This window comes from Diadema setosum, chromosome 14, assembly GCF_964275005.1.
Source record: "Diadema setosum chromosome 14, eeDiaSeto1, whole genome shotgun sequence".
Classification (NCBI taxonomy): domain Eukaryota; kingdom Metazoa; phylum Echinodermata; class Echinoidea; order Diadematoida; family Diadematidae; genus Diadema; species Diadema setosum.
This window is the reverse complement of record NC_092698.1, coordinates 26077338-26138285: the sequence shown is the minus strand read 5'-3', so window position 1 is coordinate 26138285 and position 60948 is coordinate 26077338. Positions and strand designations below refer to the sequence as shown.

The 60948-nt window shown below is 38.6% G+C and overlaps 2 protein-coding genes across 2 annotated transcripts in view; both read left to right on the top strand.

Annotated features, from left to right (window-relative positions):
* Positions 1–10463: 10463 nt before the first annotated feature.
* Positions 10464–32055, top strand: LOC140238251 (methionine aminopeptidase 1D, mitochondrial-like). Its single transcript, XM_072318186.1, has 7 exons — positions 10464–10631; positions 11439–11618; positions 14931–15122; positions 17707–17870; positions 18339–18436; positions 19536–19662; positions 31875–32055. Exons 1-7 carry the CDS (start codon positions 10464–10466, stop codon positions 32053–32055), a joined length of 1110 nt encoding a protein of 369 aa, XP_072174287.1.
* A 27666-nt stretch (positions 32056–59721) lies between these two features.
* Positions 59722–60948, top strand: part of LOC140238249 (G-protein coupled receptor moody-like) — a 1419-nt gene continuing 192 nt past the window's right edge. The window contains exon 1 of the mRNA XM_072318185.1: positions 59722–60948. This exon is cut by the window's right edge and continues 192 nt beyond it. Within this exon, the coding sequence (XP_072174286.1) occupies positions 59722–60948 (1227 nt within the window).

The window sequence follows — 60948 nt, the reverse complement described above, 5'->3', positions numbered from 1 at the left end:
GGAAATGCTGTCACCACAGTAAAGTCACTCTTCGAAAGGTTCGTTATATTATGTATACATATATCAATTAACTTATCGGTCATCTTCCTATGATAGTTTCCCAAGCTATCATAATGGCCAGAACTTCACTTCTCTTGAAGCATTCGACATAAGGGGTTTACAACTTCTTCTTCTCCTTTTCACGTGAAAAGAAAATTATTCATTGAAGAATTGAGGAAAAAACGGGGACAGGAGACTTTCAAATTTATAACATCTCTTCATCTAGTTTTCCTACGTAGCTATGATTAACATCACATTTTTGGAAAAGCATGTTAAAAAGCAGAATTACCATAATATCCTGTGTTTACTTGATCCTAATAAAGCAATCCCTGTTGTGTCTGTTTATTGATTTAGAATTTTCTGTCTCTCTTTAAATTGACTTGAGCAGGGAGTTTTCCCTTTAAAGCAAGAGGGGACTACACAGGGATGGGAAAAACACCAATCTTTCTCGGTCCAATTATCACATGCCTTCCCCACCCTATTCATTCTTTCGGGTTTTGTTTTCGAATAAGGCGTGATCAGCCAGAGACAACAGATGGTCTGCCACACAACATCGTCTGGCGTGACACGGCTTACTGAATCGGTTTGCATTCCTCATCACGTTAAAGGGGTGATACAGTTTTGGTTGAGACCTAATTTCAGGTTCCTAACTTTTTTTTTTTTTTTGGGGGGGGGAGATAATGAGAAACCGCTTATAAAATATGAAAGAGCATGTAATTCTACGAGGAATTCAATGTTTATTTGATGAAAATTCGTTTCGAAATGGCTGAAATATCAAAAAAGAGCGATTCTAATAAAGTGTGGGACCCACACTTTAGTATTACGATCGCTTTGTTTTACTTTGTTTTTGGATGTTTCAGTCATTCCAAACCCGATTTTCATCAAATAAACTTTGAATTCCTCTTAAAATCGTATGCTCTGTACTATATCATAAGTGTTTTCTTAAATTGGTTTCTCGCAAAAAGTTAAAAGCTCAATTCTCATCTCCACCAATACTGTATCATCCCTTTAAGTGATTCATTCAATAGCCGAAGCTTCTATGGTAAGGCGTTATACAGTCTCGACGTTTGTTGCTATGTGAGGAAAGCTGTGCCGACATAAGAGCGGGGAAAACACACACAATAAAGAACATGATATAGGCTACCCGGAGTCGTCGCAAAAGGCCTGTTCAGTTTGGATGCTGTTTTTGTTTTTTGTTTTTTAAATCAACCGTAACTGGGGGCTTCAGTATGCTTAAGGCTGCTTTCACATAGAAGTATACTATTCGGGTATTCGGGCTCGTTTTTCGAGGGCACGCGAATAGCTTGAATCGAACGATAGGATTTCCTCACACCGGTTCACATAAGAGGGCACTATTCGAAAGTACCGAATACCTGCGAAAAGTATAGCAAAGTGGGAATCGAGCTTGTTCGATTTTCTTGCAGCGTATATACCGTCTCTCGTTTATGAAATAATGACACTTTTGGTCTGGATTTGCCCGTTAGCAAATATAAGCATGTAGACCGACATTCTGATGCAGTTTAGAAATTGTTTATAAGATTTGCTGCGATGTAGGAGGAAGAAATTCTCACTACATGGGATGGTGAGTTGACGGTGCGGATGAGGTGTATTCGGTGCTCGAATAGCGAATAGCGAATAGCGAATAGCGAATAGCAAATACCGAATACTTCTATGTGAAAGCAGCCTAACGAAAGTTGATTAATGCACAGGCATAGCAGTGCACCTTACTCATTGCACAACCATTAAATCATCTTTTCTACTTACTTTGGCAGTCCCCCATTATGGCCAACATTAGCTACAGAGTTATAAAACCGAACAGGTCTATAGGCCTGCATGTTTCTCAGTCAATGTTCCCTTCTACAATTTAAAAGTAAACTCCAATCCATGATCTACTTAACAAAAGAGAGAAGAAAAGTATATAATCAATGTGAAATAACAGACGTTTTATCAACATCAAATGTGAACGAGGTTTTGGATTTTTTTTAACATTTCATCAGAGTTCAACATAATTTCCCCCAAACAATGATACCTGTCCTATATGTGCACAAGACATAGTGACAAGAAAATAATTTCATCATCGAAAAACTCATCATTCGAGAGGTTCGTTAAAAGAATGAAATCATAAAAGCATTCCTTCTTTATAACACACCTAGTATGATCTTCTCTTCTGATATCATATTGCTAGAACTTCACTTCTGCGGAATTGTTTGATGTAAATATGTCTCTCATTTCTTCTTTTTCATGAGAAAAGAAAAATGTGGAAGACTTCTGCACAAACAAACAAGAAATTTTTGAGGTGATGTGACATCGTCCCCTCTTTTAATTTGCCGACGTGACTATGTAGGATCGATTTTACATTTCTGGGAAAACATGTGAAAATTGGAATTCAATAACTTTCTTAAGACTTTATTGCCCAATTGTAATTAAAAATTTTTTGTTGTGTTTGTTTGGTTGAAAATGTTCTTCCATTCTCACCTTGACTAGATTTTCCATATCTCCCTTTAAAGCAAGAGGGAACTAAGGGTTTGAAAAAAGAAACAGGTCAGGCTTTCTTTTGAATTTTCCTCGGCAATTCACCCGCTTCGTACCTCCGACTGAGACGACAGAGGGTCTGCTACGACATCCTGTGACGTAATAAACCATTCAAGCCACCCTTTGTCAATGAAGGAGGAGTAAACTAGCCAATCTTTGCCCTCGTCTTCACAACAAAGCGGGAGCAGTAAACGTTCCTATAAGTCAACCGAGTCCTTTCAAAAGTCGAATTCCATGAAAATACGTACAAAGTCTCCGCGCTTAATGCTTGCTATGTGAGGCAAGGTATGTCGACTAAGATTGAAAGGAGCACACACAGTCCCCCCCCCCCCCCCCCGCTCCTGGTCGGATATTCATCTATCTCTCCCTTCCACAACTTTAGGATGAATTCCACTCCATTTTCTATTTGACAAATTGAAAAAAAAAAAGATAAAATGGTAGACGTTTTTATCAATATTGGACGTGAAATGAGGTTGTGGAATATGAGAGTTTAGAATGTTTCCCAAAAGATTAACATTGTCCCAATTGCAAATGTACGAGTGACAAAGAAATGATGTCATCACTTTAAAAAGAAAAAAAAATTCTTCGAAATGTTCGTACACTCCAAAAAAGAAACAATGATCATTCCTTTGTCGATAGTGCACCTATGAACTTCTCAGCTATTATCACAGTTAAACAGCTTACATTTCCTTCTTTTTTGTGTGATAAATATGAATATTGATTGAAGACTTGTGCACAAAAAACAAGAGATTTTCGAAATCATTACACCACCCCAGTTTAATTTGCCCATGTGAATCTTGTTGAAATTACATTGTATATTTCTGGAAATTTCTGTCAAAAATTGGAATTCCGTAATTTTCCTATCTTATTGCAATGAAACAATGTTTGTTGTTCTTGTTTGATTTTTTTTTCTCTCATTTCTAAAAATCAGCTTGACCAAAGAGTGATTTTCCTTTGAAAGCAATAGGGGAATAAGAATTAAGGATGAAAAAAAAAAAAATCAAGCTTTCATTTGAATCTTTCTCTGTAATTCACCCACCTTCCTATGCATTTCCTTCGGTTTAGTTTTCCAAAAAGCTGTGAATGTCACCTTAACCTTGACAAAGACAACAGAGGGTCTGCAAAACGACTCGTCTGACCATGCAGGGCGATGCCAGAATTCCTGCTCTCCTTACAAGTCACGGTCGGCCCCGCCGAGAAGTTATGCGCTTAATGACAGGTGGTACCCAGGTGCTTTGACAAAAGAGAGCATTCAGTAATCAGGACTAGCGCTCTTATCTTACAGGTGGTACCCAGGTGCTTTGACAAAAGACAGCATTCAGTAATTAGGCCCAGCGCTATTTCAACAGAAAAGACTCCCCCTGGTGCAGTTCGCTCTCTCTTTCAGTGTGTTAGCAACAATCAATGTGCGTGCTTTAAATTGGAGCAGCGAACCAAAATGCACTGTAAAGTAAAAAAAAAAAAAAAAAAAAAAAATGCTGGAACATACTTTCATGGAGTGTGGTGATTGGAAAGATCATAATTTTGATATGCTAGATCAAAAGATAAACAGCTATAGCATGCGCATGATTTTTTGTTCATTTTTTAAGAGGACCTAATTTCCATTTCAGTTCGATTTACGTATTATGAAGAGTAAAGAAATATATGTTAATAATGTTAAATTCTCTCCTAAACTGTTCTAAATAGGTTCTAGTATTTCATTGAAATATTGTCATGATTGTGTTGAAATATAGCTTGTAATTCAATGAAATGTGAAACATTTTCTTCGTCTCTAGATTTCGTCTTGGAGGTATAGAGCCGCGCCGAGAACGCAAGGAGGAATGCTAGACATTATTCCGTTGTACTGCTCCATAGAACCCAAGCATGTGTTTGCATCGATTACGAAGAGTTGCCAATCCATCCGTAACACTTCCCTGCTCTAACGTACATGTCTAAACACTGAAGCGATTTGCATTTCCCATCATTAATTGAAATTGCCGAAGTTTATGGAAATCAAAATGTAGTCTCGACGCTTGTTGCTATGTGAGGCAGGCTTTAACAAAATGACATGGGGAAAAGGAGCACAGACAATGCGGACCAACTGCACAACCTTCGCTCGCTCAGTATCTATAATTCTCCCTTGGAACATTTCACTGTAGGTGTTCTGATCTTTAACAATAAAAAGAGAAGTCGTACAAGCAGAATGGTTAGCAGTGTCATGAAAATCAGACTTACGACAATAAGATAATGGTTTTCAAATGGTAACATGTTTTCGCAAAACAACCTATAGGCCTATATGTCACTACTACATGTGCTCTATAATAACAAGAAAACAATGACATATAACAGCATATTCACTCTTCAACTTGTTTGTTTATAAATTATGTCATAAAGGCATTCATTTTGTCAACGTTGTTAACGTTTTCACCATTTTACATACATTGATTTGTGTATTATTTTGTTCGCCAGGTTTATAGCACCTGAATGTGCTATATAAACCTGGATACAACTATAATAACGGGATAACTATAAAGAATGAATATTTTGTGTTAAGTAGACCTAACAGGCTAATGCGTGCATCTTTGTGAGTTTAGTAGCATTTTTCACTTAAGTACATTTTTAGTGGTTTTTGTTCCCGTATCATGTTCTCTGCACACTAATATTGCTGCCAAAATACTGAAAGGGACAGCGAACAGCTTGCTTGCTGGGTCTATTGTGATAGAGCACAGACCTCCATTGAGGTCAGTGTGATAGAGGAGTGAATGTGTAGAAGTGCTGCCTTTTGTCAATGCGATTCATTAATCTTTATCAACACCTGTAATAGAGCGCATAACTTCTCTGGATCACGGAGCATGATGGGTAGAAAGGAGAGATTATTGTTTCTCCCCAACTCTAGCACATCCCTGGTTGAATATTATACGAACGTATGTAGCCCCAGCGCTTGTTGCTGTGTGTGGTAAGACCACCTTGCTATCAAAAGACAGATAAGAAAAGAGGCACACACATCAAAGTAACACATTATTATACCCTCCAGACTTCGGCTTGTCACTGGGCGCTTTCCTGGTCAGAATTATTTTCTTCCTTTTAACTTCCTCTCCTTGTTCTAGTTGACTATAAACGTAAACTTAGGGGTACAAGTCAAAAGACGGGAATTTTTCAAAATCAGGCGTATGACGAGGTTTTATGGAATCCCTAAATTTAACATGTTATGTAACATGAAAGTTAACAAATAATGGTCAAACTATATAATGTATTCCGAGTGAACAGGAAATGATGTCAGTATTTTAAACTCACCACTTCTCCGATTGGAGCGGTGGAAAGATGTCATAAAATCAATGCTTTTCTTTTATATTTTAAGTCAAGAAACTTTGATAAGGAATATAATATAGGCTGCAGGCTCCCAGGGTTTTTTTGTTTGTTTTGTTTTGGGTTTTTTTTTTTTCTCGTTTAAAAAAGAATCGGAAACAAAATCACACAACGAATTTCCAAAGGTTCCGCTCTTAGATTATTCTCGTCTAAGCAAGGGGGGGGGGGGGGGTAGTGGTATTGAACCTAACCCCCAGGTTCCGCTACCCCTATCCTCAAAAACGTTCGTCGCCCCCCCCCCCCCACCCCCAGGTTCGTTGTTCCGAAGATTCGTTAATCCGAAAATGAAATAAGGTTCGATGTTCCGACGGTTCGTTAATCCGAAAAGTTTTTTTTTTTTTTTTTTTTATTTGAAGGTTCGTTATTGTACGCACAGTTCTTTTCATTTTCGGATTAGCGTATTGTTGTGGCCTTTTTTTCGATCGGCAATAGGGCTACCTACGGGATTTAGAAATGTGGTCTACTTTCCAAAGGAACACAGATATATACATGTACGTCAGTTGAGGAGAAAGTCCGTGAACATGTATCTTGCTCCTCCTCCTCCTCTTCTTCTTCTTCCTCTTCTTCTTCTTCTTCTTCTTCTTCTTCTTCTTCTTTTCCTCCTCCTCCTCCTCCTCCTTCTCCTTCTTCTTCCTAATCTTCTTGTTCTTTTCAATTGATTTGGAATATTTCTTTTTCTTTGGAATATAGCGTTTCAGTTGACTTAGAAATTACCAAAATGTTGAAACGATTTAGTCAAACGTTCAAAAGTAAATTATTATTACAATTTCATCTGTTATATATTTCTAACTCTATCCACTCTCCATCTTTTTATTCTCCTTTTGTCTCTTTCTATCCTGAATTATTTTATGTTGTTTATTGTGTATTTCATCTGTGACTATCATGTTATGTCACATGCATGGGGCCTTTTACAAACAAGATTTGTGTGCTTCTGTTGAGTTGGTCCCCCACACTTTGTAGAAATATACTGTTCAAATGTCACTTTTGTTGCAGACTTTTCACGTGGAAATAAATGAAATGAAATTGTTTTCAATGTTGTTTGTCTGTTGGCCTTTGATGTCACCATGTACCATCCCAGTTTAGCTTCCTATGAAACGCTGCAACAGGGATTACTTCTTCAAGGTTCAAGGTGTGTATGATGTAGGGCCTATATAGTTGTATGAATTTAATATTCACCCTGTTAAAATCCCAACACAAAATTACCTGTTTGTGTAACTTCTCGGGACATATACCCTCCTTATCTGATACTAGTACAGTGATCTGATAGTCAGATCGATCACTGTATAGCTATCATGTTCCATGTAAATTTACTGAAATGTACCCCTGTATGCCTATTTCGTGATTGATCAGATTGAATTGAATTGAATTGCATTGACTTGAATTGAATTGAATTGAATTGAATTGAATTGAATTGAATTGAATTGAATTGAACTGAATAGATTTAGTTTGAATTGAAAGAAATTGAATTGAATTGGGAATGAATTGACTCGTGGACTCTATCATATCACAGCAGCCGACGGTCTGTGTGTACTTTTTCCCTTCCGATGCCACAAATTGCGCCGCCCATGATCTGCACGAGCCCAGTCGCGAAGGTACTGTGGATGATACGTCCGTGATCCTGGATCATATGAAGGTCTGTATTTGAAGTGTGTACGATATTTTCTACCCATTGGGTGTTTTGGTGGTCACGGCTTACGGGCTAAACATAGGAGGCAGATGACTGAAGGAGTTTTAAGGAATCTGATGGAGAATATTGATATATCAGGCCGTTTCTTGAGACGACATTCATCCTAGTCCCATATGTACGAAATTGTGTTTGTGTGACAGGAGGTGTTGTGCCTGTAGTGTAGACCTTAAAGGACAAGTTCACCTTCATTAAAGGTGCATGGTCCCGGTGTTTTAGTCAAAATGTGTATGCGGGCGCACGGCGCAAGTTTCCTATAGAGACCTACGCTATCGACTTCTCTTTGGCGCTTACGCTTTGGCCCACTTTCCTGAGTCCGAAGAAGTCCGATTCACCGTTCACTCGCTGTAGTCAGTGCAGAGACTCCAACTCTCCTGCTTTCGACGGGAGATCTCCCGCCGAAAGCACATTTTTGCAAAATCTCCCGTTCTCCCGCTTGAGATTTGATTTCTCCCACCCTCGCTCTGTGTCTCCCGTTGGAAAGGATTTCTTACTTATTGTCATATCGTATGTTGAAAAATAAGCCTTAGATACATGTAGCACGAGAGAGCATCTATTAGAACCCTTGACTGAACCCTGGCCGCAAGGAATTTTGCGCTTCGCGCACATCAATTTGGAGTCTCCCGTTTGCTAGGGGCTTCAGGCGGGAGAATCTCCAGATCAGAAGGTGCTAGGGGTTGGAGTCTCTGTCAGTGTGACAGTGGTCCGATCACAGTTCGGCTCATGATTTGGCTGAGGAGGATGACAGCTTAAGCAAACTTCTTTTGTGATGTCATAATAACAAGCACATGTATGCACGCACCCTGGCATTACTACAGACTGCGCGATGCGCAAAGGAGACAACAAAGGCAATGTTACTTAGCAACACCTACACACTTTACTCTTGATGACAGCTCAACTTCGGTAACCTTCGAGATCTGATCGGCAGTATCATCAACAGCGCCATCTATACTACCGGGACTATGCCTCTTTAACATAAGGATTGAGAAAATGTAGCAATATTAAAGTTTGAGGAAAATCGGACAGTCCGTTCAAAAGTTATGAATTTTTGAAGTTTTTGTGCAGTCACCGCTGGATGAGAAGACTACTGCAGTGTATGATGTCACATGCGTTCAATAATGTAAGGAAAATAAGAGAATTTCACAAAATTTCATCTTTTGAAAAAAGTACACATTCCCTTGACTTGTTACTGGCATGTGTTATAGGTAATATTATTCCCATTGCCTTTAGAAAGAGGCAAGTCAAGTGCTCTTTTATTATGCGAAAAAAGTGAAAATATGTTGAATTTTCTTTACATTTTCATTATACTGTTGTAGATCTACTCATATGACATCACAAGCCTTAGTAGTCTCCTCATCCAGCGGTTCCAACACAAAAGTTTTAAAAATTCATAACTTTTGCATCGATTGTCCAATTTTCCTCAAACTTTCACTGATCGTGTTCTCCCAATATTGCTGCATTCTCTCAATCCTTATGTTAATGAAGATGAACTTGTCCTTTAATTAAAATTTAACGTTAGTAGTTAAGCAATAATATTAGTACATGTAATAGTAGGGCTATAGTAGACCTACAGAAGTTTATAGAGTCCAGACCTACCTTAGTTCTAGTAATTTATCTATGAATACTAAAGAACTATATCTATTAGGCCCTAGTATTAGAATCTACTGCGACCAGCCCCATGGGCCCCATACGCTATACGCATAGCGTAATGGCTATGGGCTATGCGTATGGGGCTGGTCGCAGTTATATCTGGTAGACATGTCTAGAACCTTGCCTTGTGCTCTAATAGAACAATGATAGGCTAGATCTAGAGTCTACATCGATATGCATCACAATAATCACCCACAGCTCGGCAAACCTAAACAGCGTAAACTGTAAGTTAGTGTAAATTACTGTAAATGTATGAATTGACACTATTAAATGATGACAGATCCTATAACAACAAACATGTTTCATGTGTGTCAATCAGAAACATATGAACAGGACCTCGGGGGCCCTACCTACCTCTAGAATTTTTGGTATATAGCTATCAATGCTACATGTTGATGACGAGAGTCACATGATCGGGGTGAAGACAATTGACAATCAATGGGTCTGTCTGCTGATAAAGACAGTAGCATTGACAGCTGAAAATTCCAGAGGCAAATTAGTGTGTATCGAGATCAAAAGTTTTGTATCAATTTCACTCTCAAAAAAGTGATGGTTATGATAACATACTAATTTGACAATATCATGGACAAAACTGAGAAACAGTTGAAGTTGGAAACTGAGGTAAACTGAGTAGATTCTCAATGCTGTTTGAGTCTAGCTCTAGTCAATTAACTTTCAGTGAACACAACCTCAAGATGTAACATCTTAATTCAGCCAATTTCTCATTACAAGAAGCTAAAAAAAAAGTATGCTGCCTGTAACAGTGGTACTCATTCTTCAGGAATACTCTCATCAAAGCAAATTTGTATCTCTTGCAATTGATCTCATTCTTTGACTTCCCTTGTTTAAGCAAATGTACATGATGTCTTTAAATAGCAACTGGCTTTAGTGATTGTCTGGTACCATTGGTGTCTGGCAGGGATGGGGTCAGTTTTAATGCCTCCCCACAGTGCAGTGACATTCCTCTCCTTTTACTTCCCTTTACCCCCTCCCCCCCCCCCAACACTTTGTGTGTGTGTGTGTGTGTGTGTGTGTGTGTGTGTGTGTGTGTGTGTGTGTTTATTTATGAACTAAACCGATACTTGTTGAGCCCTTCTGGTCTCATCTCATAAAAGTGAGGGAAACAACGTTTCAAATTTTGTTGAAAGAGACTTGGCAAATTTTCCCTTATTTGTTTCATTGCACAGATCACGTGATACATCCTGTCTTAGCTATGCTTGGAGGAAAGGGTGCAAGCAGCCTTTTGTGCAGAGGGTGTTTGAGGAAGGCAGCAACTGCCCAGCTGTGCCAGCAAAGAGGTGTCTTTAATATATTTCAGAAATGGAGGAAAGGAGAGGAGCCAGCTATTCCAACGAATTACTCTCTTGTCAAGCCAGGAAAGGTGAAAATCTGGGATAAATCTGAGAAAATGCCTGCTTTGCAGGTTTGAGATACAGTTGAACCTCTATTATCCGGCCTCCCTTTATCCGGATCTCTCTATTATCCGGACGCAATCTCGCCGTGATTTTTTAAATCTTTTTTTAATAATTACGGGAGGAAAGGGGGATTCCCAACGGATACATTTCTTAATAATTATTTAGGTAAATCATCCCAAGAATTTATAAAAGAAAATGATTTCATTCTTGCAAACACGAACCTCTATTTTGGGGTCTGTTACTGTGTGTAACAATGAAAAGGTTGCAGTATACACATTACTACATGTGGTACTACAATGGGCTACATCAGTACATGTGTATGTATATGTAGACTCTACATGTATAAAGCATTGAGTCTCCTGTATCCGGCCAAATCCCTTATCCGGACGAGCCCCGGTCCCGACTTGTCCAGATACGAGAGGTTCAACTGTACTATATCCACATCTTCAGGAAATTGGAGGGACTAACTTACATATCTCTTGGTTGTTGGACAGTGTCTTTATAGCTTAGTTCAATGGATGATGGTAGTAAATGCACACTTTCATATATTTTATTTTTACATATAATTCTTGACAATGCAATATGAGGACTAACGAGGAGGACTAACTAAGTTAGGCTAGATATCCTCACAACTCATGAGCACTTTGTCAGGATTCATTTTGAAACCATTGTTCATCATATGAATATTATTCAAATGAACTGCAAGTATTGCTGTCATTGTGGTCAGTTTGCGTACAAAAATTCAGGCTTGTTCCTTTAACTTTAACTTAAAGGTCAGTCCCATGAAGACTGTCCCTGATGGAATAGAGATGCCAGAGTATGCTCACTCAGGGATGCCCAACAGGCCTCCAGCCAGAGACGTCTTCATCCTGGATCGTGGGGCAATTGACTGCATGAGGGAGGCAGGGCAGCTGGCTAGGAAACTCCTGGACCTCACAGCAGCTGAAATTCAGGTACAGTTGAACCTCTCTTATCCGGCCTCCCTTTATCCGGATCTCTCTATTATACGGACGCAATCTCGCCGTGATTTGTTGTTTTTTTTTTATAATTACGGGAGGAAAGGGGGATTTCCAACTCCTCGAGAACTCCTACACAAACACACATGAATTACATATTACTTCCAACATTAGCATACACCTCTATTTTGGGGTCTGTTACTGAGTGTAACAATGAAAAGGTTGCAGTATACACATTACTACATGTGGTACTACAATGGGCTACATCAGTACATGTGTATGTATATGTACATGTATAAAGCATTGAGTCTCCCGTATCCGGCCAAATCCCTTATCCGGATGAGCCCCGGTCCCGACTTGTCCGGATACGAGAGGTTCAACTGTACTCTCAGAACATGAGAAAGGTTAAGGTTGGAATCAAACCCATCAGAGTTCCTGATGCAATACCATTCTTCATGCTGAGGAAATCAGTATGGCATTCACTGTACTTGTTTCTTTTTTGTGTGTGTCTTTTTTTCAGTGCTTTACCACTTTATTCTGTTGTCATCTGTCTTCACCAAGACTTTAAAAGTGGAATGATACTGAAATTAATTGAGTTAATGCAGCAATATTAGTGGAACACATTAGTGAAGTTTGAAAAAAATGGGATAATCTGATTAAAAGTTTTGATGCCGCCATGTCTGACTGAGGATACTTCAACAGTTTGTAATGTCACTGCAGGACAATGATATAAAGAAAATAATAATTTGCTGTGCCAGGTGGAAAGGCCCTAGCATGGTAACATTAACATTATGTTAAGGTCCTTCTGCCAGTCACACAACGAATTATAAAGAGAATTTAATATATTTGGGTATTTACACTTTTCTAGCATGCTGAAAGACCACTTGAGTTTACAGAAAGCAGAGGGAATAATATTACCCTCAAAGTAAATCAATAAGTTGAGAAAATTTTGTAGGATTTTAGTTTCTCGGTTTTGGTGTGTATGAGGTGTTTTGTTTTTTTTTTAGATTTATACACAATGTAGATGAAAACATAAATGTGAGAAATTTGTCAATAAGATGTTGGTCTTGCAGCTGTATTCCTATCCAAACCTGACTTACCGTAGCTTGCTCTTACATTGAGGTAAATCCAACAAACATGAAAGTACTCAAAGCCAAATTGACAGACTGTCTTTTTGTTGTCTTGTGGCATGTTTCTGTGTTTGTTTGTTTGTTGTTTTGTTTTTTGTAATTGACCAACAGAAAGACTGAAAACTGAAAGCAAAACATTTGCTTTGAGGAAAAAAGGGAGATGTGCAATTTTTAAGGCTTAATTGACAATGACATTATTTCTATGAGTTGATAATACACTAGCTATACTGAAGCAAGATGACTGATTTGCCAGGAATTCACAGTATCTTTGTATGTTACAGTGGAGGCTCTTGTGTTGTGAAAAAATGACTGATTATCTCATTTTTATCACCCTTTACTAGTAGCATTAATGTGTACCCTTAAGAACTTTTCAGAGAATTTGACAGTTACATTGTACATGCCTACAGTGTATATCCTGTGATTTGCAGCTGTCTATTTTTCCCACTCAAAATCGTGTATGGAAATGTTGGCTCCGCTGTGAGCTGCCAAAATTGGCCTGCGGTTTAACCAAGGAGGTTTTATACATGGAGTTCCAACTGGCTGTAATTATTCAAACAGTTGTCAGATTTCTATTGATGTACAAAAGAATTCCACAGGTGCACTTGTGCCTTTGATGATCGATGTTCCAAGCCGCCGTCTTGCTGAGCAATCTGAAGATTCATTTTGAACGTTATCATAATGTTGGCCATATTTTGCTTATTTATTTATGAAATGAAATGAAATTTCACTTAATAATAAAGCATGTAAAACAAAAGTCAATTCCATTCAGAAATTTGCGCAAAAGTGTAAATCAGAGCTGTATTATGTGAAAATGTTTAAAATTGTACCATCCTGGAAAGCTGGTTTTATCACTTTTCCACTTAATTTGCCCAAATGAAACTAATATGTAATAATCTTCAAGTATAATTCTTTATTGACAGATATATCAGATTAGTGCCCGCGTATGCCCAGTCGAGTAATTTTCATCTTCATTTCAGCATTTTTTCCTCAATTTCTGTTTGCGCATCCTTGTGTCTGTACTACCTGCCTTTAATAAGAAGGGATAGCGAAAAGTAATTACCATCACAAAGACATATCTTCCTTTGAAAGTGGCTGGTGATTATGCAATGAGACACGAGTCAATTGTCTTGGTATCGGTGCGGCAGATCCTGTTTGGCACATGCTTCAAATATTTTTCAGCGGCAGCTTCGGACATAGATCAAAGGGAATAACTCTGTTGTTACTCCATCTCTTCAACCTCCTTGGTTTAACCCAATGAAAACTAGCTCGGAGTGTACTTGGGCAGGTGTCTATGGGTAATGTGTTATTGTCCCCGCCGAATGAGTTCGAGCAGGGGACTATGAAACGGGCTCCGTACGTGTGTGTGTCCGTGTGTCCGTGTGTCCGTCCGTCCGTCTGTGCGTCCGTGTGTGATCAAAATGTTCAATTTGCTACTTCTCTGTCATTTATGAGCCAATTTTGATTCTGTTTGCTTTATATGATAGCACTACACGGGAGCTTTGAAACTTCTACACAGAATTTCAGTTGTGACCTTTGACCTTGACCTTTGACCTATATTGTACATTTTGCTTCAAAATGCTACTCCTTCGCCATTTCTAACCCGATTTCGATTCCGTTTGCTTTATGTGATGGCACTAGGTGAGGACTTCAAAACTTCTACACAGAATTTTGACCTTTGACTTCTTTGACCTTTGACCTTGATTTTTGACCTATATTGTACATTTTGCTACAAAATGCTACTCCTTCGCCATTTCTAACCCGATTTCGATTCCGTTTGCTTTATGTGATGGCACTAGTGTGAGGGCTTCAAAACTTCTACACAGAATTTTGACCTTTGACTTCTTTGACCTTTGACCTTTATTTTTGACCTGTATTGTACATTTTGCTACAAAATGCTACTCCTTCGCCATTTCTAACCCGATTTCACTTCCGTTTGCTTTATGTGATGGCACTAGGTGAGGGCTTCAAAACTTCTACACAGAATTTTGACCTTTGACTTCTTTGACCTCTGACCTTGATTTTTTACCTATATTGTACATTTTGCTACTAAATGCTACTTCCGGCGGGGACATACATTACGCACCGCGTAGTTTCTACTTTTCCTTGTTGCAAAAGCAGCTCATCCTCAGTGGGTCAAACTGCTTGTATTTTGCTGTTCCTTTACTGAAATGTGTCATAGGTTGGAGTCACCACAGATCACCTGGATGAAGTGATACACCAGGCATGCATCGACCACAAGGCCTACCCCTCCACGCTCAACTACAACTGCTTCCCCAAGTCAATCTGTACGTCTGTCAACAACGTCATGGTTCACGGCATCCCTGATGACAGACCACTGGAAGATGGGGACATCATCAATATGGACTTTACGGTATGTACTGGAGAGTGGATTTTGATTTTTTTTTCCCCATGCAGAATGGCGTGAAAATGGAATGGTTAGAGTGAAATTCTCCATATCACATGTATGACTGTATAAACTCAAATGGCAGTGGTGCTATTCAATTTCTGTAAGAATGTGTTGACAATGTTGTGCTGGTGCACGGCTGAGCCTTATTTGAATTGATGGTACATGAAAACATGGGGCACGATCTCTATCTCAAAACTACCATTATAGTTTTGTAGATTTCCTCAGCAATTGTTACATGTTGGGAGAAGAAATGTGAAGTTGTTAGCTCTGATAATGCATTTCTCTTGTGAAGTGACAATGCTTTAATAGTCATTATAAAAGGGGAAAATTAGATGTGATTACCACATATACGCTCTGCCCGTGCCTGCTGCACATTAAACTCCACATTACCAGAAGTGTACAAGTCGACACCCAACGTGTGAAGCCGCTTGACCTCCACATGTTGCATGTGGATGCGGAAGTTCTCCTCATTTGTTTGCATGTTTATGGGCAGCATACAGACCCGAGTGCTCGCAATGAAATGTTTACATTAATATGCAGTAGGGAGAATTCTGCACCAATTTTAGATTGCTTTTGAAAGAATATATCAAAATGAAGCCAATTGGAATGTTAGATATTTCACTTAACCCGTTGAGGAAGGGTTGATTTTGCTACAACACGCATTTCACATAGACACTTGCCCGAGTACTGTATACGCCGTTATTTTCGCGTACAAATATTTTCGCGAATGACGAGGTCATAGACATTTTCGTGAGATGTTGTTTTCGCGAATCAACGCCGACGCTTACGTTAATGCTCTATTAACAAAGCGCATGGAGACAATTTCATGTGTTGCTAAATTCGCGATCCAACTGCAATTCATGAAATTCGCGAAAACTAAACCCTCGCGAAAATAACGACGTATACAGTATATTTGGGACTCGTCCTCAATGGGTTAAATTGTGAAAAAGAGCAAGTTACAGAATTGTAATGGTAAAAATGTTTTTTCAAGATACAGAAATACGACCCTCAGCCACTACAGAAATAGATCAGGTGATGATACCACAAGTTTTGACCAGCTCACATTTTTTGTCCCCGCCGAACGAGTTCGAGCAGGGGACTATGAAACGGGCTCCGTACGTGTGTGTGTCTGTGTGTCCGTGTGTCCGTCCGTGCGTCCGTCCGTGCGTCCGTCCGTGCGTCTGTGTGTGATCAAAATGTTCAAAATGCTACTCCTTCGCCATTTCTAACCCGATTTTGATTCTGTTTGCTTTATATGATAGCACTACATGAGAGCTTTGAAACTTCTATACAGAATTTCAGTTGTGACCTTTGACCTTGACCTTTGACCTATATTGTACATTTTGCTTCAAAATGCTACTCCTTCACCATTTCTATTACCCGATTTTGATTCCGTTTGCTTTATATGATGGCACTAGGTGAGGGCTTCAAAACTTCTACACAGAATTTTGACCTTTGACTTCTTTGACCTTTGACCTTGATTTTTGACCTATATTGTACATTGCCTACAAAATGCTACTCCTTCGCCATTTCTAACCCGATTTTGATTCCGTTTGCTTTATGTGATGGCACTAGGTGAGGGCTTCAAAACTTCTACACAGAATTTTGACCTTTGACTTCTTTGACCTTTGACCTTGATTTTTGACCTATATTGTACATTTTGCTACAAAATGCTACTCCTTCGCCATTTGTAACCCGATTTCAATTCCGTTTGCTTTAAATGATGGCACTAGGTGAGGGCTTCAAAACTTCTACACAGAATTTTGACCTTTGACTTCTTTGACCTCTGACCTTGATTTTTGACCTGTATTGTACATATTACTACCAAATGCTACTCCTTCGCCATTTCTAACCCGATTTCGATTCCGTTTGCTTTATGTGATGGCACTAGGTGAGGGCTTCAAAACTTCTACACAGAATTATGACCTTTGACTTCTTTGACCTTTGACCTTGAGTTTTTACCTACATTGTACATTGGCTACAAAATGCTACTCCTTCCCCATTTCTAACCCGATTTCGATTCCGTTTGCCTTATGTGATGGCACTAGGTGAAGGCTTCAAAATTTTGACCTTTGACTTCTTTGACCTTTGACCTTGATCTTTTTACCTATATTGTACATTGTGCTACTAAATGCTACTTCCGGCGGGGACATATATTACGCACCGCGTAATTTCTACTTTTCCTTGTTTTTCTAAAGATTAAGTCGGAATAAAGTTGCTGAAATATGAATTTACTTTTTAATTATATCATTATTTTTAGACTTTGATGATGGACAATGGAAGTGTTTCAGCCAAATATGTCTGATAGAGTGGCCTATGGCTCCAATCAAATGATGAAAATACACTCAAACACACAAAAAAGTGTGTTGCATTGAATTTTTTTGTGAGTAAGCAGGGTTCTCGCTGCTGTTCGCGATCATTGGATGAGCTCTGCACTAGGAAATGAAAATGCACATAGTTTCTCATAGTCTGGTCAGGGCTGATGTCTCTCTTCTGTCTCGTGTATTTCTCTCATTCCTTTCACACGTTTTTGCCCGCACTGTGATAGGTCTATCTCAATGGTTTCCATGCTGACCTCTCGGAGACCTACCTCGTCGGTGACGTTGACGACGCTGGCAGGCATCTGGTGAAGTATGCAAGGATATGCAGGGATGAGGCTATCAAAGTGTGTGGTCCGGAATACCCCATCAGCAACATCGGTAACACCATCACGTAAGTGTAACTGTCTCTTTCGGGAATTGGAGCCGACGGCCTTTTTTATGGCATGAAATTTTTGTGAATTGCTACTTATGTTCTATGCATATAGTGTAGACAGGAACTTTGGCATGTATTTTAATTTTGTAAATCTTGGTGCTTGCAAAATATCCGTGAAATCAAAATGCACGCGAATATTCCTCCTTTTCCAGTATGCAGAGTCAGTGGATGCAGAAAAATGAGTGACACACTCAGTTAAAGTTTCAGGAAGATCGGAGAATGTGTTTAAAAGTTGTGAATCCTGAAAATTTTGCTTAAGTTCATTAGTAATTACATGTATTTGGCATTGGCATTTACAATTTTATCCATGCCAATTCCTCACTTAGTAGACAAGGAGACGTACACACACATACATCAAAACAGCCACTGCATAACAATTGTTTTCATGCCTATCTTCTGGTTTTATTTTGGTTTGGTTTTTCGCAGAGAAATTGCACAACGAGCAGATCTGTATGTCAGTCCTTCCTTTGTTGGACATGGCATTAATACCTTCTTCCACTGCAAGCCCAACATCTGGCACTATGGTAAGAAGTTGCTACTGTAAAAGTGGAAATTTTCGCGGTGTTGAAATTTTCGTGCATTTCGCGCAACCAGAAACTAGCGCGAAAATAAAAATACGCGAATATTTTTGCTTGCCATACGTTCCTGTGCGTGATGTCTTGATTCCGCGGAATTAAAAACATGCGAAACTCTTCTGACCCGGCCTAGCGCGAAAAATAAGTCGCGCGAAAATATCCACTTTTACAGTACTTCATCTGTCCTCACACTTTTTGTTTTTATCTGGTAAAGTCAATTTGCCCAATAGGAATATGTTACATAGGTGATATCTACGTCATCATGTTTGTGAGAATAATAATCACATGTAATGAGGAGAGTAAAGGAATGTATTGGATCTAATTTTTAGGCCAGTTTTGGAGGCTGATGATACTGAAGATTTTGAGAGTGATTTGCAACTTGATCTTGTGACAGACCAGGGTATAACTTATGTGTCACAAGGATGAGCACATAGAGAGTTCTTTGCAGATTTAATTTGAATTTCTTTTGCCGAGGTTAGCAAATACAGAGCTTTTCACTTGCATAGATTCAGAATATATATGGCCTCCCTAAATTAGAATATATCTTTAAATAGTATATGTAGGAATATGCTTGTAACTGTTTCCCATACTTTCCAATTTGTTAGATATTTGAGACAGCTCTAATGGTATGGTGCAAATCTGTTTAAATTCATGTTGTCCCTCATTTCTATAACTTCATGAAACACTGGCAATATTATCAAATTTGTGTGTAGATATGCATGTATCTTTTAGAATGGGTCCCATGGATATACATGCTTGTAACTATGCATTATTTGCTAGATATTCCGATTGAGGTTTTTATAATATGTGTATACACTGAATTATCATATGGAGTAGTGAATCAAGATGGTGTGATACTCATATTTTTATTATTTGTGCACTTTGATGGATATCCCTAAAACGTAATACATTTTTATGTCTTTGTGAATGTTTCTTTCCTTGAATATGTAGTATTTTAGAGTTGTTAGAACTACATGATGTGAAATTATATAGATTGTCTGGAATGTCCCTTTAAATCCCAGTCTCTCTCCTCTCCCCTTTGATACAGCCAATGCATACCCAGAGCTGATGATGGCTGGAATGACCTTCACCATTGAGCCTGTGCTGCTGGAGAGGATGGACAAGCCGTCCATCGGAGATGACCAGTGGACAGTGTCGGCTGTGAACCACACTAGGTGAGAGGTCAAATTGCCTTATTGTCACTGTACTGTGGTCAGTGCTGCAGAGATAAAGAGTTACTTGGACCCCTGTGTAGTAAAAATGATGTTGAAAGTGTCGTAAAAGAAACTTGCCCTCAGACTCGCCCAATACCCTCTCTCAAGCTCTAATATGTAGGTAGAAATTAAGATTGCAAAAAGTATTGAAATAAAATGATTGTCAAACAGGATGTTAGTCTTGTATTTATATCTCTATGGTAGTCTTTGTTTTGTTTTGTTTTGAAGTAAATGTCCTATTAAAGGCGCATAGTCGCGGTAGTGTAGAGGGCGCTGTTGATGATACTGCCGATCACCATTAGCATTGATACGAGGATTGCCAAAGTTGAGCTGTCATCAAGAGTAAAGCGTGTAGGTGTTGCTAGTTATCGTTGCCTTCGTTGTCTTCTCTGCGCATCACACAGTCTGTAGTAATGCCAGGGTGTGTGCATATGTGCTTCTTATTATGACATCACAAAAGAAGTTTGCTAAAGCTGTCATCCCTCTCAGCCAAGTCATGAGCCGAACTGTGATTGGACCACTGACTACAGTGGATCGGACTTCTTTGGACTCGAGGAAATGGGTCACGGCGTATGCGCTAAAGAGGAGTCGATAGTGTAGGTCTCTATAGGAAACTTGCATCATGCACCCGCGTGCACATTTGACTAAGCTACAGGGACCATGTGCCTTTAAACATGCTGCCAATCATAATCCCCTCTCGTAAGAGGCAAAACAAACATACAAAAAAGCAAAAAAAGCCAATTAAACTTGCTCTTATGACTCAAATTTACAACCTCCAATTATGAAGGCAAAAATATATACAGAAATGGAAAAAAAAAACACCCTGAAGTAATAACCAATTAGACTGTTGACCTGTCATCTAAAACATAATAGTGACATTAGATTTTGTCTGATTTGAAAAGAAGACAAAAAATTCAAATTTACAGTTCAGCTATTTTGTGCATTTCTGCTACTCCCACTGTAAACAATGGGTATGCAGTTCGAAGCTATAGTATGGTGAAGTATATTATTACTTATGCAGGTTTTAAAGGTACTAGCCCACATTTGCAAACCCACGAAAATCAAAACTGCATAAAACAGGTCCAATATGACTTCAAGTACAAGTTATAACAGTAACATACCTCACCTGTCGCTCTTTGTCTATACCATTCGATAAAAGAGAGAAAATCATCGTTTTAAAATCAATTTTCAAACCGGATCAACCCGACCCAAAATCGAATTATGAGCGCGGGCTATAGCTACGTACATTGTACATGTAACACGTACGTGGACCGGAGCTAACGAGCGTTATACGCATGCATACGGATTACGGTGCATTTTCATTTATTTCTATGAAAGTAATGGACTAATTGGAACGAAATTTTGCACAGGTATTACTGCAATCAAGGAGGTTTTATACATTGGAGTTCCAACTAGCTGTGATTATTCAAACAGTTGTCAGATTTCTTTTGATGTACAAAGGAATTCCACAGGTGCACTTGTGCCTTTGATGATCGATGTTCCTTGCCGCCGTCTTGCTCAGCATTCTGAAGATTAATTTTGAACGGTATCATAATTTTGGCCATATTTTGCTTATCTATTTATTAAATGGAATAAAATTTCAATTAATGATAAAGCATGTAAAACAAAAGACATTTCCGTCCAGAAATTTGCGCAAAAGAGTAAATCTGAGCTGTATCATGTGAAAATGTTTACAACTGTACCATCCTGGAAAGCTGGTTTTATCACTTTTCCGCTTAGTTTCCACAACTGAAACTAATATGGAATAATCTTCAAGTATAATTCTTTATTGATAGATATATCAGATTAGTGCCCGCATATGCCCAGTCGAGTAATTTTCATCTTCATTTCAGCATTTTTTGCTCAATTTCTATTCGCGCATCCTCATGTCTGTACCACCTACCTTTTATAAGAAGGGGCAGCGAAAGGTAATTACCATCACAAAGAAATATCTTACTTTGAAAGTGGCTAGTGATTATGCAATGAGAAACGAGTCAATTGTCTTCCTATACTCAGTATCTGCGCGGCAGATCCTGTTTTGCACATGCTTCAAATATTTTTGAGCGGCGGCTTCGAACATCTAACAAAGGAAATAATACGGTTGTGACTCCATTCTCTAGAACCTCCTTGCTGCAATCATACCCAAACTCCATGCTAACTATGAGACCAATTGCTGCAGGTTTACAAATGTGGGCTAATACCTTTAAGACTTATTATGCATTCTACACATGCTGCCTATGGTATAGAAAGTTTAGCTCACGTCTACTGGAAGTTGTGACTGTGAGTGAAGTAGAGGGCAGTATTTACTTTCTTTTTTTCTTCTTCCTCTTCAGTGTAGTCTCTTTTTCATCTTTACTCCTAGTCTTTTTTTATGTCTCCGCCAACGAAGTGACCGGAGGCATTATGTTTTCGGGTCGTCCGTCCATCCGTCCATCCGTCCCGTTTTGTTTTTGTCGATATCTCAAGAACCGTGTGGTGGTTTTACATCAAACTTGGTATGAAGGTATATCCTAGGGGATAATACTTTGTTTGGATTTTAGGGTCACGGGGTCAAAGGTCAAAGGTCACAGGTTATTTTGTGGAAAAAAAAAAAACTTTTGGTATAGATTTTCACTCTAATATGCAAATTAGGCACCAGATGCTAATGTATGCAAAAATGCCAAAAATCTGCCCATAATCAATGATCATGGAGGTCATTATGCTGGTGAAAATATATATTTTTTAAAATACATTCTTATCAATTTCAAAGTTGTTATGCAGGTACATGTACATCATAACAGTTCACATATTTGATTATTTTGGGTCAAAACTATTGTGGTTATTTCAAACAAGGGTTCAGATTTATACAGTTATTGATCATGCACTCAGCGGAGGCATATATTTCGACCACGGATGGTCGAATATCCATCTAGTTGTTTTTTTTTTTGTAGTGTTTCCGGTGGTGATTACTTCAAAGTTTTATCCTGTTTGTTTTAAGGGCATGAAAAAAAAAAAACAAAAAAACAAGCATGATGTGGAATTCTGTGCATTTTTCAAAATCACAGTTGACATTTTTCTTTGTATATGAATACATTCTGTGACAGTCTGGTGAATTTCTTGTCCTATTGATTGTTGTACTAGCATTTAAAGAAAACAACAACAATAACAAAGCATGCAAATTGTGAGAGGTCATGGAAGAAAGGATGTTAAACAAAAGTTGAATGACATTCTCAAAGCTTATAGAGTAATCACCTAAAATATCTAGCAAATAATGTGATATATGTGGTGTATTTCACTTACATTCTATTTATGAAATCATAAAACTCCATAATGCCAGTGCATCTTTCAATGAACAGGCACTTATTTATTTGTTCATTTTATTTCCAGTTTTATTTAACCAGGGTAGCCTCGTCAGTTATAAAACTGCTTTCAATGAGGGCCCTGCAAATGTGTAAAAATGTACAAATACAATACATGACATTTGAAAACAAAGGTTTACAGATAAAACTGCAACTGACAAAACATAAGTTTAAAAAATAGTTACACATTTGATAACAACAAACTTAGAATGTCTTTAAACATAATCATTAATAAATCATTAAAAATATACGTTATATTACACACACATATCTAAAATAGATAAAAAAGATAGATTGTTAATAGATTCAGAGCGAGAAGACAACACCAGGTCAATGCATGTCTTCGAATTTTCAGCAAATCTTGTTGGAGATGTCACTAGTTGCTTCAGTTGGTATTCACAACATTAATCATCTATTTTAGTATTTTCACTTGCACATGATACGTTATAATTAAAATCTCCAACAACTAAAATATCATTAGATATGATTTCAGTCGAGTCCAATATATTTCTCAATTGATCTAAAAACATATTATCTTTTCTTGGAAAATATATTACACCCAGTACAAAAGATTTGCTAGATGTCGGCGATATTTTTACCCAGCAAGACTCAAAGTCAATGTCAGTAACATCTGTAATATTGATCACTGTGAATGAAATCTTGTCAGATATGAAGAGAGCTGTACCTCCGTGAGTGTCTTTCCCTGGGCGGTCACATCGCACAAGATTATAGCCATTTATTCGAAGCTCGTTGTCTAATATGCCATCGTGCAACCATGTCTCACTAATGGCCATTACGTCGTACTTAGCCTCAGATAATAAAATGCGTATATGTTCTATCTTTGGGCAAATACTCTGGGAATTTAAATGGGCTATACTGAGTCCCGATGTCTTTTGACCTCGTCGCACAGGGATGTAATTTTCGCCATAATTTCATTTTCATCATCCTCTCTGATATTGTTGCCTCCGACGTGGAGAAGCAGATGCCGTGGTTTTGATCTCCCCTCATGTTGTATTGCGTCGAAAATATCTTCGACGCGCGCACCAGGTATGCATTTATTTTTTATTGTGAGCACTGAAGACAACTTTGAAGGTTGAATGTGTTTTGTTATCGAGTCCCCAACAATGAGGACGTCGACTTTTTCACTTGGTCCTGTTTGATCACACTGTGTTTGATGCCTGTAGATGTAGTCGCCCATTTGCAACTCAAAGGACGGGACAGAGTCTTCTGCGATTTCATGAGTCAGTCTCTTGTGTGTGCTTACTGGGTTGACAATGGGTTCTGGATTGCGGTTTGGTGTTCTGTCCTCCTCCCATTTCGTATGATGATGGGCTAGTATGACTTATTTGTATGTCCGTATGACTAGTATGGGCTAGTATGACTTATTCGTCATACTAGCCCAACATTGAATTTTAGGTATCCTGAGTGAGCTGGCATGTCAACTTTTAGCACTCTGCTTGAAGGCATGGAACCGTAAGTATATTTCTTAATTCCAGCTGCTAATAGAAAGTGATGCACTTTTCTGTTAGTACAATACTACAGCTTGAAATTAATGGCAATTACCTCTACCCAAATGAAGTACATGTAAAACTGCAATTCAAAGAGAAATGGTATCTATTGCTCCAGATAACACTGTGACTTCAAAAATCCAATATTGTCCATCATTCGTGCTTTTCAACTGTTCAATCATTGAACACCTGTCTTAAATCAAAACATATAAGAGGAATTTCTCAAATCTGTGATGGTTGAAGCTAGAAGATGTAATAAGTTATGTTAACAAACTAGGACTCTCAGTGCCAGAAGTAAGACCCTTTACTGGAGGAAATGGTTTGCCTCATTGCGACAGTTTATCATCAGTATGCTTTCACTCTGAAATTGAAATTAGCTTTTAAATTATCAGTATATATCACTGACTTGAGGTGGTCCAGTCGTCAATCTGTCTGCATTGCAATTCAGAGACTCAGTCTCGAGTTCAGGCGAGCATATTTATCATGCTGCCCCCTCCAGTAACATGTGATGACACTGCGTCTCTCAGATAGAACATAGAGTGGAGGACCCATGTGTTGGAGAGACACAATCTGTGTACATACAAGATCTTTCCTCACGTCTCTGCCGACAAGCAGGGCCCAATCCAGTTTATCCCTCCGACATGTACACCGTAGAAAAATGATTGGATGATCTTTAGAGTTTGTGTGAAAGTAGCATATGCCAAACTTTACTCCAAGTACACTGTAGCACCATTTGTAGCAAACACATGTTGTTATTTGTGTCTAAATGCTTTAGTCTTCCACTCCAAGGGTTTTACTTTGTTTGATAACTGCTGTGAAGAATGAAAAAGTGTTCGAATACCCGCATAAATGTACAAATTACAAACTGCAGTGAGGCCTTTTTCTGCATTGCCAATGAGAACTGCTACCTTCAAATATTGCAAGACATCATTTCCAGAAACATTCAATCAATCAAACTGTACAATCTAGGGCAACATGTGCATGTACTTAGTCTTATAATCAAATCATATTATGTACTACATAGAATAAGAAAAATACATGCATTTATGAGTTACAGCAAGCTTTTGTTTATAAATCTATGTGCAAGCTATAGTAAGTCAAGAACGAAATGAAAGCTATCAATATCTCCTTAAAAATAAATATTTTAGATGAACATCTCATTATTTCAGATAAAATCGGTGTGAGTATTTTTGAAGCATGATTTATAAGTTTCTTGATTTGAGCATCCCATCTCCTTCCTTGTTTTTTACTTTTTGTTTTGTGTGTTGTTGGTTTTTTTGGTGGGGTTGGCTTGCTAGGAGACTAGCTATTCAAGCAGTATTTTAGTTATCAAAATCTTCTTATTCAATAAGTCACCCTTCAGTTGTTGAGAATTATGCATGTACATGAATTTTTATCGTGTATTGATGATGCATTGTGTTATTGTTTAATCTCTCATATGAATTTAAGTCTTTCCTGTAAACTTGAAGGAGATGAATTCTTTTAAGGTGCTTTTGATAATGTTGCTATATAGTATAAAATAATCAAAAGCTGAATACACCTGGGAGTGTTTGGATTGCATTTGTACCTATAGATTCATTGTTTGTCCCATGCAAACAATGTTTAGGGGTCTGTCAAGTCTATGTATGATAATTTGAATTATTTAACATTTGACTTGACTGTGTAAATGTATTGATGAGAAAGGCATACAATTGACATCTGTGTAAATGTTTTCAGACATGTTTGATATTTACATGAAGACTTTAGCTTGACTCAGCTGCAATCCAATCATACTTTAAAGGACACTTAGTTCACCTTCATAGGCAAGTGGGTTGAGTGAATGCAGCAATATTAGTAGGGCACATCATTAACAGTTTGAGGAAAATCGGACAATCTGTTCAAAAGTTATGAATACTTGAAGTTTCTGCTCACTCAAGGCTGGATGAGAAGACTACTATAGCTTGTGATGTCACATGAGTACAACGATATAAAGAAAGAAGAAAGAAAATTCAACATATTCTCACTTTTCTCGCATAACAAAAGAACACTTGACTTCTCTTTTTCAGAAGGTAGGGGGAACAATATTACCCTTAACATATGTCAGTAACAAGTCGAAGAAATGTGCACTTAATTCAAAAAGTAAAGTTTTGTGAAATTTGCTTTTCATTTTCTTTATATGGTTGTACGCATATGACATCATACACTATAGTAGTCTTCTTATCCAGCAGTGACTATGCAGATACTTTAGAAATTCATAAATTTTGAACGGATTGTCCGATTTTCCCCAAACTTTCACTGATGTGTTCTACTAATATTGCTGCATTCACTCAATCCACATGTGTATGAAGGTGGACTTGTCCTTTAATGATCCACAAAGAGCACAGCATGTGGCAACCTCACTGGCTTCAATACATGTTCATGTTTCCATTTGTAATTCCACATCTAGCATTCATCTCATGGCTGCGTTGGCAGTAATGATTGACAGGACCAATTTACATAAAATCACATTTGGGCAGAATGCTGTACAGTCACGAAACTCACAGTGTTTGTTTCTTGACGGACAACTTCGCATGTGGTCAAATTTGTAATCGAGAACCATAGTCGCGGAGTGAGGAAAAAATATCCCTTTTCTAGAAGCAAGTGAGTGTTTAAACACATTGAGAGGCAATTATACATTCTCTTTTTGTTAGTGATGGAGGCAGTGTTTTTATGCATCGATACGTTTGAAAATGTCAGTGAACTCATGAAATACTTCATTTATGCTAAAATCAAACCGCAGCTAAATTCATGTCATATATTGCGGTTTCATTTGAATTGGATACGCACAAACAGAAAAGTAATGAAATTATAGATTTTCACATGTTTTCAGAGAACGGCAACATCTGTCGCATCAAATTAGATGATAATGATAATGAATACTGTATGTCATGAACTAAATTCATGCCATAAATTTGAATTGGATCCAAAAATAGAAAAGTAATGAAATTATAGATTTTCACATGTTTCACAGAACAGCAATGTCTGTCACATCAAATAAGATAATAATGATAATGGACAGCATTTATAACGTATTTAATATGGATGCTGTGCATTGACACAGAACATAAAAAGTTGAATTGAGATATAATGTAATTACAAATGCTGTGATATGTATACAAAGAGAGACAAAAATATTATGATTGATTGAGTAAATGAGTGTTGAGCATTGTTAAACTTGTCTACCAGTACACTTTGAGTGTTTTGAATGTGAAAGGGGAGTTTGTTCCAGAGAAATGGAGCATTGACAGAATATGCCCTGTCACTATGTTGGGTATAAGATGATGTTAGGCCTCACGAGCCTCCCATTTGCTTGAACAAAATTCTTCACCACCTTCCATCTCTTGTCAAGACAAAATGATATCCCTCATATGTTGTGTATAGTTGTTTGATTGTTCCTGATAAAGAGCTCTGTCTTGGTAGTTTTGTGTTCAAATCAATGGCATCATAACCTCATCTATAATAAATTTGCATTGTATGTGAATTTGACTGACATAACTCTTTGTTGAAATCATGTTGAATTTTGAAATTCCTCAACTTCTTTAGGCTGATGTCAAATTTTAGTGAAAGTGTAAATGTTCTCTTAGTGTGATTTCACTCTCAGTGTTCATAGTGATCAACTTGAAACATGGAGTCGATTTTCACTCTTTGTCAAGTTTCCCTCCATTCCGCATCAAATACCTCACCGATTCAATTATGAATTTCGAGGACTCAAAGGGAATGTTTTTGAAACGAGATGCCAGTGTAGCCGCAGGCATCAGATTATTAACGAGAAGGCTGTGGGTTGTCATGACGATGGTTTGCAGCACTCCCGTCTCCCAAGAGCCTCGATTAACATGTTTCAAGGAAGGCAGAAATGTGTCTGGAGCGGTCTTTGTGGGTGACCACGTGCTGCGTTCCTTCCATCGCATTCTGTAATTGCCGTCGCATCTTGTAATTGCTTCCAGTGTGGGGTAAAAAGTGTACATAAGAGCCTTGGTGTCATTGTCCTCGGAGTAGGTGTGGCGAGAGTGATTGATGAAGAAACGCAAATGTGCAGTCATTTGCATTGCAGCAAAGACACGTGCATGATATGACAACTGGAGAAAAAGCCAATGATTTTCACTGCATGCTCTGTTTGTATTCACAAAGAAGAGGGTGAATGTTGATGCATTGCTGGTAAACACTGAATGTGCATCAGTTTGTGGAACAGTGTACAACACTTGGTTGTTGTTTTTTTGTCCATGTCAATACTCATTCTGTTAAATGAAAGGAACTCAGCTCAAGAAATGTGTGTTCATAGCAGTGTCACAGAGTTCACACGTATCCAGAAAGGTGGCTGTGTTTTACTGTCTGACAGGTTGAATCATAGTGTGAATGCTGTTGATTAGATTATTTTCTAATACAATCCATTTTTTAGGAAGGATATTTTTTCAACCAATTTTATTTCCTCTGCTGCACTTAGCTCAGATGTACTCAGTATATCAGGACTTGAAAGGAAAACAAAGTACAAGTAATGTTGGTATTATGGCACCATGTCATGATGATACAGGCTAAGTGTTTTGATTTGATTTATTTTGTTCATAATAGTCGAACATGCACCAGTAATGGATTTTCACTGTAAAAATTGAATCTTGTTCTCCTCAGCTTATGAAATGAGGTGCATGCTACATAAACGGTTGTGTATGTCCCTGTACATAACTTCCTGAATACCCTAGGCCCTGTTTCATAAAGCTGTTCATAGAGTTATGCTTGACTTTACGAATGACTGGAATATGGCGAGCCAAGTGAGTTTCCTAATCATTGTTAATTTCAATAGCTAAAGTTGAAATTTGCAGATGATAATGATTATTCTTACATTTTGATACACATTTTTATTTGAAAGTGTAGTTTTGCCCCAATGTAGATGAAATATAGTATACAGTGGTACTTTATAAGAATGTAAGAAAAAAAAGGGCACACATATTGGCACTTCATATTCAAGCCGTTTGTAAAGTCATGCGTACAGTAACTTTACGATCAGTTTTATGAAACAGGGCCTGGGGGGTGTTTCATAAAGCTGTTCGTAAAGTTACGAACGTCTTACGAGCGACTGGTGATCAGTTCTTGTGCTGAATTATGGAAATTCTGATATGTATAGCACATCAGAACTGATCACCAGTCGCTCGTAAGTTGTTCGTAACTTTACGAACAGCTTTATGAAACGCCACCCAGGTGTACTATTGCCTTGTGACAGTATCTAACATAATCCACAGTCAACTTGTCAGTGGTAATATCTATTGCAGCTCCATTTTTTAATACTAGGAGGTTTATACAAGATGAGCAACTGGAAGATGCATTTTCAGGGAGAACCTCAGACATCAGAGCTGGTGGAAATGAACTTGAGCTGTGGTAACACTATGTTGCTAAATAGGTTCTCACTCACCCTCCCCCCCCCCCCCCCATTTCTTGTTGGTCATTCACCCTGCAGCATAATCTGTGTGTAGATGATGGAGAGAGAGAGGAGGGAGAGGGAGGCTGAATACGTTTTTTGGCATTGTCGGGAAACGTTCCATCCTTATATGAGATTTTGTACAGACTTTCCAGCAACCAGAAATAATTAGTAGTTGGGAAAGTGAGTGACATTCTCACTTAGAGATTAGTTAGTGGATCAGTTTGAGGGAAAGGGAGGTTCATTACGAGAAGTTGACTTTTTTTTTTTTCATTGTACTGCCTTATTCTCTTTACCTCAATATAATTAATTTTGCTACCAAACATAACACTATCAAAAATTGTGATTTCATATTTCTTCTATGGAGAATGGTGTCCTGGTTCTGTACAGTTGTTACTCTGAAATTCCACTAATTCTGCCAATTTTGATGTTTCTCAAATATATGGGCATATACACAGGCCTGTCTGACAAGAAGGACATCTAAAATATATTACTCTCATATACCAAGAACATGTTTGGGGAAAAACAAAATCAGGAGTGAAAAATCAGGTTATTCACTCACAGATGGTGCTATATTTAGATGCCTCATCAGGCTCAATACCTATCTAAGAAAAAAAGAAGAAGAAAATATTAAACCTTTAAAAGAATTCAAAGCAAGTATCAGTTTCCCTGAGGGCGATGTTTCAAGTATAACAAGTTTTCATCATTACGCGCCTTCATGAAACTGATATTGAAAGACTGCCCCCGGGACTAGAGTAATTGCACAATCACGCCTCAAATTGCCGGCCTGTCCGGTTTCCTTGGAGATTCGCTGAAGCCTCGAAACAGCCTTCATCCCTGTCGAGAGGCTGCCCATTAGTAAACAGAAATCCTGTTTATCATTTCCCATCAAAGAGAAGTCACCATTAGCAAGTTGATGGTGGGAGGCTTGACAGAGAGAAGATAGAGGAAAAGAAACAGATGGACAGACACACACACACACACACACACACACGCACACACACACACACACACACACACACACACACAGACTCTTAAAAGTCTTTGATGATCCAGAGAGACTATCAAGGGATTTAGATGGCAAGAGATTTGGCTGTAATGAGGAATGAGGATGATTACTTTTGGCTTCTCATAGTTCAAGATGACCAGTGGCCTCCATGAAATTGAAATGGCATCAATTGTACCACTTGCTTTCTTGAAAACATGCAAAACTTCTAATGGTAGCTCTATGCATTTGTCATATTCGCTTGGCTTTGATTTGTAAATGTTTTGAACCGATCCTACTTGAAAAGATAATGTGTGAAATCTGTCATGTTGGTATGGAGAGGATACTGTTTTCATTATTCATTACGCCAGATATTTCCCTAATATGATATTTTGCAAGTTGGGACCTTTGAGACAATTTTGCGAGTGGTTTCATTCGCAAGCAAGAACTGCATTGATGAAATGAGAAATAGATGATATCCCTTTTCATGATAAAGTTAGTGATGATAAACAGCACGTTTGTGTCACAGGAGGCAGTATATTTACGAGTAGTTAATTTTGCAAATATCAGTTGACTTGCAAAATTGGTGAATATGAAGACACTGCCAAATTCCATGAAGACCGTACATGGAGTCATGTTTGCATGAGGGCCATGTATTGACACGAGATGGCATATCTCATATATTTAGGCCACTCTCATGTCTGTACAGAGCGGATGCTTATCGGTCTAATCATGGTCAGGAGAACATTATGTAGGAGAACATTATGTATGAGACATATTACTCAAAAGCTGTTGATATCTGCCAAATCATTTGTAGTATGAGATGAACAAGAAAGATGAATCAAGAGTTTTTCATGATTAATTAGTGTGCAATGTTATTGCATTTTTCTCTCTCTTCTTGTTCTGTATGTGTGTAGGTCAGCACAATTTGAGCATACGATACTGATCACATCATCTGGTTTTGAGGTCCTGACGGCTGGAGAGGGGGAAGACTTCTCCGTGACGACTGATGCTTCAGAGGCGGACAATGTGTCCCAATCGGCATCTGACGCAGATGCGCGGAATGAGGAAGACTGGACTTTTGAGAAGAAGACATGATCCCCGGGGATTCTCATCAAGATGTGGACTTGTTTACATTGATGATTGAGATGCTGCCAGCCGTACGATGAACGGACGAATCGCTCTCGAGTGTTTCTAACGTTTGCAAGAGTTATGTGTGGAAGATGCGCTGCAAATTGGGACCTGCTGCGTAATGAAAAGGGTGGTTATTTCATGAGACGTTGAGAGCTTTTTGATTTGTATGCATCATGGGGGACTGCCTCGTGATAATGTCATTTGAATGAACTGTGCGTTCTCCATGTTCTTTCACACTTCCGAAGCTAGAATCTTGAAAGATGACTGCAGAAGACTTTGATTTTACCTCAATATTTTGGACCTCATCAGAGTTTGATATCATTTGGGGGGGGGGGGGTGGAGCAGGAATAGGACATTGTGGCATTCACATCCTGAACTGAGAATTTAAAGGGGTTCAAACTTAGTGGACAAGACAACGGCTGGCCACTATGCAGCACTGCTAGAACAGCATGCTCATCCGCAGAAGAGAAAAGTCCTCATTTGCGTTTGCGAAAAGTCAGGGCTGTCTAGGTAGCTGTGATATCAACTGATGTTTTATTGGGTCTGATTATTGAAGAAAATTCTCATATACATGTACAAAAATATGTGGCAATTTCACATGCATTATCATATGAAATCCATTTAATGTATAGCCTCGTCACTATGTCCACAGTGTTATCATTCACCCTTCATGTGCCTACTGCATTTTCAGCCTGAGATGAGATGCCCAAACTGCCTGGCGCAGAATTTATTTGCAGACTTTCAAGAGATATAACAGAAGTTGAATCCAGCAAGAGATTTGTTAACCTGTTGAGGACGGTCTGATTTTGCTACAACACACATGATGACATAAATGGTATCCCGGGTTAACCAAATAAAACTTAGCCATTTTGTTGAATTATTATTACTTTTTTTTTAAAAGGTTGTACCCTGGGTGCCAAAAAGAGGAAATTATTTTGGTGCTGGAGCTAGCGCACGCGCTAGCCACTGCACTGCACTGCACTGAAGCACACGCTAGTGGTATCGCAGCGTGCCATGCACGCATGGTATAACATGCAGTGGCATGGGAATGTCTATTAACACGCACACAGAGTGCATGCATTTTTCTCTGGCTGTCCTCGAGTGGACGTGAGGTGGCGCTACACAACGCGGTAACCCAGGGTACTACGGTACCCCGGGGTAACTCGTGATGCATCACATTTCCCATAGACGCTTGCCCGAGTATACTCGTGGACTCGTCGTCAACGGGTTAACAGGCACACAAGTAAACTGGAATGGAAGCTGGGGTACCATCCAAACATTGAGAGTCGATCAAGATCAATTATTGCATGCTAATTATGAGCAAAGTCACCTATGGCACTCCGCTGCACGGCTGTGAGTAAATGTATGAACGTGGCACATGAAGGGATAAAAAGATCACCGCTGCTGCAACAGATCATGAATTTCATCTTGCCATTGTGCTTCATTAGGGCTTAGTTTTGTGAGGCAACCCTCCAGATGAAAATGTTTTTTTCTTGGGATTGTTGATTATGTTTAGGGTAACTATGTCATGAGATGACAGTTATCTAGATTGGAAGATTTGAAGTGGAAAACTCAAAATTTTGTGAAGTCTATGTCCACAGTTTTGGTATGGATTCAGAGAGGATTCTGCCGTAACCTTTCCATGGCATTTTGCTTGTTTTTTCATGTTTCAACCTACTGAGAGGATTTGCTGATATTATGTGGATAGTTATATGCCTGTTGAAGGTATTATGCATTTTATGACTAACATCATACTTTCCCCAGCATGGCAACTCTCTGTATGACATAATTTAAACCCATTCCTGGAGCCCATGTAATAGACATACACAATTACTGTCAATTTCCAACAGAGCTGACTTTAAGTGGAAGTAACGACTAGCTAAATACCATTGTATGTTTACAAAATGATGCGTGATCGATGATATTTTATTGTGCAATAAATTCTGGGTATAGCAAAAAAGTCAGCATGGTGTGGGCTGTGCGAGTGGGCTGTAATTTCTCCATGATGTATCTACCAGAAGATGCCCTGAAAATCCATTAAACTCCTACGAGCTGTCACTCCCTACTCCGAAATTGATCCATAATATGTCGCGTTCATGTTAACAGACACACAGGTTAGAGAGCCCACATCATATAATACAGGCCTGCTCTGGAGTGCTATATGTGCACTGAGACCCATCCCTCACAGTGATTTTATTAACCCGTTGAGAACGAAAAGATTTCGCTACAACATGCATTTTCCATAGACACTTGCCCAAGTATACTTGGGACTCGTCCTCAGTGGGTTAACTGTACCTGCAGTACAACTAGGGATTATATTATTAGTGTGAATGAACCCTTGTTTGGTGCATGAAATGCCTATTCGCTCACCCATTACATAGATTCTTGATAGGAACAATCTGAACATTGTCATTTGAGCAGGGTACTTGCAGTTATCTCATACTAGGTACAGTATCTGTTTGACTAGTAGGGTTTACATTTTATGTGTGAATGAGCCTTTGTCTAAAAGCATGCTCCCCTCTTACGTACAACAGACTTTTGATGGGATAGAACATCTCAATGTTTGTTTCTGAACAAATAATTTAAATCATGACGTATGAAATGAACCTGGCTCTGGGGGAAAAAAGACTCATGTGCATCTTTTTGGTCCAAGTAAGAGGAAACAATATCAAACAGTGGCAATATATCAAAAAGATTAGAGTGCTGTTTGAAAGATGCATCTTGCTGATTAACCTGGAATGAGTGAGAGACTGAATGACGTGCCTTTCTAGGGCTACGTAATACAAATTGTGTATTGCCAGGAATCTACAGTGGAAAAGAAAAAACTAAAATAAATGTGGGTCATAACATTGAAGAGTGAGATTGTTCTTCCTTCACATCAGCCATGTTCACACAGCCATGCTTTCATCGATGATAGACAAAGTAGCTCCCAGCTAAAAGTTGCATGTACGTGTGAATATATTCAACGATAGGGCTTGTAGTTTGCTAACAATGGACTATGCTCCAAACCTGAGCTTGTTGTTAACTGCATTTACATGGGCCTGTTACTATGCTGCTTATCTGGCATCATGCTAACTTTGATTAAATAACTAAGAGTTTCGTTCGCCCAGTCCCTAATTTTCAGTTTAGGGTGTTTGAAGTTGGGTGTTCATTGAAGTTAGCCATCTTTAAGTCTGGGCAATTCCATGTGAACATGACTCAAAGAGATTACATAATCACTACCTACTAGTATAATTATAACCTCTTTGACATGAAGTATTCAAACTATAGTGCCTCATGCAAGTTATCAACATAGAAGTAGATTGTGATACCTGTTCATTAACCCTATATTAACTGGGGGGGGGGGGGGTCAATTTCACCCTCCCCTTGACATTTCGCACCATGATTCTGCAATGCGCAAAGATTTTGCCGCGCCATTTCATGACTTTTTTTCTTGAAGTCTCTTGCATATTTTTAGACCAAATTTGCGATGTCCAGGTACACCATTTTGAAGTTACATAATGTTTTGCATATGCACTTATAATCATTGGAATCAATCAAATCTAATGTAGATAAGCTTGATAGAGTGCCTGCAACAAATTTTGGCAAAAAAAAATAAAAGAAAACAAAAGATTGAAAAAAACAATGAAATTCATAAGAAATTCACAAAATAATAAAGAACAAAAGAACTTGAATTTGATTGTGCTATTTTTTTTTGCACGAAAAGTCTTTAGTCTTTCGAATGGAGTTACATGCAAAAATATGATTTCAAGCATAAATTTGCCTAATTAATTTACTAAAAATAGAAAATCAGTATTTTTCTAATGTATGACCATATAAACAATCTTGAAGTTGACATCCGTCTCTATGTTCAGGCAAAATTTTGCAGCAATCGCGCCATTGACGGCTGAAAGCTGAAGGGGGGGTCAAATTGACTCCCCCCCCCCCCCCCCCAGTAAAAACTTGGTCTCAAATAGCCCAGTTAGAATAGGGTTAAGGACTTTAAATCTTTCAATTTACACTCTTGTGTAGAAGAAGTTGAGTGTGTGCCAGTTCTTGAACACAGAACAAGAATCAAGTGTATTGGAGTGGCAAAATGTATTTAATATTTCAGCATTACTGAGGCAACGGTCAATATTCTTGCCTTCCTTTAATATACAAAGTTACAATTCTTCCCATCAAGAAAGTTGTGAACATTTACCACTGTTCATGCCTCTGAAATGGGATGAGAGTTGTGGAAGAACTGAGAAAGTGATCATTAAAAACAGAAAATGGAATTTCTGTGGAATTACGGTCCATTTTGTACATTATGCGACTTTGTGATTAAGAATAGTTTGGGTTTGTGTTGGGGGTTGTTTTCTCTCTTCATTCTGACTATTTCACAGACTTCAGATGAAGAGTAAGCCGAAATCGCTGTATTTAAAAATGTTTGAGAAACTTTCTGGAGACACGGTGGATTTGACTTCTACCAGAGATTGACCATGATTTTCTTTGCTGTACAGGACAGTGTGTGTGTGTGTGTGTGTGTGCGCGTGTGTGTACATTTACGAGACACAGATCATATATCACAATATATATAATTATATATATATATATATACATATATATATATATATATATATATATATATATATATATATATATATATATATATATATATATAGATTGATTGATAGATTTCATTTCTTGGTCTAAGAGGAAAGGTCTTAAGCTGGTTCGAGTCTTATTTAAGTGATCGGTACCAACTGGTGTGTATCAATGAAGCAAAATCTGCTCAAGTTCACCTCAAAAGCGGAGTCCCCCAAGGATCTGTAGGAGGGCCCTTGCTTTTTTCTGTGTACCTCGGTCAACTCAGACATGTGTTACATAAGCACTCTGTTAAGTACCACTGTTATGCTGATGATGTGCAGTTGTATACATCTTTCGTACCTGGTCAAGAAAACACTGTATCTGCTATAAAGAAGCTTGAAAAATGTATTGAAGATGTTATAGCATGGATGCGCTCACACTCACTCAAAGTCAATAATGCAAAGTCTGAATTTATATTGTTTGGTTCTAAGGCCCATCTGTCAAAGTCTGGAGCATGTGTTGTCAAAGTAGGGGACTCATTAATTCAACTGTCAAACAAATGCAGAAATCTTGGTGTTACTTACGACTCTACTATGTCTATGTCATATCAAGTCTCTAGTATCTGTCAGTCTGTACGATACCAATTGCGTAACTTGGGATTTATCAGAAAGTACCTCACTCAGTCTAGTACAGAAAAGATAGTGCATGCACTTATTACTTCTCGTTTGGATTTCTGTAATGCTCTACTGTATAACACGTCAAAATTACAACTAGACCGCCTTCAAAAGCTTCAAAATAATGCTGCCCGTTTAGTTTCATTGTCACCTACAAGAAAACATGTAACGACCTTACTTATCTCTCTACACTGGCTCCCCATTCATTATCGAATCATGTTCAAGTTACTGCTATTTGTTTTTCATTCATTAAATGGAACTGCTCCTCATTACAACTGTAGTTTGATTACCCCTTACAATCCTTCTAGGCGCCTTAGGTCTTCAAACTCATCTCTACTTGCCGTACCACAAACTCACAATTCTTGGAGTGATCGATCATTTCTGTATGCTGGCCTATTCCTATGGAATAGACTTCCACACAACATTCGCAATCTGTCCTCTCTAAGTGAGTTTAAGAGCTCACTTAAAACTTGGTTATTTAGACAAGCTTTTTCGTAAACATTTCCTTTATTCCTTTTCTCATACCTCCTTTTCACTGTTTTTTTCTCTCTGCCTCTCTTTCTTGCGCCATGAGCATCTTTTCATGATGGATACCGGCGCATTACAAGTGTTCATATTATTATTATTAGATAGATATCAAGAGTAAAAACAGTGGTACATGTATGAAAACACCGCAGGAGCCAAAAAATTGGACTGACGTTTCGGTCAGACCTTTATCAAAGTAAGTCTGAACATAAAGAAATACATGTAGATGCAATCAATTCTTATTTTCTTTTGTGGCGTCACTCCCTAGTGCCAATATCAAGCGTCCAGCTAACTTTTTGTTGTTATTATTTGTATCTTGGCAACTTATGCGTCTCCTTAGTTTCTTGCATCTATTTCTTTGTGGCATCTATTTCTTTGTTCTATGTTGTAGAAAAAGAGCATGCAACAGGCAGTAGAGTTGAATGCCCGACAACAATAACATAATTGTTCCATATGCAAGAGTAGGTCTTTGACGTATTATCTTGCACAACGCGCGTGGATTAGGAGGACTTATTTTATTGCGAAGAGATCGGTCTTGTCGCTGTCGTGGGCGATGGCTGTAGCGGGAAAAGGATCAAGCAGAAGAAAAAGAAGTACACATTTCACACAAGCTCACCACCTTACACTCAATCTCAATCTCACTCCCTCCCTTACTTCCTTCCTCACCTTTTCCCGCCATCTCCCGCCCCTCCCAGTCTCCCCTATAAACACTTTCTCCATCTTCAGCAGTTCGTCGTTCTTTCTTTCTTTCTTTCTTTCTTTTTTTCTTTCTCTCTAAGCCCTCCCCCACTCTGGATTATTCTCTCCTCTGAGACCTGCTCATTTCCTTTCTCCCTTTTTTGTGACTTAGCTCTTCTCTCCTCCTCCATCTCCTCCTCCTCCTCCTCCTCCACCTCCTCCTCCTCCTCCCCTCCTCCTCTCCTCTTACTCCCCCCTCCTCCTCTCCTCCATCTCCTCCTCCTCCTCCTCCATTTCTCCTTCCCAACGGCCCTCCTCTTGACCTCTCTCGTCTACTTCCTTTTCTCATTGTTCTTCCTTCCCTTTTCCTTTCGAAATCTCTCGAACATATCTTCATCTACCTATCTGTCAATATCTTATCAAGATAGAATGAATTTGTCTCCTAGTTATGTCTTTTTTTTTTCTTACCAATGGGCCCTTTATCTTCGGATTCTTTTTCTTCTCTTTGCCATGCACTCGGACAACTTTACTGGATCGCATATCATAAAACGTTTGTTAAGAAAAAACGGAACAACGGAACGTACACACAATGATACTCACACAAAAACACACACAAACAGATTGAGTGGTGGGGGTGGGGCAGCTGGAGAGAGCAATCACACAATGTGATGTAAAACCACTGATACTATTTATTTACAGCATTCGCACTCGACGTTTAGATGGCCTCACAGATGTAGTGATCATGATTGTCAATCTACTGAAACTCTGATCTGAAACTATGGGGTTAGGACTATCATCTTAACTGTAGCAATATGTGATAGTTAAGCTCCGGGTCCCAATGTGTTGAGACTGAATCTATATATATAAAGAGAGTATGTGGTTTCAAAGCACGAGTGATATGTGTAGATTAGTGGACCATCTAATTCCAGTATGCTTAGCACTGATTTCCGAGATTTTCATCGCTCGTACTACTCTATTTTTCTACGTAAAAGCTGCTTTCCAATTAACGCAGGCGAATTAATGGTTCAGTATTATGAGATTGATGCCACGTTGTGATGACTCGATAGTATCAATGTACGTGTCACATGTAATTTAATTTTTTTGAGAAGCGAGTCCATTCTTTTCTAAGAATCCATCCGACAAGGATGTGTCTCGTGTTGTAAACTTTAGTCAAAGACATAAAAAAGAACACCAAAAACAAACAAAACGAACAATAACAACAACAAATCAAAACCTAAGAAAGAATGAAAGAGCCTGTGCTCCTTAAAATTGATTTAGGAGTAGAGCACTGCGTATAAAATTGTAGTGACACAACAGTTCTAGTGTTGACTTTGGGAGAATGCTACGATGCTCAAGTGTTGTGCAAGACTCAGGCTGGGTGCATTACAGCTGCAATTTACACAAGTGCTCCGGAACCTTATGGCCAAGAGGATGTACGTGCGAAGGAATACTCTACTCTTCAAATTTCTGTCACCTCAGAAATGGATTGTCACTCAGCGGCAAGGAGGAGGAAGAGGAGGAGGAAAGGAGGAGAAAAGTAGGGAAAAATTCAACCTTAAGGGTGATAGATCACTGTCGTGTTGTTGACCGAGACGTGATACTCCAAGGGAAAGTGGTATGCAGATTGCAGGAGGTGGTAAGGTGATATACTGCGAGGAAGTATAACATATTCAATTGTGCTGTAAAAATATTAGTTTCTCGCGTTTTTTGTTTTTAACACATCGGCATACCCAAGACTGGTTTGGTGACCGACACAGCTTTTATAGCATTTCATGCTAAACTTTCTGGAAGAAGCGGAACTCGTTTTGTCGCCACGTATCACGTGAGCCTGATGAGATTTTGGAAGCGACTCACACTTGTTGCCCATATGTTACCTGTCAACCAACAATTACGACGTAAAGTACTCCTCGTGATCATTTCCCTTGCTTCAATCTGGACCAACCTGCCGGGTTTGTACTTTGATAACAAACTCCTGTCTCTTTCTCCATGTGCGAGTCATAATATTCAGCACTCACAAAATGACTATACATAATCAAATACGTCTATATCAATCGATTTGAGGGAAGGAAAAGAAGTCCCTTGTAGATAGGTCTTTAAAAGCAGAGGATCACTACAGAGAGGTCCGCTACCAACTTTCTTAACTACTAATAAGACAGTATTCACCACCCGAGTGAGAAAAGTCTATCAGTTCTCCGAACTAGAATGCATAAGGTCTCACAATTCTTATGTGTTCTGGCAATCACTTTGGTTAATTTATACTGCTAATTTCCATTATCATAATGATAACGTAAGGTTCAGACAATGCAAAACAAAGTCAAAAAGGTCCAACCCGGAAGACCATGGTGACATGCAACTGAAGACAGCTTATATTTGTGTATACTTGTATTTCAACCAAAATACTAGGCCAATATATATTATCATTTGTGTTTATTGTATGAATGTGTGTGTGTGTGTGTGTGTGTGTGCGCGCGCGTATATGTATATATATATATATATATATATATATATATATATATATATACATATATATATATATATATATATATATATATATATATATATATATACTAATATCTATATATATATAATATATAATATATATGCATACATTGGCACATACATAAAATATTAATACATACATAAAAATAAACTAAGATACATGTAGGCCTACGGATACCTGGACATGATAGACACACTAGAAATATACAACAAGACAACACCATCAACATCAATATCAGAACAATACATACATAAATAAACTTCTCACTGAGTGTAATATGCAAACATAATAGAAACAAACAAATCCAATTATATCGAATTGATAACTACAAAAATCTAAAATCTAAATAACATATCACACATGCGCTGAACGGACACCTTCCCTAAACCCAACTCAGCACTCACAAAATTATATATATATATATTGGCAGCAAAACTTGCACAGAGACGAGGCTGATGTTGGGTTGCATCCCTTTAATTTAGCTATTATGTATGTATATATATATATATATATATATATATATATATATATATATATATTATATGTATATATATATATATACATATATACACACACACGCACTCATACACACACATATGTATATGTATATATATATATATATATATATATATATATATATACATATATATAGATGATATGTACATAAATACATATTATATTATTATATACATTCAACTTCATGAGGTCACACTGATACACTGGGAGAGAATATGAAACAGACAGACTGGCTGTTTGGGCAGAATATCGTGGTGAAATGAAAATGATTCGTGAAATCATTAGACGTAACATTGTTTTTTTTATTGAATGAATGTGTGCGTGTGTGTGTGTGGGTGTGCGTGTGTGTGTGTGTGTGTGTTATATGTCTGTGTGTGCGCGTGTGTGTCAGAGGGTTTGTGCATAATTAATTCACGCAACGACAGCCCATAACACATCTTCCACAATCATTGCTCGTGGATGAGCTCGTCGCACACAATGATGCAAATCGATCAGTCTTGTCAACATTGATAGATTAAGTGTAATAACGAGGTCGTCTGGATACATCACACGTGTAACATACTCTTGAACCTTCACAACTCTCTATCCTTACCCCCCCCCCCCCCCTCCCTGTCCCTCCCTCCCCTTCATTCCCCTCTTTTTTTCTGGTTCTCTCTCTCTCTCTCCATCTCGCTCTCACTCTCTAGGAACTTTCTCTTTCTATATCTCTCTTTATTCCTTTTGTCTTTTCCAACTCCCCATCTTCATGTTAATCTGAACTTTCTCATCTATGCATCTAACTTATCAATTTCCTTATAGATTAATCTACGCTCTTTATCTATCTTTCGATCGTTTAGATGTGAGTCTATACAATATTCACCTATATCTTTTGACGGAAATAATGTTTAACCTAAAATTACACGTTTTTCTGTCTCCGTATTTTACTAATCATCTGTTTATCTACTCTTTCTTGCTTTTTGGTAGATCATTTTCTCTTCTCTCTGGTTGTTATATACTCGTGTTATTCTCTCTCTCTCTCTCTCTCTCTCTCTGTAAGGTTGTGAGAGTGTGTGATTGTGTGACATGCCTTAGTATTAAGTCAAACTGAAAGAAAGATGTGGTCGACAGTATTACAGAAAGGAGCAAAACAAGACAGCTTACATTTTCACGTAATTCGAAAAATCATACTGTCATGATTTTGTTTAGTTTCACAAGTTTTCAGGCAAACGTGATATCTTTCAAAACTACATAGAGACAACGTGAAGGCTTCATGGACTCCCACTCAGAATTCCATTTTGTATGTGTTTGCAGATTAAACGAAATTTTATGTTGATTTCTATTTTTGAGTTTAACCATTTTGCAATCATTTTTCCCTCTTAAAATGTCGTCATCGCTAAAACATTGCAATGAGAGAATACTGCAAGAATAACTTTGTTCTTTGTCATTGTTTTTCTCTTTGATGATATTATGACGATCATTTTTTTTTTACTAGTGACGATGTGGTTGTAAGCTTATGGGAAACTTGTGTAGTAATGACAGCACCATCTCATCTAGATGTCATATTTACACCTCATTAGACCAAAACATTATACTAGCTAATGATGTAGCAAAAAATACAAAACATTTCAAGGGATTTGAAAGAGGGATGCGCATCTTTAACGGTGTTTATGTGAAAAAAACAGGACAAAATCTAATTCATATCGAAAAATAATAAACATATGATAGATCAATACAAAATCATCTTGACAGTACAATAAGCCAGACAACGCCTTTGGCACGCCGCTGTGTACAAGGATAGCTATGTTGTTATAGTAACGCTGCCCTAGAGGACACTGTAATTGAAGGAGCAATACTAAAAAGGGGAAATAACTAGTCCAATTCAAGGTTTCATATTCCTTTTTTTTCTTAATGAAATTATAAAAGCACACACACATACACACAAAATAAGCATGCAACTTCTAGGGTGATCGTTGAATCGAAGATCGATTATGTAACCATAGAGTGCAGACATGGAAGGTATCACAAGATTATGGATCAATATCTGTGTGAATTATGATACTATGAATTTCACAATGACGGCTCCATGGGGCTGTTTTCAAACTTTAGTAGACAAGGACGTGATGAGAACTTCAATACATTAGTCACCAATTCAGAAAGATAACGAAACCTATCCTGCTTAAAAGATAAAAACGCGTATTCAAACTCGTCACAGAGTATACAAACAGCTCGCCCAATGGACGAAAATATAAGCACGTACAGACACTGCTTAGCATTAACTTTATGATATGTCTGAAACTTGGAGAAAATTGCCAACGATAAACAAGCTTTAATACAAATGAAATGTTTGACTACCAGGGATCAATGTAATACTCTTAGGGAGTAAACGTTTTAAGGCGTTTTTAAATGATACTTTGTGTCTTCGGTCGCGAGGATCCAGAAACACGCTCACAAAAACTGAACACACTTTAACTGATGGTATACTCTCGTAATCAAAAGTTAACCAACGTTCTTTAAAAGAAGTTAGCGTATCATAACACATGCTATCAATTTGGTGAGGTAAATTTACGTATTGGCAATATTTTCCTTGTAAATAACGTTACCAACCTTTTCAGCAAAGGACATGAACTAAAAACAAACAAACAAACAAACAAACAAACAAACAAACAAACAAACAAACAAACAAAAAACAAAAAACAGACAAACAAACAAACAAACAAACAAACAAACAGAGTAAATATTGATGTTTTAGTCCTTTACAATGACTAATATTTCTTAAGTATGATTTTTAAAGACAACTTTGGTGGCCATAAATTATGAATCTCAAAGAGTTCTCCATGCACCTTTTATAGCTTTAAACCTAGTCGATACATGATCGATGTTAACACCGACCACGCAAGGACGTTCACTCATTGCGACAACAAAGTATCGATACCAATCGGTCGGCGTCAAGTCGGGAGAAAATTGGCGCGTCCAACTTAATGAAGTTCACAATATCCTATACGTGTAAGACTACCCAATGGAAACAAGATATCTTAAGCCATCGATTGTTATCAGGTCTTTCCCCACTTGTTTTTGTTTTTGTTTTTTTTATTTCTTGCGAAGCAGCAGCGAGTAGAGTTTAATTTCGGGTGTCGTGAGACGAAAATCGATGCCATGTCCCCGAAGCAAGTGCCAAAGACCAATATGAGGTGGGAGATGGGGGGGGGGGGGGGGAGGGGGTGACTGACAGTAAACGACGTTTGATGACTAGGTACTGCTATCTTGTCTATCTTTCACGAACGACTGGCTTGAATCCAATCGAGAAAGGTGCTCGACTTTTGTAATATGATGTCGGGTGCGGACATCACTACACTAAACCAGATATTGTTAACAATTTTTTTTTTCTCAACGGATGTGTTTCACCTGCCCTGAGGTAAACACTAATGTTTAACGTTATGCATGTACGTATGTATGTATCTAAGGTTGTATGTATGTGTCTTCATTAGTTATCTACTTTCTTTCCGCACTGTGATTCATGAACATTTGCGCTACACATCAGTCAACATACATCATTTCCAATCACATTCTACTTTCACCTATGTTTTACGCATAATCAAAACACACACACTGCGCCCGCGCGCGCAGGGAAAAAAATGTACTAGTATTTTTTTTTTTTTTTTTTTTACTGTGCGGAAAGTACCTTCCAAAATTCCATATCATACTCAATCTCATTTGACTGGGAAAGAATGTGCGTTAGATAGAAATATAAGATATTCCTATTTAGTAATAGAATATCAATAGCTATAAACATATTGTTGAGAGGGGGCTCGCTGATTTTGTTTTTGTAGTTACTGAAAAATCTGCGTTTGATCATTGACATGTTTCTGAATATAATTATACAAACTTGTTAAGAATATATTATTTTTTAATACGCACAACAGAAATGCAGTTACTGTGCTTACGAAAGGATGTTTGAAAAGATATATTTATATAACCAATCTGTGTACATGAGATATGACTTTATGATTACTATCCATGATAGTTGATAATCTTGGCTTTGGACTTGATAGATGTAAAGCGGTTCCACACCTATTCCAATTAGTCATTATGATACTACAAATATATAAACTGCACTTACCGCGTTTAGTTTGAAATCAGTATATTATAGGCAAACCAAGTTCATCAAATCGTTTTGATGAAATAGCCCTTTAATATGACAGATACAAGAGTGCGAAATCATCTGTGCATGTACACATTAGTTTTCCAACTTAATTCAGAGTATTTTTTCCCTCTCTTGCCATCTATGCTAAATGTGCTAAAACCGACCTTATAGTCAGAGTACTTTCAAATGAGACTTCTTATGTACGCAAATATCTTATGAACAGAAGATGAAATGTGACGAGCCTGATAAGAGTGATAAAGCACAAATCATTTAAGTTCTCGAGCCAAACTACATCAATCTCTTGTTCGTATCAATGGCCCAATATTCCTATGAGTTATTTGCATTACTTTTTTCCTTAATTTTCATGCGACCAGATTGATTCACCATCGTTTATACAGAGACGCTTGTTTAAATTGTCTAAGATAACATCTACGTACACAATGTTATGATTAAAGAGACATTATCAAAATGACAGTAATGAAAATGAGCTACTGGCTTGCGATGATAATCATTCAAAACGAGAGACTGCTTATCTCTATCTCTGTTACAGAAATGATAACTCGACGGAAGTCTTATTTAATTGCATACATTCTGTATCGCTCTGTATGTTAAGGTGCTGGCTCGTTCTATTTCAGTTTTTTCTTTTGCATTTCGTTTTCTCTGGACAAGGGGACGTGACAATCTACGGCCGACGGAACGTGTTTCGCGGGGAAGCTCAGTGAGTCGAGACTAAGCGATGGGGCTGCCAGGCGTCGGTAGTGATTGGAGGGCCGTCTTGAAATTGCATCATTTCGTGCCTGCCATCTTGTCGTCTGCTCATACCCGCGTCACGCGCGAGCAGTTTTCTGCTGCGCGCGAAGTGACGATCCAGACGCCTCTCTCAGCAGATGCTGTAGATTGGGAGAGGGTGGGAGAGAGAGTGAGAAAGAAAGAGAGAGAGGGAGAGGGGGAAAGGGAGAGGGAGAAAACTGATATCCTCGCCCGCTTCGGGTGCAGAGCGACAGTCGTATATGTGACATGCTTCGTGGGCAGTTCGGTTGCATCCTGCGAATTGGGAAAGTTTAGCCTGTTGTGATAGGTAAGTGATGCATTCATTTTAAATTTCCGCCTCGAAGTTTAAACAGCGCTGCCTATGGATCCTCAGACTATACTTAAGTATGATTCTCACTTTTCTCTCACTATATGACACTCACTCTTGTAATTTTGTTATCTTAGTAAGCCTTATAGTATCTATATAATTCATTTCAATTTTATATATATATATATATATATATATATATATATATATATATATATATATATATATGTATATGTATATATATATATATATATATATATATGTATATATATATATATATATATATATATATATATAATATATATATGAGTGTGTGTGTGTGTGCACGCGCGTGTGCTTATGTGAGTGTCTGAATATACTTTCATCGTAAGCATGGTAGGAGCGCTGGATATTGTAATGACATGATAGAGATAGAGAAAGATATATGTGTTTTCTGTTGTAATTTCTGACACGTTTTACGCAGCTTCCTAAGATACTCTAAGCCATTGAGTGTGAATGTTCTATAGAAATACACAGAAAATGCACACAAGTGCATGCACCTGTCCTTGAACAAACATTACCTTCCATAGTCTACAATTTGTCTTGCCTGTCATACACATACATCAAAACCATTGGTATGCATATCGCTCTCACCTGTGTATAGGGAAGTGGTCTTTCTACTGTGTTTCTGACAAAAGATGAATGATGAAAATGGACTCGAGCAATTTCAAAAGTCCATTTATCTTTCGTGGTTCAGTAAGTCTGTTGTGCTTGGTAATTGCACCTGTTTTAATTTGGCATAAATTTGCTCATGTCACTATATTCAAAACGACTCATGCAGCGCTTTGTAGTCTTTTCCCTTTTTCCTCTCTCTCTCTCTCTCTCTCTTTGCGTCAATTTATATATTCACATCTGTCTTCATGCACTGAATATCAATATACCAGTTTACTTCCAACAATTTCTTTGACATCGAACTAGAAATGTATTAGATTTAGGCCTGGTCCTTGTTTCCTTACGTCTCATTCGCCGCAAAAAATGTGGATTCAACCGTATTTTCTACAAAAATGTCACTTTTCAGGTCTTCACCAGATCAGTAAAGGCAATACCTCTCTACAGATTTCCAACCACTCTGAATAATCATGCGTATTCATGAGAATGGACAAGTCGCTGTAGTGTTTTTTGTCGGGTCACTTATCAATTGTACACGACGTGTTAGATTTTCCTGTAAACAAGGAATGGAATGGCTGAAAATCGACTAAACATTTTTAATCAATACATGCGTATTCATACAACTACATGCAAACAAACGAAGACCCTGTGAAATGCAGCATATATTGATATTAATGAAGCGAATTTCAACTCTATCGTGCCCCTACACGAAGACAATTATTTTGTACATATGCTCATTTCCGACTGGTAGACTGCACTTTCTCGTCTCCTTGCCATAACACTTACGTTCTTCCTTTGCTATCGTGTAATCTAAAGTAGATTGGAAACTCGTACATTACCGAAAAAAAAGAGTGCTGCAAGTCTTTTCCACCGCATAAAGTTGGATTACTGTGGGCGGGCAAGGCTGTGTATTAGACTTCACTTATGGTTTCGACTTTCAGTCGAGACATCCAGGAGAAAATGTTGTTATCCATGCACGAGTAATTTGTCACACGCGACAATAACACATATATACCTGGAGATGCATTATGTCATTACACTGGATATCTGCATTTTTTTTTTCACGAATGTGTTTCCCTATCACTGCCTTTCACGTTCTCAATCATTTATTCTCAATCTCTTTATATATCTTTTTATTCTTTGATCTCTCCCTGGAGGATATAATCCCTCTCTCCTTTGGTGCAAGAGTGACATTGTTGTACAATGTATTATATGCGAAGTATGTGTGTGTGTGTGTGTGTGTTTGTTTGTGTTTTCTTCATTTGACGTGATATCTAAAAATCATACTCACAGGCGAGAGCATGGGTTGAGTATGACACCAAAATCAAATGTAGTTGTTATAGTGACATGGCTGTCTTCTACATTTTCTCCTCTAAATGTCATCAGATGTTTATTGTTTTGCTTTCACGACAATTAACAATAAACTTTCAATTGCTGACTCATGCGTCGATAAAAAATAAAAATAGGAGCAGAGTTGCAGGGTGCTAAAAATGTCACAATTTTCATGGCATCGTCAAAATATTGGCTAGGCAACGTCCGCAGCATTTAGAGTTGTAAATGCGTCCATTATTGTTCGCTTAGTGCATTTAGTAATGCCGCGCGAGATTCCGAAGCGAACATATTAAAAAAAATTATGCTAAAAAGTGATATGGGACATGACGTAATTGGTTAACTCGAGTAATCTTTAGTGGGTATTAGGATACCGGCTTATTGATAATCAGACGTCATATAACAGTCTGCAGCTGCAAGAGCAGATTTAGATTAAGGGAACAATCATAAGAGCTATCTGGTAAATATTCTTGATCGGCATGACACCGTGCAGTCGGGCCTTTGGGATGTCATCACCCCGATACGAATCGGAGTAACGCTCGTATTAGTTGATGGTAGTTGATTGTATAGGCCAAAGCCTGGGAGAGAGGGAGGGGGTGGAGACGGAGAAATGGAGAGATAGAGAGAGAACCCGACGAGAGCGACAGACGCGGAGGGATATTAAAACTAAATCTAGTAGACGAACCAGCCATTAAAAGGAAGAGCGTGTCAGGATCACGCTTGCTCTACACGTGCTCTTTAATGACAGCGAGCTTGCACTATAAATATAGCGTAATTGGGGAAATCATGGTTCATTAGTGACCAGAGTGAGTATCATGTTTTTCTGATTTTCTGAGTTCTCTTTCCCTAATGATGTAACTGGTATTCGTTACCTTTTTTCACATTATTTTCTTCTTGGTTGAAATCATTTACCCCGTTAGCACACAGAAAGGGGACCGGTGAAGATTACTTCATTTTGACGAGAATAATGACACGGACTCCGAAACACAATATGTTCTATAAGGCCTAATAATAAAGTTATACACGGCGGGAAGCTGTCTCGGCAGCAGGATACCACAAATGCAACTATATAAAAAAAATAAGTTGAGTTTCACCATAATAAAACACAAAAAGTGCACACACATAGATACACTCTCGCGCGTGCGCGCATCTAAACTTATACACAAACATAATGACTTCATTCAATATTGAAAAATTTGATTGCAAATGTTGCCATTACGGGAATAGAGATTGCATTTTTGAAATATATTTTTGAAATATATTTTTGAAATACATACATTTTTGAAATACATTTTTAAAATATTGAACAATTTTATTGCAAATGTTGACATTACGGGAATAGAGATTCCATTTTTTTTTTTTTTGCGTGTATCTTGAAGCAGTGTTTTATGTGTCATAGTTTACCCGAACATATCCCTAATGTTCAAATTCTTCAGATGTTTGATTCGATGAAAATGGTGTTTGATGTTCAATGAATGCGTGTGCATTGTTAATCAATTGTTCCTTTTTCCTAAAAAAAAAAATCACAATAATGAAACACATCATGGTTCTATGCTATCCTTAAAAGGATACTCTGATGAACCAATCATCGGTGGTAGCAACAGTCCACATACTGAGGTTGAATTTTCTTCCTCATTGTGCGTACGTAATCCGAAATATTCTGTGTGATTCGATGTCTCTTATGTTTTGCCAAGTCCCCTTCGATCTTGCCTAGTCGCTGGTGTCCCACTTCTCTTTATGAGCGTTAATCATTGACATCTATTGTGTTTATAAAACGAAGCAGAAAATGAATCGTTATGCCATAGCAGGGTTTCACAATCAAATTGCGTGATATACCTTTAAGACGGTCCTTATAATGATATTGGCGTTCGCGTTTACATTTTGCTACGTGACGTCTTTTCTAATGCCCTAATCATCAAGGTGGTACTCTCTTCGTCTAAGAGATGGATTAAAAAAATGGAACAAAACGAAGAAACGCGGGAAACACACCTTCGCCAGAACTTCCGTTTACGGTTTTCTTGTTCTGTTGTTTTTTTATTTTTTTATTTCTCTCTCTTTTCCTGTTCCAGATATGCGTGTGTTGATACGTATTTTAATTTGTAACGACAAGCCATCTGTATCTCACACACAACCTTTCTCATATATGTAATATTATAAACCATGTTCACAGTGACATCAAGACCAATATTGCTTTCTTCATGCCCCATTTACATCAGCCTTTCTCTGTTGGCACTCTAGGCCATCGACTTATACCCCAGATAATGTAATATAAACGCACAACCATCTTCCCAAATGGGTGGATCGCTCGATTTCGCTGGCCAAATAGAATGAACAAACGGCGTTGCCATCGACGTCCATTAGGGCGGCCCGTGAACATCGAACTAAATGAAGGTCGTACGTGCGCGCGTAATCTCATCAAAATTCGTATACGTTTTACGGTATATCTACCTATTTCCTCGCGACCTTCGAAGTGCTGGTCAACGGACATTTCACCCATTGCTTTCCCATCACTACACAATGATGGATAACTCCGAAGAAAGGACACACTTAGTAGATTGTTTAAAGATATAAACCATAGACAACAGTCAATGTTGTGATCAACAGTTAAACAAATGATGATTGTTGGTTTACGTAGCAAGATACTTGCATGATATACCAACTTATCGTGTAGACAATAAACCAATTATATTTCACATTATTTCACTGGTTGTAATGGGTTCGCGTGAATCGTTTTATTATTATATTCTAGAGAGTGATGTCTTTTTTCAAGTTTATCAATGGTGTAATCTTATCGATATTATCATTCGTATAAAGAGATAGAATGAAGAATCAAGCGCGGAGTCTTGATAATAATGATAAAGAAAGAATCAGAAAGTATTAAGAAAAAGCACAGATTTAGAATTTCCCATGAGTTATGCTCGTGTTTTTTTTTTATAAATCCCAAGACTTTTTACTTGTCAAAGCGTTAGAAGATTTATTTCATATCTAGAAAGTAAATGAGAAAGAAAAATGGTAATTCGCGAGTTACATTCCTTTTTATTTCATCCACTCGACATGGTGCAGCTTTTTACGATAGATATAGTAGGTAATAACCCCTCTATCTTTAAGCCATGGAAATGTCAGGCTTGTAATACACACAAAACTCCAGCGCGCTCACGCCATATTAACCCCTCGCTATGGAACTCCGCCGAGTTTATCTACATCAACGTCACTGCAGCAGACATCTCTGCAAATAGCAAGGTCCTTACCTCTCATCCAAGCTTCTTCAGGACCACCTACAAAAAGTAAAGACAGCCCATATCCTGAGTGCGACATTAACATGCCCTGTCGATTTCTTCCGATCGGCAAACGCATGCATGCTGTGTGATAAAACATTACCCCCTGATGCAGAGGCACGGTTGATGAATTCTTAAGTTTACGACATTGAGGAAGTTATCACCCCCCCCCCTTCTCTCCCTTTCTGTGGTGTAATTTGTCTCCGTCACCCTGAAGATTCCTCTTCAAGTTTTCTGGGTTGTCCTGTCCCATGGCTCCACTACAGGAGGTTAATGGTGATACCCACCTCCCTCTCCCTTCAGATTGTTATTGGGGTATGTTTTCCCATAGGCCTGGGACCTCAATGAGACACACAACATTCATTCGCCAATATTATGTAACGCTATGTCTACATTAGTTAATGTGCAGGAAGAGGTGCGTTCCCTAAGCATCTTCATGTTTCTACAATATAATAATGATAATAATAATAATAATAATAATAATAATAATAATAATAATAATAATAATAATAATAATAATAATAATAACACTGATTGTTATTATTATTATTATTATTATTATCATTATTATTATTATTATTATTATTATTATTATTATCATTATTAATGTTGTTGTTATTATCATCATTATTATTATCATTGGGGTATCTATAATGTCCTTAACCACTAAGTCTGAGTGCTCAGAGGGCATGAAAAATCTCTCGCACAGCATAAAAGAGAGAACGAAATAGAGAAAATATACATTAACTTCCAGTAGACGGTATGACGTTACTGGATTTGACTACCTTTACAAGCGTTTTCCACTTCCCATCTTACCCCCTGAACCCGAGGAATCATAATTCCCCAAAAGGTCAATGCACGGCACCCATGATAGTTAACGTTAGTAATGGATTAATGCGGCTGTAACATTTCCAGCAGCTCCATGGTTTGATGACATCGAGAAACTGTCGTTTCTCTCTCATTTGACATTTAGGCCTACACGATGCGTCTGTACCATGCGAACTATCGTGCGTATCAACCTACTTGTTACCCGTAAACCTTTGTGTGTGATGCAAGCACTCGTTAAGGCGGCGAATGAAATCGCAGGAACAGATTTGCTATTAACAAAATAATCCGATGAATACGAATCTTATCAAAATTTTGTCTGCAACCTCATCAATTTTTGTGGCCAAACCTTTTAAACTAGATTGAAGTATGTCAGTTTGTACTTTATTGCCAAGAAAATAGATCACTAAAGCGGAAAGTTACATTGTCTATAATATACTCACATTCAAATGTTCATCTTCATGGCGTGCATGTAGATGCGATTTCATTGGACGAAAATTCAAAAGAAAGAAAACAACAACAATTTCAAGCGTCAATCATGACTGATAGATGCACGACAGTAATAAGTTTTGCTCTATTTCAAACTCTGAAACAGACTCCAAGAATATTAGGTTTAGATTATGATTAGATACATGATGGCCGAAGCACCTTGTCAGAAAAAAGATGCAATATACTTGTGATTATTACTTTGGCAAGTGATATGATCTATCACAACACTACCTAAGTGGTAGAAGGGTTCAAAGAGATGTCAATATCAATGTATATATAGACAGCATCTTGAGGTGTCATCTCTCGTCAGTACTTTATGAAAGTAATTATCTAGTAATGTTTGAATATTTATTTTTAGGGGGTGGGAGGGGTCAGAATTACCTCTTTTAGTTGCAGCATCAATTAAAATCTTCCCGCTCATAATGATATTACTTACTGCGGCTCTGCGTGTATACTGCCCCGATATAACATTATTCACGCGACGAAAATGGGGCTTTTATATTGTGTTATTCGCATTTTCATCTGCATGCCTTAACTGGAATGCTCCGTCATAGACATTGTCTGCAGTCATGGCAGTTGAGATTTCCTTCATGTTACTAGTAGGTTTCGTTTGCTGTATGAGGATAGGATGATTAATTGATTATCTGAGTTGACAAGATAAACTGAAAAAAATGCCAACAAATAAGCAAACTAATAAGTGTTACTATGATAGATTGTACTTACTCCAACCACACAGTGTAATAGACAGTCGGTTTGACGGATTTCGACACATTTATTTAAGGTGCCGCATACAATCTGGTAATGTGTAAAAAACTATGCTGGTCATTGATCACTATTAAATTTCTAATCTTGCATAACGTGCTTACCTACAGAAACATACATACCAAGGGGTTTCAGATTTTAAATACAATTTTACCTTGATCGGGTTATTGTTTAGTCACCAGCTGGCAAGGATCATAGCTCTAATCTATACAAACTACAAACCCGTTATCCACATATCTGCCACATCTCATTTCTCTTCGTGCCCGTTGTCTAGCACTGCCGTCTCATGACAAAAAGGAAGTAACTCTAAATTTTATCAAAATCGATTTTTTTTTTCATTTGGGGGCATTTTTGTATGCTGTGCATGATGGTGAAGAAATTGAGGTCACATGACCCCTATAATTTCCGAAATATAGACATATCAAAAGGAAGTAACTCTACAGATTTCCTTATATGACAATGGCATTTTTCTTCATTTACAAAGAACTCATTCCACAGAGTTGCTTCCTTTTATCATGAGTCGGCAGAATACAGGACTGTATAATGCATATATTTTACACACACACACACGCACACACAATATATATAATATATATATATATATATATATATATATATATATATATGTGTGTGTGTGTGTGTGTGTGTGTGTACATACATATGAATATGCATAAACATATATATACAGAGAGAGAGAGAATATGCCTATTTGTCTATAGATGCCTATTTGTTGTGTTTGTTTCGGTCTTTGTCGAAGGATTGGCAAATTGGTATTAGGAAGGCAATGCGTTATACTTCAGGAATAGATGAAAACGGAAGCTTTTGTGTGCAAATCTGCGCGTCTGGCGTGTATAGTATGAGTGCCTACCTGTGAATGCTTTAGGTTTTTTGGTCTTTGTTCTGATTGTTCAACTCATTGAATTCTCATTGAATTCTATATTTAGTACGTTTGTGTGTGTGTGTGTGTGTCTACCTAGTTCATTTCGATGAAGCTGACGAAAGGATTTTTGTTGTTTTGCTTTTCCGTGAGTTTCCTTTTTATTTTTTTAACGGTCATAACAGAGTGTCGAGCTCCGAGTTTTTTTTTGTTGTTGCTGTTCAGTTAATGCATTGGCCTTTTCCATTCCTTGGCATCCTCAGATCCAATGGCAAACGGCAGTTTATGGCATTCCTTTTTCCTTCGTTATTGACAGCGTCATTCCAGCTTTTAAAGTGCCAATCATACGTTGTTCAGCCACAGCTCAAGTCATTGTCTAACATGTCTCATGCACCTTTACAATACAACTTCACAAGAAAAAAAAAAAAAACGCACTTCATATACTGGGCATTGAAATTTTTCTCCCTATAGCTGTCTCAATAGGTTTAAAAGAAATTACACAACACTCCTTGCGAAGAATGCAGATAAATAGATACAAGAGGGCAAACCACCAACAGTAGATTTTACGGCAGAAGTGATGTATTTCCAGAAGTGACTTACTGGTAATCCTCACTGTAGTAATCTTAAACGATGTGGATTTTTTCATCCTTATCTTTATTCGCTTGACGAATATCGTGCTTATTTGCATCTTACATAGAGAGCATTAAAAAAAATAGGAATATACCTTTACTGTCTGCTGGTCTGGGCTATGAACTGTAATGACTAAACTACTCTGTTGTTGTACGCTGCACTCTGTTTTGTTTTTCTATTCGTCGAGAGGCATAGTGTAATTCTTATTACAGCTAAGAGCAGCTAGAATTCATATCTAATTCAAAATCTTTCAATACTGATCCAATGGTGTGCTTTGTTCCTCGGACGTCTTCCTGCAAACGCATAGCGCTCTATAGAACGATACTCAGGCATGTCCAAGCAAAAGAAATAGAAGACCGCCCTGAATTAACGTCAGTAAGAAATCCTCGGTTATATGGCTTGCTTGAAGACATGTGAATAGAGCCGCAATATGATCCACAACGACAAACGGCGAGAAAGGGTGGAACTATCAAGTTAAGGTATATGAAAAAAAAAAAAAAACCCAAACCCGACAACCATTGGCCTTGCGTGAAAATAGGACATTCTATTGGTGGGATTACTCTGCATGACATTTCAAAAGAGAATGGGTGTGTTTTGCTCGGTTATACATCTACACATTTGCAAAGCGTGCATCTGTGTCAGAGTCGGTAAAACAAACCCGACATCAATTTGGAAACGACACTAGAAGAAGAAGAAGAAGAAGAAGAAGAAGAAGAAGAAGAAGAAGAAGAAAGTAGGGCGTGGGTTACAAGGAGATGGAGGAAGAGAGGTACAGGAAGAGTGGAGGAGAGAGAGAGAGAGAGAGAGGAAGGGGGGGGGGGTATGCTTCATACAATCTCAACTCGATTGGCAATCAGGCCAAAAAATTGGGAGCGTTGATTGAATGCTACTCGTGTTGACGCTTTGTTTTGCGCGGGAAAAGGTCACGTGCACGTCGAGCGGAGGACCCCTAGCAGACTATCTTAGAGTAAATGCATGCACGACAACCGGATAAACTCTAGCGTCAACACGAGATAAACTTACCTCCACATCATAATTGCATAATGCTTAATGACGAATTTTCCAAACAGGCTCGGAGAAAAATTGAGCCTTCTGTTTGGCGCATGGTAATTTCATATCTCCAGAAGATAATTTCTACATAAAGAAAGCAAAGAAACAGGAAGACAAGAAACTAATCAGTCACCGACAAACCTTAGTGATTGGATTTATAGCATATTATAATCCACATGGTACAGTGTTTTCGTAAGTGATTAGCGGTATTGTTAGAAAGATGATAAACAAGTCTTTACATTAAAATACATTTATGGAGGCCATTTTGGCGTGATTTGACAAAGCACTGATTACTCTGGTCACCAAGGTGGCTTGACTCTTTCAGTTACGTATAATAATCTTATGTTTTCTGAAATCTACTCTTCCTGGCTTGTATCTGTTCATAATTATGGACTAAAGTCAAAGACGTTCCCGATTCCATACACGACTCTTGTGCGCGACAGGCATCCACATGCAGGGGCGCTTGGGGAGTGTCGCTCTTTAAAGATGCCATTAATGATAAAGAAGGTAAGCTATCTCTTGTTTGTGGATTTCGGGGCGAGAGCCGTGGTAGAGAACGATGCCTCGTTTTACCACACCTGAATTGATAGAGATGGAAATTAATCCCCGCGGAGTCAATTTATACAAGCAAAAAGTCTTATGTGCGCGCGCGCGCGAAAGAGCGGCGGGAAGAAGAAAGAGAGAAAGAGAAAGATAGAGAGAGAGAGAGAGAGAGAGAGAGAGAGGGAGAGATGTGTATATCCAACATTTGTTTCGACAAACGGGAAACTTTTTACTGTCGCGGAAAGAGAACGAAAGTGTTTTTTTGGTGGTCGTGCCTACATAATTGCAATTATCCGAAGAGAGGTTATGATCGTTGTACATCCGAGGAGGCTCGAGTCCTCGGGGAGATGGAGTGTTATTACTCCGGGTTTCCATTCCCGGATGGGTGCAGTAAGAGGGAAAAAACCTGACCGGGATGGAGTAATGATGCACCCCTCGCGCGGGAAATCCAATTCCATTAGCGTTAATGTCACGGGGTGAGAGGATCGGAGTCCTCTCTTTTTATCCGTTTAAGTTCAAGGCATGTTTCCGTAATACTGCCCCCTTAAACTGGGCTGTCAGTACAGCTAAGACTCATGGCCTTCCGGCTTGTCCGAAAATGGATGACTTGAAAGTCTTTGATCCTTGCCTGTTTACGATGATGGTGATTATTATTTCTTTGGCATTACAATCGGAATAAACAGAGGTTGCCAGCAAAGCAAGGCTATAAACGCAGGTACTCCTCGATGACGTCACTGATGAATGTAATATTAGGCTTTTTTTAATCATTAAAAATATTGGAGTGAATATAGAGGTGTGAGTTTCAAAGACTAGTGGAAATCAGGAAAGACGCCGACAAAATATACACGCTGGTAGAAACATGCATGTGGATGACAAGGGTATGCCGATCGACCCTCTACCTGGTACCTAGCTGCGATTTTGTCACCATGCGAACTTTACTGCCACTTAATATGCGGCCTTAATTAGTATGAGTACACAAAAGAGACCCCCAAATTATCCCATGAATCCCAAGTCAAACTGCTGTTTGTGTAAATAAAACTAGAATGCTGCTTCGACACAAATTGCCTACACCTTTCCTTGTTGTTAAACACTGTTAAATGCATACCCGGAAGCAAAAGCAGTGTCTTCTCTGTAAGCAAAGGAACGTATCAGCATTTATGCAATTATGCAAACTTCTCAAAATGAAAACACACACAACACACACACACACACACACACACACGCACACACACACACACACACACACACACACATACACACCTCATGGAGTTAGATAGCTCAAAGGATATTCACATTCAGAAAACATTATTGCAATTCATCCTGACGTGCTTTGTCCCGTTAAACACTGAGTGATCCGATTCACGGTCTTGACTTAAAGTCTTGCACTCATTCTTACTTTTGTGTGTCAGAACAAGAAGTAAAAAAGAACAAAGCAAAACATAATATAACAAAACAAAACGGAAATAAGACTTTTATTTGAAGTTGCCGTTTCCACATATGCTTCTTATACTGCCCATCTTCATGATAAGTCTAGCTGACGGCGCCACCATCTAAATTGCAGCTACCGCCTTAAATTGTGTCAACATTTTGAGAAGCATGTGTCCATTCTCTTGACTCACTTTGTGCAGCAGAGGGTTCATGTCAAAGGGAGTAAGTGTTTTTTTCCCCTAGACCACCTACATAGAAAAACGTCAACGCCACCCGACCCACACAACTTGCAAAATAATCGTAAAGAAAACGAAGTGAATCCATCAAAATTTGTTTAACCTTTTCCATACTAATTCATGTTCAAGAAAATGTTCTTGCAGCTGATTAATCATTGTGAAGATGCCTCCACGAAACATCTTCATTTCGAAACGATGCCAATGGGGTGTTTTCAATATATTAATTTATATCTAACAGCGATCCACATGTCTCTTTCTTTTCTCTTTCTGCAGCTGTCCACTTCGGCAGTACAGACGTCATCCGATGCAGGACGCTAGTAACGCAATCTGCCATCCATACCCTTCAAAACCGCGTGTCCGCCTCTCCAATCATCTGTGCTAATTTCGCCCACTACGACGCCAGTTCGAAGTGTTTGCGACACAGATACATAGGCATATTCTCACGATCCACTATTATTACTCGGAAATATCGACTGAAAATTGGAGTCTGGGTACTTTCCAGTAATGTTCATTAAACTCTCCCGTCCTGGATTGCGCTGGTTTGGATGCCTCCCACATGACTACCAAGCCCCCTTGAGTATTGAAACAGATATACAAGGGCAACAAGACCTCATGTTTGAATGAACGAAAGAGGATCGACGGTTTATCCAAACAGCACTATTATTTTGTTTAAAAAAAGAGGTGATAGGAAAGTTTTTTAATACAATCCAATCACTGAAATGCTTCTCAGAACATTGTCTTCAACTAAACTGTCAGTATGCTCATTTATGTAAAGCCCAGGGATAACTTACTACAGGAAGCGTACGAGCATTATGGATGACACTTTGTCTAATACATCTAGAATCTTGTGTTCACAGTCCACCGATCTCTGCCTATGCGGTTCGATTCAAAAGTAAAGGATGGCGAATTTAAGTTCTGCACTTGCACCCCTGTGCAAAGATGAACCAACTGACCGAAGCGCGCTGGATATCACCTTTTCTGTTGTCGAGACCTTATTTTGTCTGCTCGCCGTTGTGTGTAACGGAGCAGTGGTGATGATTTTGTATCAGAAGCCCAAGCTGCGGAACAAGTCTAACAGCCATCTCATGAACCTCGTAGTGGCAGACTTCCTGTATTGCCTCACCCTTCCCCTGACGATGTCAAGTACCTTGGCTGGTGGCTGGCAGCTCGGAGGTGTCGTCTGTCAGCTGCACGGTTTCTTCACACTGTGTGTCGTGTTGGCTATCGAGTTCAACTTTCCCATGATGGCCATATACCGGCTCATCGTTATCACTCGGTCGCAGCATCGACTAGCGGATTTCTATAAAATGCACACGCACGGTCTACTCGCCACGACGTGGATCTCTTCCGCGCTTTGCGCGTTCCCGCCGCTGGTCGGATGGGGACGCTTTGGGTATTGCAACGGCGTTCCGGATTGTTTTTTGACGATGTGGTCTAGCAAGTCTTACGTCATATTCTTACTCATCACCACAACAGTTATACCATGCATCATCATGGCATTCTGCTACATTCAGGTCATTATAACGGTACGACAGAGCTCCAAAAGGGTGAGGAACGCCACTCAGAATGCAATATCTGGTTCTTCCGCGTCACTAGCGGTGTGTGACGACCGACGAATCCGTGCCTCCTCTCCCGCCCCGTCCGTCCTCTATTCCGATAGAGACTTTCTGCCTATTCCTCAAAATCAACCCTCTAATAAAGCAGTGGCAGCATCAAACCAGCGCAGACCTAGCGCAGTGTCAATAGTGGGCAGGAATCGGGAGAGCATGAGGCGTGGATCCCTCGCATCTATCGCCTCCTCGACGATCTCGAACGTTCGGCCGAGCGAGCTGCGGCTCGGCAAGTCACTCGCGCTCGTCACCGTGTCGTACGTGTGCACTTGGCTACCCGTCGTAGTTTGCGTTGTGCGCGCAATGATCTCTGCAGATGTGTCAAAGGAAAGGCAAGTGCACCTGATACAGCTGTTCCTCTTTCTCCACGTAGCAGTCAATCCCCTGGTGTACGGACTCCTGAACGACCCCTTCAAGAGCGTCCTCGCCAAACTGTTATGCTGGAAACATCCTGAAAGCTCGCATGAAACAGAGAGGTGGGTCCCTCCCTCCGTGGCGTCTACCGTTCCACAATCC

Excerpts from the sequence above, each read along its gene's own strand:
- LOC140238251 (XM_072318186.1), top strand. The coding sequence starts at position 10,464 with ATGCTTGGAGGAAAGGGTGCAAGCAGCCTTTTGTGCAGAGGGTGTTTG. Across the intron at positions 10,632-11,438 it reads CTCTTGTCAAGCCAGGAAAG|GTCAGTCCCATGAAGACTGT; the intron begins GTGAAAATCTGG and ends TTTAACTTAAAG. Across the intron at positions 15,123-17,706 it reads TCATCAATATGGACTTTACG|GTCTATCTCAATGGTTTCCA; the intron begins GTATGTACTGGA and ends GCACTGTGATAG.